This window comes from Metopolophium dirhodum, chromosome 1 (assembly GCF_019925205.1).
Source record: "Metopolophium dirhodum isolate CAU chromosome 1, ASM1992520v1, whole genome shotgun sequence".
Lineage (NCBI taxonomy): Eukaryota > Metazoa > Arthropoda > Insecta > Hemiptera > Aphididae > Metopolophium > Metopolophium dirhodum.
The window spans coordinates 65,491,092-65,563,180 of NC_083560.1; the positions used below are offsets into that span (position 1 = coordinate 65,491,092).

At 28.1% G+C, this 72,089-nt stretch overlaps 3 protein-coding genes across 6 annotated transcripts; 1 reads left to right on the forward strand and 2 right to left on the reverse strand.

Moving 5' to 3' along the window:
• Positions 1-17,516: 17,516 nt before the first annotated feature.
• LOC132933488 (ubiquitin-conjugating enzyme E2-17 kDa-like) lies at positions 17,517-22,947 on the reverse strand. The gene is made up of 2 exons (XM_060999761.1): positions 22,679-22,947; positions 17,517-20,144 (listed from the first exon to the last, which is right to left on the reverse strand). Exon 2 carries the CDS (start codon positions 20,105-20,107, stop codon positions 19,652-19,654), a length of 456 nt encoding a protein of 151 aa, XP_060855744.1. The 5' UTR covers positions 20,108-20,144; positions 22,679-22,947; the 3' UTR covers positions 17,517-19,651.
• A 258-nt stretch (positions 22,948-23,205) lies between these two features.
• LOC132933487 (lanC-like protein 2) lies at positions 23,206-44,233 on the forward strand. Of its 4 annotated transcripts, none has more exons than XM_060999758.1 (10): positions 23,206-23,363; positions 24,728-24,875; positions 31,176-31,403; positions 32,051-32,202; positions 32,287-32,428; positions 32,503-32,646; positions 33,813-33,995; positions 36,650-36,796; positions 37,861-37,960; positions 40,335-44,232. In XM_060999758.1, exons 2-10 carry the CDS (start codon positions 24,750-24,752, stop codon positions 40,403-40,405), a joined length of 1,293 nt encoding a protein of 430 aa, XP_060855741.1. In that variant the 5' UTR covers positions 23,206-23,363; positions 24,728-24,749; the 3' UTR covers positions 40,406-44,232. The 4 variants fall into 4 exon arrangements, with proteins under 4 accessions (XP_060855741.1, XP_060855740.1, XP_060855743.1 ...); XM_060999757.1 differs by having other exon boundaries at positions 23,206-23,349; positions 40,335-44,231; XM_060999759.1 differs by having other exon boundaries at positions 23,235-24,547.
• Positions 44,234-44,971: 738 nt separating this feature from the next.
• Positions 44,972-49,156, reverse strand: LOC132936652 (uncharacterized). Its single transcript, XM_061003408.1, has 2 exons — positions 48,788-49,156; positions 44,972-46,501 (listed from the first exon to the last, which is right to left on the reverse strand). The coding sequence occupies exon 2, from the start codon at positions 46,495-46,497 to the stop codon at positions 45,151-45,153; it is 1,347 nt and encodes a 448-aa protein (XP_060859391.1). The 5' UTR covers positions 46,498-46,501; positions 48,788-49,156; the 3' UTR covers positions 44,972-45,150.
• Positions 49,157-72,089: the final 22,933 nt, after the last annotated feature.

A 72,089-nucleotide genomic window follows, 5' to 3' on the forward strand; every position in this document is an offset into this window, starting at 1 on the left:
GGACAGGTGTATGTTTTGTTTTAATTAATAATACACGAGTTTTCTACCGCACATTAGATTTTCTGGTAATCGTTTGACGTTCTTATCTTTTAAACACAACACCGCTGGGATAAACGTAATAGGTACCTACCAAGGTACTTTGAGATTTTAAATAGATGAAGTTTATTATTAGATATAAGCCACGCTGCGGACTATAAAATCTTGAATCAATGAGGTTTAGAAGGGATGAACGTAGAATAGATAAACGTGTTTCCATCGTATCTCACCTAAATAACAGTGCCGGCTAAATTAAATAATCGTATTGTCATTCGTTTAGAGACTACGGAGGTAAGATGGCGGCAGGTTTAATGCAAGTAATACCTACGAGTATACGACGGTATGTTCACTATAATGTTTGAAGTTTTCAACGCTTAAAACTGAATTATTTCAAAAGATTTAATATTAAGTAAAATATTTAACAGAGATTTTAATAAATAATTATTTGCATAATAAAGGATTTTCGTCTCATGTAAGCCATTAGGTAACTTAAAAATAATTTCTCGGAGACAAGTAGTTTCGAAGAAATTATAAAATCTTATAAGTTATAAATTATGATATTATTATTATATAGACACACGTTTTACGTAGTTATTTACGATATGTGAGCGATGAGAATTGCAATCTCTTTAACTTTGAAATATGCATAGGTACCTACTCATATATGCGTAAAGTAAACTAAACGAACTTAAATTCCTATGTAACGTACTAACGTATAAACATCACATAAATCAAAGCATTCCCTCTAAAGACAACAGAGGATGATGGCCCAAGGAAATATAAATAAATTATGAAGAATTTCATAAAAAAAACATAAGACAAATTGTACGTTAAATTCTTATACTAATATAAAATACATTTTTTAATATTCTTCTGACTCCAAAGTCACGAACTTGTAGCTTAATATTAGGTATTGGTGCGACCAATTCGCATAAAGTCTTCTAGATTATAATATATTCAATTGTATGGGGCTTAAACTACATTTATAGTTTTTTTTAAGATGAAGTATTACCTATATTTTAAGGATGGGCTATTCCGGGAAAACAGTGTGGTGGGAAATCTTAGGAAGGAATTCCCAGGAATGAGTGGAAATTCACTGGAATCATACAGAAACTTCGAGAAAGACTCTTCACAAATCTCACAGTTAAATAAATATAATCAGGTGGCAATTTTTTGTTTAAAAATATTATTATAACATTATACTAATATTTTCGTGATTGTAACATTAATATAACATTATTATACTAATATTCGTGATTATAATATTAATATAACATTATTATAGTAATATTATAGTATTATCATTACAAAATATTGTAATATAGTAGTTACTGCAGAAAAGTAATATAAATTATTAAAGGATACGATACGAATGTATAATAAGTAATAACGAATTATATATCTTGGGAATTTTGAAATCCTGATTACGATTTTTGGGATCCCAGGACGGCGGGACATCTAGGACACCCTTGTCCATATTATGACCACCCCTAAAATATACGAAACTTATGTAAAATGTAAGGGAACAGGATGTAGATGAGTACCCGCCCAGACGGCATTTTGTAATGATAATATTATATTATTATTATAATAGCATTATACTAATATTGTTCTTTATTATAATGTTATAATAATATATTTAAACAAAAATTTTCTGTCTGGGCGAGGTAAGATGGGACAGCGTTATTCATTTATAGTCGAAAATAATAATATGTATGACGACACTTTAGAATATTTTAAGGAGGAAAATTAGATGATTGTTGATAATAGTAAATAAGTTAATGAGTGATATCTGATTGATATGTCGTAATATCAGTGTTCTTTTATTCTCGTCTCAAAACAACTTATTTTGTTTAAATGTCTCCGCTATTTTAAGTAAAGAATAAGTTATTCAATTCATAAGGAAAGTTGTTCTAATAGGTGTATATATAATATATATACACAACTGTAGTTTAAATGTTTGCAGTATTATTAAATATTGATTGAAGTATTCAATAACAGCTTAGGTTTAATTGAATATTATTAGTCTATGTGGGGCGTAATGACTAATGAGACATGATGTTATATGGGGTAAACCGGGACTCTTGAATTGTATACATTAAAAAATGTTGTTCATAATTTTAAGGACTAAAAGTTTCTTAAAGCATGACCAAAGTCTAGCTATAAAATAAAATTAGTTTGTTTAATGTGTATGTGTTTTTTTGTATAATTTTTATAAATAAGTAGGTACCTATGTTGATATATTTGAAAAAATATATAAAAACAATAAATATTATATTAACTACCTATATATTATTTTTAATGAATATTTTTTTATGATATTTTAATTAATTATTAATATAAAATAAAGTGATCATAATTGTCTAAACTATAAAGTATACTTTAATACATTCTCATTTTTTTACTTAAGTATTTTATATGTTTTGATGCTTAAAATAGCAAACGAAATTAACATTTTCAGAAACAAAAATTGATCGTTGAATGAAAATATTAACATTTTCAAATCAAAATTTAAAATAAGTATTGCCTTTATATAACCACTGATTAATTAAACGGTAACAATTAAAGACTCACACACCCTATGGAAAAATAAAAATACACATAAAATCTGTTTTGAAATGGTTTATTTGACATGGGTTACCAATTTGCTATTGTTTCATTTATGTTCAGCTTTCACTCTTTATTTTCTATCATTAAACACAAGGACGTAAAAAAAATGTATATGAAATAAATCTTTTTTTACCGTAGACCCAGAGGAAAACATTCGATGACGCCCACAGACATATTTGGTATATGCAACGGGGAAAAAGTCAAATAAAAATGTATTAGTTCAAAATACTGATGTAAAATAGTATGTCTTACATAAATAAATTAATACACCATGATATAATATATAATGATGCATAAATATATAAACTAGTTAAGTATTAACTATTAAAGACCGGTCTACAAGTGTTGGATCCGTACTCTCCTGTTGAAGTCACATCTTTAAAAAATGTTTTCATGCCATTACAATTTAGTGTAAATGTGTAATAAAATAAAAACTATATTTACATAATGACACTGTATTTACAAAAACTTGTATCTATATTATTCATACATTATTATATTATTAGGGCCCAGCAGTCACATAAAATAAAAAATGATAACAATTTGAAAAAATATATAATATTATAGGTTTTTGTTACTTATTCAAAACATATCAAAACAAATTCACCTAAGGCTATATCAAAATGGAAACTCTTTACCTCTTAGTAGATCACAAATGTACACTACAAATAAAATGTTCAAGTTGTATCAGTAGGTTATGGTCGTTACGTGTTCCTATAAGTTGTTTGTGTAAAAGTGAATGATGTCATCCAAACGACGTGATTGTTTTAAAGGTAGGTATAGAATGAAATGCAACATAATACAGACGTCATCAAAATTCATTTTACTACTTAAAATTCCTCAAATAAATAAAAATTAAAACAATTTAATGTAATATACTTATAAAAACTTATTTTACCTTTTTTATATAATATATATATTGAAATATAATATGACTATATATTGTATAACTTAACGTGTCTTTATATAATATAAATGCATACAACTTATATTTATATAATATGAAAAAAATCGCGTATGATATTAAATATGACATAAATAAAAGCAATATTAATTTTGTGTGGTTAATATTGTATTTCACAGTGTGATTGAACATTCTATTAAACAAATTACACAATGTCAAATTGGAGTGACCATATTACATTTCGTGTAAGATTTTCGTATTTCACGAAGTGAGGTAAAGTCGTTTCCACATCATTAAGTGGACAATTTTCCATGGAAAGAGATATAGATTTCATGAAATGGCTACGACATTAAATAAGTCTGTTTATAATATGTATAATGCAAACATTTTATCAAACTCGTAAGACGTGGTAATAATATGCATTTTTGGTATGTTGAAATATTTAAACAGAATAAATAAAAAAAATATTTTATACAATATAATATATAGCGTACAAGGAACGGTTTGATATATTTCTAGTAAAGGACGCGGCAGAGGTCAAAAGAAAGTATAGGAAATATAGTGTCTCCCTTCGTGGTCCAGTCCAAACTGTGTATATTTACCTACGCACATATTATTATTATTATTATTAACTATAACAGCACTCAATTATAATTTAGTAATTAAAAAAAACCATTAAACAGAAAAATCGTCAGGTTGGGTTGATTGAAAATAAAAACATAAAATAATGGTTTACTATTTTTACCAAAATAAATTAAAATAAAAAAAAAAACTTAGTTCATTGAAAATGTCCGAATTTTGTCGGCAAGCGACAACAGTGATTATAATTTAATATAATATTATTTATGTATATAATTATAATGGTATAATTATAATCTTCGTCAGCGCCACAATATGTCATCAGCAGCTATTGGTGATCACCGATCATTATAATAAACTCACAGGTTCGTTCACAGTAGGCTGAGCAAACCGTTGAAGTTCGCGGGGTGTCGGTTGATGCGTTGACGGGGTCGGACACGCGGAACACTAATCGACGCGACGTGAGGACAATAATATTATAATTATCATTCCGAAGCCGAAAATTAAACGCCGCCGAAACGACGTGGTTTTATAATAGAAATAATAATAACAACAACGAATACGACTGTAACGATGACGGCTATGACGACAATGACGACGTGTAACTATAATAATAATAATAATTATGCGACATTGTCAAGCGACGTTGATGTCGCGTGCGTGCGATATACGTCAAACTGGATTTGTCCATTAACCGTACGATATGTTATTATTATTATTTATCGAATCATCTTGCAGCCGCCTACAACGCACCCACTACCCCACAGCTTGCCCAAGACTAATACTAGCACTCTCTCGAGTGAGAGAGTATGACCTCCTTTTAAATATATTTTAAAATTGATAGTAATTTATTATGATTTATTCAGCTGAATTTTCACGCTTTTTAAATTCGCGTTTTTTTTTTAGTGTATACCTGCAGTAGGTATATCATAAAGTCTGACGCGATCGCGTGGGGTAGGAAGGTGGTGGGGTGGTGGTAAAAGTGTTGACGAATTTCTGTTGTAAAAATAAGTTTATTTTGCGTTTAAAGTACGTCATTACGACGAGAGAGTATATATTTTAAATATTATTGTCATACCTATTTGAACATATTTTGAAAAAAGAAAGATGGAACATTATGTAATTCAAGTCAAAAAATATCTACCAATACATTAAATAATACATTGTAATATTGTAATCGATATAATAATAATAATAATAATAATAATAATAATAATAATAATAATGTAGTACTGATCATTATTATGCTACCAATACCAATTATAAAGTAAGCATGGGCGCCTAAAGTTTGAATTTTATGAATGTAAATACGTTATTGTGCTAGGTATTAATAATTAATAATTGTATTGTAATATTTATATAACAAAATTAATTTTAATTAGAAGGTACTTACGGAAAAAAATAAAAATAGAAATAGAAAATCAAGTTTAATAAAAAATATTATTTGGTAGCTATCGGTAAAAAATAATAACTGCACATTTCTTCGTTCCATCCAAAAATTAAAACAATGTTGGGTTTCATTGATATCCTGAATTGAAAGTTGAATCTATCTTTGAAGGTACGAGTTGTTCACTTTTTGACAATGACCGTTTATTAAATTATATAAGTTCATATTATTGTGTCAAGGTGATAGTGCCCCCCCCCCCTCACCACACACACACAATGGTTGTTGGTACTGAAACTATTTTGATTATACCTATAACTAGTACTATTGCTATCTTTTATATTTACGTTTGCAGGTGTTAATTATTTGAGATCATAATAACAACAGTAATAATAAGGTGGAATAAGTTATTTTAGGATGTAAATTTCTTCATATCTTAAGCCTTTCGTGGACTGTCAAGTACTTACATTATTATATTAATACAAAAATCGCGAAACGAATCAAAAAAATCGTAATGCCATCATTATAATAAATATATTAAATATTTATATTATGCACCAGGGCTTGCAAACGTGATAATAACGTTATATTTGACAAAAAAGTAATTATAAAGGAAAGTGATAATCAAAAATAATTAAATACCGCAAAACAAAACATAACGATTAACAAAATATATCATATTATATCATTAAACAAAACATAACGCAAAACGTAATTTATGGAACATCATTGACCATAAAATAACGCAAAACGAAATATTTTAAAATCTATTTATTTAAAAGGTCTATTGGTTTCGTAGAAACATATTTTATTTCGTGTAAACAATCTAAGAATCTAAGAATCTAAGAATTGATTATATTGTATTCCGTGCCGGGCCATTAGTCATTATTTTTAAATTTAATAGGTATTAACACGATTTTAAATAACGATAAACGCAAAACTTGTATAACGTTTTAGTTCTAAATAACGATTAACGCAAAACATGGATAACGTTTTAGTTCTAAATAACGATTAACGCAAAACATGGATAACGTTTAATTAATTCTGAATGACGATAAACGTAAAGTTGAATAACGTTTGTAATTTATTGTAAATAATATAAAACGTAATTTTTTTCAAATGCAGCCATAAATGCATAATATATAGATATGCACATGTCGTCGTGTAAACGCTACTGGCACGCAATTAAATCAGACTGAGTTCGAGCACAGTTTTATTTATTACGCGTGATTACGGCGGCGCTTAGCTTTATTCCCAATCGATTCCTTTCACCATCATGATAATAATTTTTGTTATAATAATAATATTGCGAAACGCACGACTCGCCGACTAGGTACTGTCGAGTGTATAATAGTATAACAATATAATATTATTATAGTCTAGTTTGCAGTGATTCATATCATAATATTATTATACATAATATTATAACGACATTAATGATATTACTGTTATTATTATTTATTACAATTATAATATGCATGCCCATACACTTTCAGGTGATCAAAAACAACAGTTGCCACACCACTCTGAAACGCATTACAATTTCGTCAACCCTAGAATTTTGCTGTTATCGTTAATGGGCCTGGAGCTTATTTTCGGAATTTTCCGCAATTCTTTAAAAGTTGAAGTTTTATTGAACCAGCAGCGACGTGTATCCCGGCTTAAGATACTGGTACATATACAACTGGTCCTCAACGTCCTACCATAAAAATATAAAATAGGCTTCAGAATTGAATTACGAAGTTTCAAGTGACCATATTATAAAAAATCTACAGTTGTGAACAATTACTTTAAAAAGCACCAATATTATGTCAAAATTCAAGGCTAATTTTTTTCTATTTTAATACGTCTTATATATTTAACCATAGGACCATTTGGAGAGCAATGCATTATAATTAGCTTGTCGTTTCATTATGTCCCCTTATGACCTTATCTGTAGAAGGCGATGAACAGTGTTCGGACTTATCTAGATAATTATTTGTTCATCTTTTATCTTATCTAGATAAATAGTTACAAGGTATCTAAACGTTCATCTTAGATAATTTTTTTACTCATCTAAATGAATTCATCTAGATACATTTTTTATTGATAAAAATCGCGAAATTTTACAAACGCATTTAAATATTTATACAAATTCTCAAACCAAGTTTATGGTTTATAAATAATGTAATTATTTTTATTTATATCATCATTATTATTATTATGTTCCTAGTGCCCAACTAAAAAATACCTAAATTTAAAACCCATTTAAAAAAAAATTGTATCTTTTTTTTTATCTAGATAAAAAAGTATTTATCTTTATCTTTATCTAGATAAAAAAGTATTTATCTTTATCTTTATCTAGATAAAAAAACTACTTATCTAATCCGAACACTGGCGATGGATAACCTGCACTGTATTATCTTAAATCATGCTTAGGTACACCCATGATATAATTAACTAATTATATCATGGGTACACCTAACCTAAAATGACCCAACTCCTATAGCTGTTATTATAAATGAGAAATGAAAATAATTTTGCAATAATTGTTAAGGTTGTTGAAACTTGAAATCGAGTCGTTTAAAATATTTATAGGTACCAATAAGCAAAAGAAAAAAATGTATTTCTAGAAATCAAATTTTAATTTAAAAAAAATATTTGATTTTGTTTGCTTCTTGTCTGCGTATTGTAGGAAATTAATTTTGTATTTTGTTTTTTTTTAGTAACATTACAGTTAAAGTTGATTTTGCAAAAAAAATAAAATTAATTTGGTACTATAGAAGTAATTAAACAATACAACGAATTGAAAATCCATTTTCTTCATAATCTAGAGAAGATAATAAGAAATTCAATCATGTTTTCAAAATCAGGATTTCGGTATTAGGCGAATTTTTTTTTCACTTTTTGCTACTTTTATAGCCACAGGAGTTGAAGCTTTTTTGATCGCAAAATATAGTAATGTGTGACTGCGTATAATATTACGCACGTTACGGATTTCCAAGAATATTAGCCACAGTTTATCTTCAATTACATAAAGCATTCGGAGAACTCACGCACACTTATGATCAGTCACCATACATACACTCACGGTAGATATAGAATATTGCCTAAATCCTACCCCTTAAAAATGGTACGCTTTCCACTGCCTTATAAGGGGTCAGGTGCCGTTTTCCAAATTTTCCTCTATTCTACAAAATGTTAAAACCATATTTTATATTATAGTTATGACCTTAATATTTCCATAAACTTTCCACTTATCTATACTACTAGATACCTATTGGAGGAGGGGGGCTTGGTACAATGTATTATTTTAACTTCTCAGGAAAAACTCTTAGGGCTCGTTCAAATATCAGATATTGAGAACTGCCATTTATATAAAAAATTACTCTCTACCATAGCTCTCATTGAAATTCAATTTTTTATTTTATTTAAAATAATTATAAAAAAGCTTGAAATTGTCTTTTTTAAGACATGTTATACATATTGAGATTAAAATATTTAAAAACAGAGTTCAATGTGTGCTGAAGTTTTCTTTCCCTCTATTAATCAAATACAATTTGGTATATTTTACTGGACTCGATCATTATTCCCGTAGAGTATATTTTTTAGGACTACTTCACATTAAAAATCGGAGGCAGTAGGTTAATGAGTAAATTTTAATTCTGCCAGCTATCCAGATAGTCCAGTTCAAAATATCAAAATTATAATATAAATTTTTATTTATTTTTATAAGTTATAACGTTGCTCTAATTACATTGAATTACATATTTACATAATATTCAACGTTTTCGAATATTTTGATCTTCCGCTATCATAACTATATTACCATTATTACTATCGTACGCGCAGTACGTAAGAATTGTTGTTTGTAAATTATGCTTTTGGAAGAATTCCTACTTAATTTGTCTTACCAATTGTAATGTTTTTACGATACAAAGTGAGACCATAACTTCATCAAAGTAATTAGAACAAAGCGTGCAGGAACATTTAGTTAGCTACCTATTATATTTTGAAAAAAATATTCATCATTTAATGACTTAAGACTATTGAGGGTAACTAATAAATTATTAATTAAAAACCAAAAAAAAACAGTATATTAATATATTATATTTAGTTCTTATTGTAGATAATATTATTGTGAGAATGTGATATGTTAGGTATGTTGTATCTTGTCATGCATTTATCTGTATTTTGTAATTTTAGATTCTGAGCGGAGCAGGGACTGGAACCGGAACCGGTTCTTCGAAAAAATCTAAGAACCAGAAACGAAACCGGAATCCATATTTTACAATGCTTAGAACCGGAATTAGAATCGGAACCCCAATTTAATATACAATAAGTTTTTCGGTTCTCTTAGGTTATTATCAGTTCTAAGAAAAAGTCCTGTAATTCAAATAACTGAACATTTTATTTAAATTGTTAAATGTACCGAGAATAGTCGAAAACAACGATGTGTTTTTCTACAATCTTTACCAAATACCTACGACTATTACGAGAAATAATATTTATATAGTTATTTATAACTCTGTCTCACAGTCTAAAACACAGTCACACATTCACACATTGAAACATACGAGTAATTTACGACTTATTAATCTTATGGTCATACTGTAATTTTATGTTTTGCTTATTAGTTATTAGCAACTTCTAAGACCTAGACCCAGTACACTTGTTAATCAATTAAAATAATTTTTGAAAATTGAATACACTTCTTTAATTATCAATTTCTTGCCTAGTAAAATTATTAAACTAATTTCTGATTTTATTAATAACTGTTTAATTCTTAATTACCTACTTAATAATAAATGATTTCAAAATTATTATATAGCCAGGTTTATTAGTTTTCATTTTCCAGTATAAATTTAAGAAGGAGGTTCAAAAAGTTCTAATAATATCTGTATGAATGTAACGAACTAACATTACACTATTTTAAATTAGCAATTATAAAATTAATTTTGCAAACTGAAATAAATTGAGTAAAATTAAAAAAGTATTTGGAATGTATTTTAAATACTTTTTGAATGGACGTATTTGTATTTAAATAAAATTTTAAAAGTATCTTTTATAAGGCTGGGCCAAGTCATTACTTAATGAGTAAAAAATCTACCTAATAAGCAATAGGAAATTTTTGAAAAATTACCTATTTTTTTTAAGAACCGGTAAGAACCGGAATTAACCGGAACCGGAACCCATATTTTGTAATTTTAAGAACTGGAATCGGGACCGGCACCAATTATATCTTTTTTATAAGAACCGAACCGGAACTAGAACCAGAAAAATCCTAAAGGTTCCAGTCCCTGGAGCGGAGCGAGGAAGCTAGTGGTTTCACAATGGTGTTTGTTTTATTTTATTATTTTTTTTTTTATCCTGTTTACAAAATTTCTACCAGAAGGAGTGCTTTAATTTCAACATATACTACCTTATATTTTAATAAATTGGATCAAGATGGTACTTTAGAGAGGTAATTTTTCCAACAAATTACGAAAAACCGCTAAAAATGGGATTTTAATTTCTAACGCTTTGTTAGCAACGAATAAAAATAATAATATTATAATATTAATTCAACTTACAGGATATAATAAATAATAACAATATAAAAAATCCAGACTGACAAACCGTCTCCGCTCAGAATCGGTTTTCATACACAATGATATTATATCATTGAATTCAAGTTTAATACAATGCATTATACATTGACCCACTTGTAAACTACTGTACAGCAGAGTGACATCAACTTACCCACTTTGTTTATTGGACATTATTTAAACGATCAATATTGTCATATTCCATCGTCAGACAGATGCTGTACCATAATATTGCGTATATTATACAATTGCTTTAATGATCAAAAATATGATTAGGTTGAACCTGGAAAATAGACTTCATGCCAAATGAAAATTATCGCAGAAATTGAAACTTTGAGAAATATGTACAACTCTTGCGTTTAACCTTTCAATTATGCAGCGTAACATACACAAACACACGCACAATAATAAAAATCTAAAAAATTCGATGAGAATAAACTAATGCGCCACTTATATGAGGAATCATTATTTTTAGTTACCTTCTAAACGAACTCCAGTGTAGTCATTCACAATATTCACCCTACTGAACGAAAAATATTTGGAGTTGCTAAGCCATAATATTATATTGTTATATCATATCATAAATTATAACGACGTTCCTATTAAAATCGAGTGGTGTAGAGTACTAGAGTTTGCTAACCTACCTTTAATCGATTACGATTATTAAAGCTTCAAAATAAAATCAATACCCCTTCACAGTTCCACTGAATATTGTTTTATTTACTGTACAGGCTCATACGGATTACGAATTGACACGTTTATTATATTTTAGATGTTTTCAATGTAATTAATGTTGGATTTCGTTGTAGACTAACAATTATTACGCATCGTAAGCGTGCACTCTGACATTAATTTGAAAAACATAAAAAAATAATCATGTAGTTATACTATGTTTTATAATACTAAATAAAGAAAATGACGATTCAAATAAACTTGTTTTATGTCATGTTTAGACAGATAAGATATTTGAGTTATGAAAAATATTATTAATTAGTATAATAATATGTCATCGTCGATAAAAGAAAAAAATCACTCTAAATAATAGACACATCCGCACAGTCGACTAATACCTAATAATATACTTAACTAAAAACTAACTATTCATCTCCTGATGATCTGTGAAAATTATTTTCACTTTCACTCTACCCCGGGTTGGCTTTACTCTGTACGTACCTATTCACTCGGTGAATGTTTTGTTATAAACACGTCATAAGTCAAACTTTCCGAAAACACGTGTATCGTTTTTTTTTATATTATTTAAAATTAGATACTTGTTGTAACACAGTTTTTCTATTGTAGACTTTTTCGTGTTTCGTGTTTAACTTAAAATGCTGATTCAAATTTAATTAGATTCCTGCAGAAGAAAATATTTATAAGAATTTTTATCTCAACTATAAATGTTCAGCAAAATAAAAATTATAAGATTTACCTGGGACCACAAAATATTGTAATTGAATAAAAAAAATAAGGATATTTCCATAATATTAAATTTTAGTCTTCAGTTAACACTTATCCAAATGTCCAACGGTACTATATAGGTACTATAATATCATGGTTGATATTACATATAATATATTAATACTTTCAAAATCATAAACTAATAACGCAAATAGTGTTGTCAGTGTGATTTCATAACAAAATTATGAATTTAATTATTTAGGAACGTAATGTGCAGATATAATAATGTAGTAATTCAGGTACTCGTAAAAAGCAAAAATATTGAATAATCTATGACAATAACGATGTATTTTGAAACGGATTAGCTACAATCGTATTATAATTATCATAAACCAATAAAGTGTATCAGACACATCTTGACAGATTGGCGTTCCATGATTTCTTTAGCTACAGTACTTACACAATATTATAAACTTTGTGTTGTACTATAGAACTTTAAATTGTATCTAATCTCTCACGAGGATGTACTATAGGTATTACATTTTATATAATATGTTTCTCTTATTTTATACTTTTGTAACTTAGTTTTTTTCAAACACATACTTTTATCAAGTTATATAATGTTATGCCATACCCTCGCACGCATGGTGTGTGTATGTGTGTGTTTGAGTGTAAGTGGTGAGAAAACTTATAACTAGATCAGAAGACATCTGATGTTTGCACCATTTGCAAATATTAGCATAATACACACGTGCGTAGTTGTCACGTACGACAATGATCAGTAAATTGTGTTTCTATATTTTACATACTTATTTTGTACTATTGTAAATTCTATTCAATAGATATTTAATTAATATTTCAAGATGATTTAATTTTTTTTAAGGTTTCCTTTGTAAATAGATTTATTTAACATCGGCACGAGCTCCAATAATTAGTATAATTGTGAACGGACAAACAATAATACATATTATATTATACCTGTATATGTTATACTTAATATTATATAATGTGATATTTTAAAGGTTAAAACTAATTTATTTAAAATTGTATTACCTATAGATTTTTTTTTCATAGTTATTAATTTTTTATTATTACAATTTTTTTAGTGACTACATTTCTGAATGTCAGCATACTATCGTTTTAATTTAGTTTTCCTAAACAAAATATTTTTTTCAGTTTAAATGTTTAAAAAAAGGTGGGCAAGTGGGTGTCGCACTGCTGTACAAGTGGGTCACTGTAATGGATGATGTTAAATTTGAATTCATTGATATATTAATATCATTGTGTACGAAAAACGATTCTGAACGAAAACGGCTAGTCAGCTTATGACCAGGCTTGCATTAAAAAAAAAATTCCGTTTTATGTTATTTACAATTGAAACGTTACAGAATTTTTGGGTTTGTCGTTATTTAGAATTAAAACGTTATCAAACTTTTGCGTTTATTGTTATTCAGAATTAAAACGTTATCCAAGTTTTGCGTTTATCGTTATACAGAATTGAAACATTGTCCAAGTTTTGCGTTCATCGTTATTTAGAACTAAAACGTTATACAAGTTTTTCGTTTATCGTTATTTAAAATAATGTTAATAACTATTAAGTTTAAAAATAATAACTAATGCGGCTTGGTAATGAATAATAGCCCGGATACGGAATATAATATAATCAATTTTTAGATTCTTAGATTGTTTGCATGAAATAAATTAATATGTTTCTTCCTTCTACGAAACCAGTAGACTTTTAAATAAATAGATTTCAAAATATTTATCGTATTGCGTTTTTTTTGTTCAATGATATTCTATAAATTACATTTTGTGTTGTGTTCTGTTTAATGATATATAATAAATTTTTTGTCACGCCTGCACAGAAAGTTTGGTTTTCGATAGCGGTTGAAGCGTTGGAAAGCGTCCTTTTTCCAGCCAGCGGGCGGTAAAGTGAAATCCCCAAAAGTGCTACGCGCACATTTCACGCGCATATACCCTGCACAAACAGATACTGAAATTTATACCACGGTCCTTACAAAACATAAACTTTTGATTACATCTTATAATTATATTATAACCTCCATGCGTGACGCTTAAAATAAATAAAACCAAATCGTTTCTTTCATGATATATTGTTGTCGTAAAATTATAGTCTAGTTGTTTCATAGATCCCTGCATTACCTCTGCCATGATAGATGCAGAGGCGTGACAAATAGTATGCGTGGCTCGTGCGGGAAGGAAATTTCAGTCTTGGGCGAAATGCGGCCCTCGCCTGTGTCCCACACGTCGCCCGCGACTGAAATAGCTCACTTCCCGCCCTTGCCACACAATATACTATTGTTAATCGTTATGTTTTGTTTTGTGGTATTTAAGTATTGTATTTATTATCACTTTCCAAAATTTGGTTGATTCTAGTATTCTACAAGGCGGTACCTATCGTTATTTCCGCTGAGTGAATTTTTTTAGGACAAAATAATGGCATCGGCACCTGGTGCCTTAACTTTAAATACGTATAAATCAGGACAAGTAATGGTAACGCTGTTTCTTCTCTGACTCTCGATTAACAAGGAAAAAAAAGTACGTATAACTATAGGTATTTCACGACGTTGTTCGAATTTTGATTTTTATACATTGAAGTTCTTAGAAAAAAATATTCTGTTTAGGAATATGGCAATTATTCATTTTAAATGAGTATCGTTCAAAAAAGTAAACACCTAATATAGCACCATCATCTATAAAAATAGCAAAAATACTTTTCCCTATAGTATGGTTTTGTAATGATTTCCATCTATGTAACAAGAATATTTGTTACATAGAATAAAACCTAGTATACTTTTCAATAAAATTAATATTTACCTTAAAAATAATCATCTTTTAGTTTTTATATTGCTATAAAATCAGATACAAAATATGTCCGATGGTTTTATTATAAACAGACAGAATTAATGTCATGAGTCAAATTGAATCAGTTTTTATTTCTATCCACAGACAAAATATAACTCAATTTAGGTACTATAAGTGCACATTTTAAAATCTCAGGCGGTTGCTGATTTTATTTACTAAAAGCTACAAGCCTTCTGCCCTACTTATAATAGCAAATATAATGATTTAACATAAGAGTATAATTCTTTTTTAACGATTTTATTATCTATCGTTTTTTTTTAACATAGTATGGAGTAATGACTAATGAGTAGGTACTGTTATTTTCGGAGTTGCCCGATTGCGGCCCGAATTCAAGTAGTCGTATTTTATCCCAAATATAAGTATCCCGATTGCGGCCCGTCTAAACACACATTGGTTCACAAAATAGCTTATAAATAATAAAATAAAGTATTTGAATAAAGTTGATAAATATGAAATTCAAATGTCTCGTTTATGATCATTATAAATAATATACAGACTTCTGAGAGTAGGATATTTTTTTTTTACAAGACTGTAAATATTATACAAACGTATAGTTAAATAATTGTTTAAGATACAATACTTAAAATAATAAATAAATTATAAATAAATTATTAATAAAATTAATAATATAGCAATAAATAGTCAAATAGTAAAATGATTGTAGAGTTAAAATTATAGTGGTTGATTTTTAAAACTCATTATTTTTACAAAATCAAAATTAGATATTCCCAAGTTACTTAATTTTGTAATTTGGGTTTGAATACATTTTTTTTTATGAATTTGCATCGTTGTTTCCCTAGGAGTATAAACTATATTGATTGGATTTTAATTTGAGCATCTATTTGGCATTGTTTTAAAATTTTCAAAAATTGATATACATATACTTGGATGCAAAGTGTAAAATAAGGAATTGAATTTCGAATGGAAACTTCCACACGCATTCGTTAACAAATACATCTAGAAATACAAGTAGCCCATATTTTAGGAGGGAAATCAGAATCATCATCAATATAAGTGTCTACCAAATAAACAAAATGTTTGGATTTTAGCCATTTCAGGTTGTATAGAAGCTAAATCTATGGCAAAAGTGCAGACTATTAACCTACAATTTCAGGTTCTAAAAATGGTAATCCAAATATAGGTATATGTTAAAAACTTGCCTATATTACTATTTTTTTCTTTATAATATGTAATTAACCCTAAATATTGTATTTTTCGCCACCACGATTGACCTAGATGGAACCTACAACCGTTTATAGTAGCCAATGGCCACGTAAAACGATTAAATAATAAAACGATAAAGTTAAATCATGAATGGACTGGAAATTACCACGCCGAATATTGGTGATCGTGGGAATCGTGAATGCGATATAGTTGTTATGTCAAAATACGTATCGGACGCAATCGAGATATTTATTTAGTTTTGATAGGTAACCACTGTATAGGCCTACCTATTGTGTACGGGCAATCGGGATAGGCAAAAAGGTAAAAAGGTTACTTTGTGCCGCAATCGGGCGACACCCATTGTTGTTAAGGTTCTGCGTATCATCAATGAAAATCCATCGCACTAAGTCAAGGCCTGGAATTACAGGCAAGCTATAAAAAAATATTCAAATTACAAAACTTCACACAGTAAATAGTTAATACGGCGAGTAAAATTTACCAAAAACAATAAAGATTAAAATTGTTTTGGGTCATATTATATTTAGGTACCTATTGTAATTTAAAACATTTTATTTCTTATGTAGAAAAATCATCATTTTCATCAATAGTTTTCCCACTCAGTCTAGCTCGAAACTTTTTGCATTTTCATCAAGTAAATAAAAATACATTGAAATAAATCAAAAGTTATACCTAGGTAATATGTGGATATATATTGGACATAGGTGTAATTAAATTGTATTTTAAAATTCAGATGCTCATAGAATTATAACAGGTTAGGTAGTTAATTTATTAGTAATAACTAGACACTAGTAGCTATTTAAATGTGGAATTCCGATGTTTTTATTTATTTATTTTTATTAATTTTAAGTCATCAACTTCATACAAGGTTATTAGCCTAAGTTACATTTCTTTTTATATTGGAAAAAAATATTAATTTGTTTATGTTCTATTCAACAACAAAGGTTATTAGCATTAAGTGTGTTTACAATTTTGTTTTTTTTTTTTTTAATTGCAAATTTTTTCCTAAAATGTATTACCAAATATTCCGCTATTTGTGCAAATAACTAAATATTAAACATTTGTAGGTACTGGCCAAAATTACCTCATTCAAACTTCAAAGTAATATATTTCCCTGCCATAAAAATTAAATATTACAACAAATATTGCATTAGTTTACTCACTACTTAGTTTAGACTCTAGACAGAACAATACGGCAAGAGTGAACTTGGTACTTACTACAACTACCTAAAGACTAAAGAGTAAAGACTAAAGATACCGCTTCTATTCTGTTAGCAGTCTTTGAAATTTGGTTATTGGAGTTCAATATTAAATTTACTATTAACATACATTATAAAAGTGAACACGTTAATAGGTAGGTACGTCTTGAATTGCAAGGTAGGTAAGTCGTAGCCTCGTGAATGTAATATACTTATGGTTTCTAATCAGTGAACATTTTAACTAGTAAATTAGGCGACAATTGTCGAGCAGTGAAATATTTTAGTTGTCTAGTGGGTAGTATTTTTAATAACTAGGTGAAAATAATTTTTTTACGTAGATTCTATAGTAAGTACCTACCTATATATTGAATTATTTGATTAAAAATTAATATAAGTTACATATTTCTAGGCAATTGTATAAAAGTTGAATATTTTAGTAACACACAATGATAATATAACAATAAGAATTGTATTAATACAAAATTATTAAAATTTTGTTCAATTTGATTAATTGTTTGTTCAAGCTATTAAGCTATTTCATTTAGATCAGATGGAAAATGTATTATCTTCTTAATATTTATTGTACAATACTAAATTAATTAAACATAATTAAAAATAGTTGACATGTACCTACATCTTAAAACAATTATACCATATTCCAAATATTTTTAGGCATAAAATAAACATAATATGCAGTTTTTACAATGCGGTATGTGTAAATTAGTGCATATTTTACAATATGTTTTGCATAAAAATATAGTCCCTAATCATTACAAATTAGTAATTTAAAAAATATCATATAACCAATTAGATATAAACCGTATATCCGTACGTATATTCCTACAAAGTAATTTGTACAATTTTACTTATAAAATACAGCATTAAAGCTGTTTGTACATTTTTTACATTAATTTAATTCATAGTTAATACCACAAAAAGTTTAGGTTCTCTAAATTACACAAATAGGTACAATAGTACAACTAAATGTGTCTAAGCCTTATATTTTAGACTAACATTTAATATTACATAATCAGAGTAAATAGTCAGCGTATTTGACTCTAACATGACAATACAAACTATTATGTACATTGTGAGGTTCTATATTTGGGATATTTAACTATACATTATGTTTATAAGTTTATTTACAATATAAACTTCTAACAAAGAACTTTTACAATGTATAAATATTCATTAAAATACATTAACTTTTCAGATATTTAAAAACAATATTATAATATAATGAGCTATTTCAGTATTATTTTTAATATTAAATTTATTAACTCAAGTACTTATTTGATTATTAAAATGTACGTAATACCACAAAACAAGTTTTGATTTTATTTTTTAATCTTTGTAATATAATTAAATTAATTAAATTAAATAACTGCTCAAACTGTTTACATGATAGTGAATATAATGCATCTAACTCGGTCATGTGATCAATAATTATATAATGGATAAAAAAAATAATTAATAATACATTTCACAATAATATAAGCAAAAAAAGTACATAAATACATTTTGATATAAAGCTAACTATTAACTTATAAAAGTAAATGGGAAAAACATATAAATTCAAAAATGTAAAATAACATATAGATAAAAAAACGTTTTTGGAATATGAATTAAGATTATAAAGTTAAACATTACAAAACATTTAAATTAGTTACAATAATTATATTTCACTTGCGTCAATATATTTAAATAATATATACCACTAAATAAAATAATTCAATAAACATACATTTATGCAAAAAAAAAAAAAAATTTCACATGAAATTATTCTTTCATTACACTGGAATAATAGTAATAACCATGGTAAAAATTCAATCATTAAGTTTAAAAGAACTAGTAACACACAGACAGCTATTTTTTTAAAGTATGTTTAAAAATAATAATTAGCTTTCTAATCAATAAAACTTTGCTCCACACACATCTTCACTCGTTTCTCATACTCTCTGCGATTCTCCTTATACAATTGGGCAGCCATAGAATTAGCTGGTGAATTAGGATTAGGATCACTAAGAAGTGATTGAATGGATGTCAAAATAGCAGCTACATCATAAGTAGGACTCCAGCGGTTCTGTAATATATCAAGACAAATGCCTCCATCTGCATAGACATTTGGATGAAACATTTTTGAAACAAATCTAACTGTTGGCGGCTTGTTAGGATATTCTTCAGTAAATTCTATTGTCAATTTAAATGTGCCATCTTCAAATGGAGTATCATGTGGTCCAAATATCACAGCTTTCCACAGCATGATATTGTTATCAGTGGGTGTGCCACTGATACCTGCAGGCGGATCTTCTTGTAATTTTTTAAAGTCTCGCATCAGTCTACGTCTGGCAGGAGTTGACATGATAAATGGTAACTTTTATGTTTCAATAAAAACAAACCTGTGAAAAATTGTATAAAAATTAGATACAATTTAATAAAATTACATAGATTGAGTTAGGTATGTCATAGATTTTTTTCCATCATATTCATTTGTCAGACATTTTAAATTAAATAAAAAAATATATGTGCACTCTGTACATGCAAAGAAGTTAGTAGTAGTTATTAACAAAAATATAATGGAAATTCTCAATGGCATTCTCAACATTTTTTAATGGATGACAGACAAATTGATTGCAGTTGACCATGACGTGGCGGTTATCTTGCCCAAATAACAGTAGGATATATTAAAAATCAATAAAAATTAATTTTACAATTCCTAATATTTAAAAAAATTGACAATCATTTATAAAAGCATACTTATCAATTTTTCTTATCTTTTGAGCCATGACATTAAAAACTTCTTCGGGATTAATAAATACTTCTTACTAGCTGGTCAACAATATTAATCTATTGAGATGGTTCTAGGAAATGTAGTTAATTTGGCAAAAATAATAAGTCACAAATACTATAAGTTTTTTCAGTCATAGTATTTTTATTAGGTAGGTTTTGAGTATTTTCGTACATAAAAATGTTTTCTCAGGAGCCAACGTAGACACTGGCATGGTGCATAATATTTTAAACAATTGGCAATTAATATTTAATAACAATAATAATGTTAATCATGTAAAGCTGTGTTACGAAAATTTAAAATTTATTTTTGCCTGCCTTACTTATAGTTCAGCAATAGTGGTTTGAATATTAGAGCTGAATGAAGGTAAAATGTAACAAGTTTTTCAAATAGTTGTTAAAAAAAAAAATGGTGAATCAAAAATCATTTATCAACTATCACAAAATATAATATACAATTTGTCACTTACAGAAAGCCCATGAAAAAATTCTAATATCAAAAGTCAAAATTGCAACAGAGTTAGAGTAGGTATCTTAGTATTAATACCATTTACATTTTACGTACTCTATGTATAATGTTTATGTATGTACTTATTATATTATATTTACGTAAATGAAACTGCAATAATTTAAGTAGATTTAGGTATAATAGATCTCAAATTTCAATAATACCTAGGTACTTATAATTTTTTTCAAGCAAAAATATTTAGTGCCTACTTTTTTAAATATTCCTAAAAGTGTTGTCGTTGTGCGGACACTATTTTATGTAAAGATAATATTTGGTCTCGCAGTAGTCATGATTGCTTGCAGCTACAGTAAACAACTATAGGTAAGAATATCATGTAGCAGATAAATTAGATAGACATGTAATAATCTAGGAATTGCCTAGCTTATTGGTTGCAGGTAGCAAGACCGTTGATGTGAGGAATAACTTAAGATGTTTGATAAAATATAGACTCGTTGAAAAGTTAAAGTTGTTTATTGTAAATATTCTTCAGAAAAATAAACTAAGTCCATAATGACAAAATCGTTATACTGTCTCTTGCGAAGGTGCTCGTATGTACGATGGTAAATCATGTCTGAATACAGGCCGTTCCAGGTCTGGTTTTATAAGGCCCCATACTCTCCTACCACCCCCCTGGTCCATTGTCTTATCCGCTTTGCATACGGAAATGCATAAAGCCATTACCTGTATCCTGCACACCAAGTTGGGTCAAGAGTCATATCGTCGTTTCCCTATATTTTAATATACATGAAATACCAATTATTATGTACTTGCTTATAATGTTTGTGTCGTATATGCATATGTGTTATACATAGTCATCATATAATATAATATGCGATCTATATTTATGATGTGGTTTTTTTAAATTTTAAGTTAAAATGCAAATTCATACTGCGTTTTAAAATACTACTCCTGATGGAATGTGAGCACTTGGCTGACCTCCTTCCTTATCTTAATCGTGTATTTGTTTATTTGACAATTGCCAAATTGATGTTGTGCTCGCTCTCATATTTCCCTCATAACTATTGTTTATTATACTTTCAATTAACTACCTATGTTGATTATTTAATATACGTTGAAATATAATATAATATACTAGATATACTAATAATATACGAATATTATCCGTTACAGAGATAAAAAAATTGAGCTCGAAATGCAACCAACGCTATTGCATCAGAATTTGCAATGAACATTATTCAAATCATTACTAATTACAATATAGGTGATTATACCAAATTAACGACCCTATATGATGACCCCAAAACTCAAAAGAGATGATAATATTGTACCTAACTTGTATTATGAGCGTATTGAGGATGACATGTTATCAGACGATCTTTTAACTCAGCAATAATAACCAGTCGGATCAGCTCCTCAGCCTCGCTATAATTATTGTAGATGTACCAACATTTATTTCACAGAAAACAATAAAAAATAGAAAACAATCGGAAAGTTTTATTTTTCCGTCAGAGCCCTGATAATACCGCGTTTGAAGGCGGTGACCGGACGGCCATTAAAAATCGTTATCTGGGGCGAAAATAACGACTTACTGCGACGGGGTAAACACTAAACACGCACTGCGACCGCCGTGAAACGATCTAAACGCGTTACGAAACAATTATTATTATTCAGACTTACCGACGACGACGGCCACTGCAAAAGTGCGAACGGCTCTGGAGTCTCGACGACTGGACGTCGGTGGTCAGTGGACGGCGGCGGTGGTAGTCCAGGCACGGATGTAGATTATTATTTATTTTTTATAGGTACTTATTACCTATTACTAAGTTTATTATTAATATTATATCCGATCTGCGGTGCCCAGTCAGCCAACAAAAGTCAAAACTAATAACTATAGAACGGCGGGCTCGTCGTTCCTCGTTATCTGTTGTGACTCTGTTGTGACTCTGAAACGCAATTTTACGATACGTCTTCGATGTGTTATTGCGGGCGAGTTGACGTTATCGATATTCGGCGGTAGTCGCGATTGTTGGCACCGTACTATCGTATCGATTTCGCAACACGGTAATAACTAATAAGTGATTATTCATAATATTTTTTTTTTCGTACCTCCTACCCGTGTCCCGTCTACCACCGGACAACAGCGCTTGCCGGCCGCGGCTGCCTCCACGGTTCACACTACGACTTCCGAAACCGGCTATCTAATCTATTCATTTTTTTAATTCTTTTACATTACTATTTACTACAACAGTAGGTAAACAATGCACCATCGTAGGTTGTAATACATTTTATAGTCACTGAAGACTGAAGAGTGAAGAAGACTGAATCACGACCGCCACTGCTTAGTTTAGGTAGTACTAGTCGGGTATGAAATCAGAAAATAAATGCATACCACCTATACGGCTATACCTACATTCGTGGGTGATTAGTAGGGTTCGGATTTGAATGCTATATAGTCAGTAAAAAAACCATTTAAAATGTGAAAAAATGCAAAAAAAAGCATTTAAATTTTATATAATTAAGCAATTACTTTTTAAATTTACTAAACAATCAAATAGATTTCAGTTGATTTAACTAGTTAGTATTAAAAAAAAAAATTAACTCCATGTTCTTCTACCTACAAAAACGATATATGAACTTGCCTTAATAAATACTTTATCGATATCAATGATATTAAATCCCATTAAAACTAATTACAAACATGGCATCAACAATGCGTCGTATTCACAAGCTCTTATCGATTTATTCTGTTTATATGTATAGAAAAATATCTGCTCGATTAATATAAATGCAAAAAAGACATTTATGGGTAAAAAAGCAAAAATTTCACCCATTATCTTAGAAATTGATGGAAACACATACTTATTTAAAAATTATTTTTTTATTATTACTTATCCAAAAAAAAAAGACATTTACCTTCAAATCCAAACCCTATTGATTAGATACTGATTTGTGGTGTGTCAATCGTGTGCAATATACTAGGAATATACTAACTACCTACTTATTCTTTTAAGTACCTATTTAATTTATGAAACCGTAATTGGTAACAACCTTACATTCACTAAATTGTAATATAATTTTGTTTATAATGTACATTACCTACCTATACAAATCATTTTTATTTTATTTATCTCTTTTTTTTTATTCATAATTAAGTCTATGTATGTATAGTTAAATAAATTATATATAACATTTTTATATCATTGAAACTTACATGACAAATAAGATCTTAATTGTCATGGAAACTTAAAGAACGCTACATACTCAAATATTAAGCCGCCTCTCATACCTAACTAATTTAAATTTTATCATTTTATCCATCATAAATTACTTTATTCCTTATTATATAACTAATGGGTAATCTAACTAACATAATATTAACTATTTAATATAATAGTTTTTTTCTTAATACCGATGATTATGCATTTTAATGTTATAATTTTTAAATGTTATGAGTTGCAAATATTAAATTGGTTATTCGATATTGAGTAAAAATGTATTTTTTAACAAATACCGATTGCAGTTTGACCAGTATTTTAAAACATTCAGGTGAATGATTGTACAAATTGCAATTAATAAGACTATTTATATTACCTGCAAGAGTATAGATATTATGATTGCAATGCCACTGGATCTGAAAAAAAAAACGTTCAGCTTACTAAAAATTTTATAATTTTCGAATATTTTTCTTATTTGCATACACAAATGTTTTTAATTTATACATTTTAGTGGAATAATTTACAATAAATGTATGATGGTGGACAAGAAGAAACCCAATCAGCAGAACCCTGAGCCCTGCAGAAACTACAAAAATGAACTGAGTTTACTATCTGATGAGAAAGCGAATGAAGTAGTGGGAAGATCACTTAAAATATATGTAAGTAGATTAACTGCGTGTTTAATACTTATTTTGTATAAATCTAATATCAATATGTTTTTTCAATTTTAAGAAAATCTATTATTTTGTCTAAAACCAAAATTAAACATGTAAGTAAAGTACCTACCTGCTTTAAAATTGGGTAGGTATTAACACGTTTGCTGCGGATGATGCATATTGGCTTCCTTAAGCATTGTTCACATATGTTGGCACTAAAAGACATCATGTAAATTATTATTCAATGCATTATAATTTAGTCAGTGTTACAAATAAACTCTATATAAAAAACATGGACAAAAAATCCCCGTCAGCTAAAAATATTATTTATTATAATTTTTTTATAAAAACAAATATATAGGATGTAACAGAAACACCTAAGAAGTGAATAATGAAAAATGAATACTAGTTAAACAATCATGAACATTATTTGAATAATAAATAATTTATTATTTACTAATGTCAGAAAATTCCCAAAAAAAAATAATTTGAAAAAACTGATTACATTTTGAATAAGTTTATTCCAAAAAAATGTTGATATTTTAAGAAATAAACTACTCGACTTAATTAAAGGTTTTCACTATAACATGTTTTTTAAAACTAAATTAAAAAAAGGTGGACAAGTGTTTGTCGCTCTGCTATACAGTACTGTTACAAATTGGTCGCTGTAATTGATTGTGTTAAATTTGAATTCAATATCATTGTATAAGAAAAACAATTCTGAGCAAAGACCGTCAGCCAGTTTATAATAAAACTAAGTATATTTGATAATATTTTTGTGAATAAAGTAATTTATATATAACCTATTTACTTAGAACCTTGTTTTAAATTTTCAAATCTTAACTATAAAAGTTGGACATTTTATAAATTTTTAACTACAAAATAATTTTTAAATTTTAAATTTGATACATTTTGTTCTAAGTTTTCATTTATCTACTGTTATTTGTTTTTGACACTAAAATTTTACAACAAAATAAGAAAATCGCTACATAAGAAATTGAGTGAATAGAGTGAATATCCAATGCTGTAAAAATATGAACTTTAAACTCTCATAAAAATTTAATTTGACTTTCTTGTAGACAATTTTTATTTTTGATTAAGGTAGACAAACTTATGAAAAATCTTGTAATATATTTTAAAATTTTAGATTTAAGAAGAAAAATTTTTATGATTTCTTAAATCTTAACTCAAAATAATTAGTTCGTGATTTTTCTATATTTTGTCAAGATTTGTACTTTAAATGCTTATAAAAAAAAAATGTGACTGGGTTTTTAATATATTTTAAATCTTATTAGGAATAAATTAGGAACCTTATAAGCTTTTTTACCCAAAAAATAAAATTTTATCGACATTCCTAGAAAAATAAACTAAAGAAATTGGAAGCTGAAAATGTCTGTAAACGATTAAAAACAAATCAAAATCTTTTGAAAACTATTGAGAATATTAAATTATTGGTTCTGAATGCACCAACTAGATTCACTTTCATGATTCATACAAGATACTTTTGAAGAAAATCGAAATAGTTTTACTGCCCTGCCCCAAACGGTGATGACAGTCATAAAAATAAACTAACCCATCATTGTAAAATCCATTCATTCATAATGTTTATCAGAATCTAAAATGTATGTTGAAACTGAAATTATAGTTAGGTATTAGGTTTCTCAAAAATTATTATACTTCTACATAAAAAAATTAATTAAAAAGGTTAATTTTTATATAAATTAAAATGTTACACGTGGATATGAGGTTATCCTCATACCAATATAAGTATGCTAGTATGCTACATTCGTTTTTATTAGTTAAAATGTACTGTCTAAATTGTATAGATATTTAATTTTTTTTCTAAGCATTTTGTCTTTTATTTTTATTGCATAAATCCTATAGTCTATCGTCACTTTAGCAGTGGTGAAAATGTATAAACCATGATGCATGGTGTATGTTTCAGTACCTACCCACTCTTAATACTTTGATATAATTAATATTCGACTGTAAATGTTTTATTTTATTTAATGTTATTGCTTACCATTATGCATCCAAAAAAAAATAAATATTTCCTTGAAGTATATGTGCCTAGGTATCATAAGACCCTGTTCACCCCTGTTCACCACTGGAGCCTAGTGTTTCCTAATAGGTGTGCATGATAACTAGACCAACGGTTCTAATCACCTAAAAACCTATAACCGAAAAAAAGATGCAATTAAAATAATATTATTTTTATAATATAATTTAATGATATAATAAATAAATATTGTTAATATAAATTTAATATTTGTTTTACTATTAGAAATTAGTAATACAGCCGGTTGAATTAATTTTTCTCAAAAATTTGTGTTTTGTATGTCATTGTGTGTATACAATATAATAATATACTTTAAAAGTTTAAAATACTCACAAATAATATGTTTAAACTACAACAATATACCTAACTATAATCATTATTATTTGTTCAAAATTTCAAATATCTAATTTCGTCCAAATTTGAATTTAAAATATCCATAAAAAAACTATCTTTAAATAATATATTTTTAGATTTTTTGGATATGAACTACTTAATATGACAAATCTTCAATTCTAAGCTATACAATTTTTAACAAACAAAATAATATGTTAGTTTTATAGATTTTAATGAACTTTATCAACATTTGAACTTTAAATGATCATAAAAAAAATCTTGTTAATGTATCTTTAATAGTTTTCAACTGCTATTATAACTAATGAGGAACCTTGTATTACTAGCAAGCTATTTACAAGCATTTTGAACCAACTAAAAATATTTTATTAACATTTATAAAAAAAAAAACTAAAAGGAAAAATATTTTCTACTTACTCAAAAAAATTCAATTTTTTTTTAAAAATTTCAAATATTTCAAGTATTTACAGTTATTTGTTTTTAATTACAATAAATTAAGAAATGCATTAGTGTTATTCATCATTTATGGGTGAACATAAAGAGTGTACAGAGAGTGTAAAAAATTGTACTTAAAACACTCATAGAAAATAAATTTGACTTTTCAACACTTTTTTTTTGTTAAATGTTAAAAAACATATAAGGAATCTTCTATTACATTTTCATGTTTTTTTACTGAGCGATAATTTTTTTACCGACAATGTAATTAAATAAAACCCAAAATGTCTTATGCCTAGAAAAAGTTCAAAAAGATAAATATTTTAAAATGTTTCTCATGTAGGGAAAATGCAAATGTAAATTTTTTTATAAGCATTTAAAGCTTAAAATTTACTAAGTCCAAGAAAAAATGTGTCATTTTTTTCTAGTTAAAATGTTAAATTATCATACCTATGCCTTTGAAATGTAATACAAAGTTTGTTATAAGTAGAAACCGGAATTATATGCACAAAAAATGTACGAAATATGCGAAAATATGCAAACAAAAATGAAAGTTTAATATATTTATTTAGTTTTAAAATGTATACAATTCATTAAATAATCTATACTAAATAGAAAAATGTATTCTAAAATGTATTTACAATATTTTTGTACGTTGTATTGAACTGCATTGAGTTGTAATTTGAACATTCACTCGTCTAAACAAAAAGTCATGAACGAAAATCAATTTAAACAAATGCAATAGATTTTTAAGATATTTTTAAATTTACCTGGGGAGTTACAATTAACTACTAAAGACTTGGCTAGATTTTCAAATAAAAATGCACGTCGGTGTTTAGCAAATATGTCCTTGAATCGAGAAAAACTTCGTTCTACATCCGTTGAAGATATCAGGGCATACTTAAAGTATACTAAGTCACTGCTTGAAAGATCTTCTGGTATATTGTTCGTTGAGGTATTTTCTCCAGTGATAATTTTAAATATATTTGATAACTGTCGAAATCAGTCATTTTTTTTCAATGACATTTTTAAATTTTTTGTATATTTCAACACCATTTGCACAAGATACTTTTTTAAACTTATTCTCAATATTTTCAACAATTTTAATGGAATCAGCTAACGGAAGACATTGCTTTTCTAAACTCGTTATGGCTGCTTTTAATATTCCATAATTTGAATAAATAAATACTAAATCGGCTTTCAAAATATTTTCTTCCAACATTATTTTTTTTACTTTTTCGATGCATATTGCGTCCTCGGCATTTAATTGCTGAACTACATTTAATATTGGTTTAAAATGTTCACAGTAATACATTGCTGTCTCCAACCATGTTTTCCATCGTGTGATAATAGGTGAAGGAGGTAAAGGGACATCGGGAGCTTCTTTTTTAAACAGTTCAACACGTGAAGGGGCTTTTAAAAAAACTTTTTTCATGTTTGCGATTAGTTCATCTACTTTTGGAAAAAGAGAACGGATTTTTTCTGATGTCCAATGTAGTCCATGAGCAAGACAAGTGATGTGGATCATTTTGGAGTAAAATGCTTTTATAGCATTTGCTGTTTTCACCATGTATGGCGCAGCGTCTGTAACGAATAGTAATACATTATCGTGTTGTATACCACTCGGCCATAAAGAAAACATTGCTTTGTCGAACAATTTACTAATTGTGGAATGGTTAGCTTTTTCTAAAACGTTACACGAAAGTAAAAATATTTTTCCGGATGTATCGACTTCTAAAGTACCAATCACAACATTTGCAATGTATCGGCCAGTAGCATCAGTTGTTTCATCTATGGACACCCAAATCTTCTTTTCCATTACTTCATTTCGTATTTTATTCATTGTGTCTTCATAACATTCATCAACGTATGTTTTTCTTAATTATGAAACCGAAGGTATATATCTATATCTTTACTTGTATATTTTTCAAGAAACAAACGAACATGTCTATTTCCCAATTTTTCCAAAGGGATATTTGCTAGTCGTAATGTGTTGCATAAATCTTTGGTGAACATAGATTTGTCCGGTATATTGGGCAATAATTGTTGAAATTTTGATTTATTCTCATTTTTCCTTGAACCGCACGGATGTGTTTATTCGTTTTCAAATGCTGTGTAACAGTAAATCGCTTTACACTATTGACTTTAATCTCACATACTTTACAAAAAAGAATTCCCCCGTCACATGCAAAAATATTTTCTCCAAATTCAGCAACATATTTACGAACAGACGATTCTACTTTTGAGATTTTAATTTAAGAAACACAAATAGTCGAACACTCGAACAAATACACAATATCGCGAAGCACTGTCGTATAAAAACTAAACCATTAGTCCATTAGGTAGGTACTAGTTTTTCGTTACCAAGTTTTATCGTAGTAATAAACTTTATCTTATCTTATTTCTTATTTCACTCGTTATTATAAATCTTATAGCCCATATCAAATTATACTTCATGATACACTGAATTGACGTAAGTCTTCCACATAATAATAGTATACTTCATACTATTTTTTTTTTATATATGCATTATATTTCAGAAAATTGCTGAAATATGCACAATAATTTAAAATGGTCCAAATATGCAAAAATATGCCAAATTTAATTTTGCATATCTAGCTACTTTTTAGATAAATAGATAGAATATGCAAATGCATACAATTCCGGGCCATGTTATAAGTAGTACTTTCTGAAACCTAAAAATCTAAAACTTATAATAGCACAATTTTATTTTTTAGACATTTTAAGTTTAAATTTGGAAGAAATCAGATATTAAAGGATGAATAATGGTTTTGGTTTTATTGTTGTTGTTTAAAAATATAATGCGTGAAAGTTTGAAACTTGTATATGTATTATTAAATTTTGTATACACAGTGTCATTTGAAAAATATTTTGATTAATTTTAAGCTATTGCCTATTTAAATTATCATGAATCTATTTACACAGTTTTACGGTAAGTTGGGTTTGACTCAAAAATTAATAATTATAATAGCCGATGTAAATATATACTATAATTAATTCAACTTACTGTATGACTAATAGTAAAATAAATTACTATAATCGAGCAATTAATGACAAAAATAAATTCAGTTATAATGTATCTTTTAGGCTTTGACGCTAGAGCTGTAAAATAACAGTTAAAAAAAATCCACATATACCTATATACATTTTAATTTTAAGTGATATTAAATAATCATAAGATAAATTGAACATTTTACAATTGTAGATAGTTTAAAATTAAAAATACAAATTTAAATTTATATTCATACTGTAGGTAGAAGGTTACCTACCCATCAATTATTATTAACGGTAAAAGAGTGTAATTTTTTTATAACTTTAATATACAACAAATTTTTACTTTAATAAAAAAAACATCAATCTATGGATTTTTTAATAATTATTAACCTATAAACTGATTTATTTGATATTTTACTGATTGTGAATATATTATTTTTCAGTATGTTGTAGAAAGTTTAAGAATCACTAATACATTTGAATACAAAATCAATGAATTTGTTGAAGCTCATATGTATATCATAGATCAAGAAGTTCAATTGTTTTTAAAAAAACCCAAACCTAATGAAGATGAACTTACTGTAGAGTCCATATATTCTGGAATGGCTGGAATTGCCTTGCTATACAATTTTTATGCTAACAAAACACAAAACAAAAATAAAACTATCGAGGTTTGTTTGGCCAGTTAAATAATAATATTTGATAATTATTTTAAGTTATTACTACTTATGTTCTTTAAATTAATTTACTACATTACTATGATTTAATGAGAATAAAATTATTTACAAACATATTTCTAAGATATGAATAATATTAAAATGATTTTTGAAATCTCGTATTTTATATAATTAACTATTTTTCAATTTGTTCTTATTCAATTCCCTCAGTGTTATCTGGAACTTGAGTTATTTAATATAATTAACTTATATTAAGTTCATAGATTCGATTAAATTAGAATATGTATTTGGATATTATAGCCTTTGTTTACTGTAGCATATGTTATGTTATACTATTCAAAATAATGGAAAATGAACTTATAGACTAACTCTAATTATTATCATTTACTTAATATTTCTCTTGCACTAAAACCTGCTTTTGTGAGTATGCTAAACATATATCATATTTGTAACAAGTTTACACTATTTACCTGTAATTTAGAAAACTAACAACCTTGGCCTAAAGTGAATTTAATAAAATGGTTACCTTGTATCTGTAATGTTTGTCATGGTTTTTATATTATAAGTTTTTCTTACCTGGGCAAGAATTTGTTATATTGTCAGACTCTGTTTAAAATTTATTTTATATATTACATTTATAGGCTAAGCTGATCATCGAAAAATGTATATCAATATTAGATGAAAACTCTGATAGTGTAACATATTTAACTGGGAAATCAGGTATATTTGTAACAGCTACTGAAATTTATCGAGATCTTGGTGATATTAAAAATGCAAAAAAAATGATTGAAAAGTATTTATCATGATATATACTATATTTTATAATTTGACATTGTTTTAATATATTTATTTTTTGTTTTTGATTTGGTATAAATAGAGTTGTGGATCTGTTGCCATTAGCATTGAATCAAAAAATGCCCGATGTTTTACTTTATGGACGAGCTGGATATCTATACTCTTTACTAATACTTAAAAAGCTTGGATGGGAGGACCCAGACAGAGATAGACTAATACGCAAGGTAACAAATCAAAAATGTTATGTTTATTTATTTTGTAATTTACTTGTACCTAGTAAAATGTATGAATAAAACAGGTTGTGACATCGATTTTTAACAACGGTATACAGACATGTGATAGAGATAAACCAAGAAGAACTTCTCTCATGTACAAATGTCACAACAAAAAATACTTGGGGGCAGCTCAAGGTTTATCGGGTGTTATACATTGCCTTCTTCTAGTATGTTTTTATTAAACACCTACGTAGTCTTGTAAAAAATACTTTTTAAATGTATTCAAGTACAGGTACTGATACTTATTTTGAATAACATTTAGAATACTTATTTGAAAACTAATTAAGAGGACGCTACACGGTCATTTGTCGACTTCGTCTTACAAGTGCGTTACATAGTAAATTTACGTTCAGGAAAACATGATTAGCTCTGTTAGTTTAAAAATTAGAGTGAATCGACATATTATCAAACTTAATGGCATGTACATTATCTGGGTTTGTAGGTGGGTTTTTTACGATCGTTAAATTTTTTAGTAAATTATGCGTATATACTATAGCGTAAATTAAAAATGCTCATAACTCACTTAAAAACTGAGCTATTGTAAAAAAACTCACATACAAACACAGATAATGTTCTTACCATCAAGTTTCATAATAGGTTGATTCACACCAATTTTTAAATTAATTGAGTTAAACGTGATCTGTTACTCGTAAATTTGTTATGTTATGCACATGTAAGACAGAGACAACAAATATCTGTGTAGCATCCTTTTAAAAAAAGTATTAGAATTCAAATACAGATATTTAAAAAAAAGTATATTTTATTACTTTCAAATAATTTCAAATTCTGGAGCAATTGGATTTTTTTTTATACCAATCTATTTTTTTGTCAAGGGGTTTGGTTGTGTATAAGTTGCATAAAATAAAATATATATATTATTTAATTTTTTAATTTTATTAATTTATTTCAGCCAAATCAATTACAATTAAATAATTAGGTACAGTAAATTACATTAATAATAGCTGATATGTATAACAACTATGCTTTAAGTTCATACCTGGTATACGGTAATTATTATTATATTATGTTCTCAGTTTTTATTTTTTTTTATTTTACTGTATTGAATTGAAAATAAAAAATATATAAACTAAAAAGAAAAAGTATTTGATATTAAATTTAGATACTATAAGAAAGTAATTAAAATACTTTTTTTCAAAAGTATTACAACTGTAATTGAGTGCTTAAAAAGTATTTAAATACTTTTAGTTAAGTACTTTACAAGACTCCCTACATTTTATCATGGTATTATAAAATTAAGTATGTTCGTCATTTTTTTTTTTTATATTGTTCCTTGTCTCTAAAAATTTTAAAACTTTATTTTGTATGTTTTAAGGCAAAAAGTTATCTAACAAAAAGTGAACTGGACGATCTTATTAAGCCAGCTCTTGACTACTTATTGACACTGAGGTATAAATCTGGGAATTTACCAGTTTCTCTGTGTAGTGATCCTGATCGTTTAGTTCAGTGGTGTCATGGTGCTTCGGGTGTCACACACACTTATGTACTAGCTTACAAAGTAAGAAACGTTTAAATGTATATATTGCAACACAGTGGCGTAGCCAGGAATTTTGTATGGATGGGGCTAAGTATACATATATAATATGTCTTTTATTTACACTTTTATTTTTTTATTTATTGTGATAAAATTCTAAGGTCAACATAGTCAATGGGGGAGGGGGGGCTATAGCCCCCTTAGCTCCCCTTGGCTACACCACTGTCGCAACAGATTTTACTCAAAATTATAGATACTTGGTAGTATTCCGAATAAATAATTGTTATTAATATAATATAGTACTATTTTAAATAATATTTTTAGTATGTTTTGTAGTATTAATTCTGTGTGTAATTTGATTTTTGAATATTTTTTCAAAATATCACTTTTTAAAAACAAAAATAATTTACTATACAGATTGAATTTTAATTACGCTCTGTGTTCACCCCATTTTATGCTTTATTTATGCAAATATTCAAATTTTGAATTTTGGAATTTTGAAGTGTAATCAAAAAATATTGTAAAAATATTTTATAATGACGTTCAAGAGACCAAGGTTGTAATAACCGATAGTCATAACTACCAATTAAATTTTACATATAAATTTACCTATGCATTTTTCTGGCTCTTTGTTATAAAATCTGAAAATAATAGACTATTTTCCTTAGTATTTACAGTAGAATAACTCAGAAACTTTTCGTTCAAATATTAACTACAATACGTCAATATTTTTAGAAAAATCATCAGATTCACAATTTGCATTAAACATGTAGGTTCATGTTTAAAAAACCATAATTTGTAACGCCACAGGATTTTTCTTAAATATGGTGAAAAATATAAGTATATGAAAATATTGTCATTAGCTAAACTTAAAAATTGCAAAAATCAGAATTTGAATATATGCATGGTTTAAACATAAAAATGGGGTTAGCATACATAAAAATTCATCCTGTATATTACCTACTAATACTCTTAATTATTTTATGTAGAAATGAAAATGTTTTCATATATTCCAGTGTGGTGTAAAATTTTCAAATTTTTCGACAGGGGGGGGGCTATGCATCTAACACTGATTAACAATTATAATAAAGCCAGATTGTATGCTTTTTATTATTTTATTGTAAACTATGGTGTGCTAATAATATTTTTTTGAGCTTAAAATTTAAATAAATCTGAATACTTTTTATACTTTATTTGCTTATTTCAATAATTTATAATATTAATATATTAAAAATAGGTACTATTATTTATGAAATTCAGATGAATTGTAAAGTATACGGCTTGCAAATACCCAATTTAATACAATTAACACAATGTTATTCAAAATCATCAGTTTAAGTAAAGTAATGGTTAGGTAAATTTGGAAATTGTTGTCCAGTATTTTATACAACTTAATTGTTGGACGGACCCATATATCCATTTGAGGGTGTTCTATTATAATTATTTCTATTTCAATAATTACAAACAGATCATTTACAATTTACTAATCTATGAAGAATATTATATTTATATTAATTTATGAAATGTTCTTTTTTTTGGATGTGAGTGGTTTTTTTTTTCTGGTTTATGTTTGAACAACATCTATAAAAAAACAACCATATAATATGACGTATTATATATTAATTTTATTATTATTTTAATAGGCTAAGCCCTTTTTAACATAACTGTTCTATGTACAATTTAAAATGAATTAAAATAATAATAGTATGTTATATTATATATGTGGTTAAATTAACATTAGCCAAATATAAGTATTGATAAACTAAACATTACTTGAATAAACATAAACATTCTAAATCTACATTCGCGTTTGTCATTATAGTAGGTTTTAGGATTCATATAACTGTAAAAACTTTTTAAAAATTTAATAAATGCACGTAAATATGCACAACAAATATCAAAATATGCCTTTAAATAATCAAATATGTTATTATTAAATAGGTACATTGAAAATTATTGTATTATCTTAGCCAGCTTTTGTTTTTTCATTTATTTCTAAAAAAAAACAAATTTAACTGTAGATTAAATCAATTTGAATATTTGATAAATAAAAATATTTTTGGTTAATATGTACATAGGTACTCTCTAATTTGATTTGAATAATGAGAATATTTTTTTAGTTTTCAAACAAAAACTCGCGTCAGTTGTTTATAACTATTGTAAAATGTAAACTTTTTTCATCATCTACAGAAGAATATTGAAATTTATAATTTCATTGGTTTGTTTTCTATTAAAAATTGAATTTCTAATTTATTTTTCATAGAATTTTGCGCTTATTTACTGTTTTTTTTAATAATAATATTTATTTATTCCTTTTAGTCCCTAAATATGCAAAAATATAATATATATAATATCATATAAAACAAATGTATAACTTTTTGAAATGTGCATAACTAAAAGAAAATTATATGAAAAAGTCATAAACATCCTTACTCTAGTTATTAGCCTTAGCACTTCATTTGGTAAGTAATTGGGTGTGATATACACATATTAATATATTTTAAATATAATAGTTATAGATACTTACTACTATTGATTTTATAATATAAAATATATAAGTATATTTTTTGTAAATTATAAAATCGTTAATTACTTATAAAAGGTTCTGCTCTTCTGATGATTTATGATAGACTATAATAATATTTACGTTTGAATAATAAGTTATGTTTTCAAATAAGGTTTTTCTAGATGAGAAGTACCTTAATGCAGCAGTACAATATGCTGATATTGTATGGAAACGTGGTTTATTGACTAAAGGATATGGATTGTGCCACGGCGTTAGTGGAAATTCTTATGCTTTTATGTCATTGTTCCAATTAACTGGAGTAAGTTTATTAAAATACTGTAATTATACTGTTCTAAGTTAAGTGTATATATGTAATACATGTATGTGTATAATAATGTATGCATGGTCTATTGATAATAGTAACATTGTAAAATAACAAATATTAATGTACCATATTTTTATTTTTACTTTGATGTTTAAAGTTTAAATAGATATGATAAACACAGTATAAACATGAAACTTGGTGGCCCTAGGGGCCTAGTAGTCGGGGCACCCATAAACACAGATATTTAAATATTAAATAGCAAAAGTGGGCATTAATGAGTTAAAAAGTTTATTTTATTTTAACTTTTTAACTTGATAGTCACTTTTGGGTTTTAATTAGTGCTAGGTATCTTAATACTGCTAACTTAACTTAATTGTTTTTTTGATGAACGGCAAATCGTCGTTGAGTTAATTTATTTTGTTTTTGATTTTGTTAGTACCTATGTCAAAAAAATATTTCCGGTAATATTTAGAGTAAATTGTTTTTTGGTTGAGTGATGAAAAACATCAATGTAGTTAAATGTACTTGTGTGTAGAAATATACTATAAATACCACATATTATAATATAGTTTTAAGTAAAAAAAAAAATAAAGTAGGCTAATTTTATAAATAATTTATTATTCCATAAATTCTGTTAAGACATATTTTTATATAAACGATTGCTTTATTTTGATAGATATTGTTGACATATTTTTGTACGGTAATTTAATATTGTTTGAATCTAAAATTATAATGGACATTTACTACCTATTAAAATTGTAATTAGTTTATTTTAAGTTATAATTGTTGTATAATTATATATTCGGTATGTAGGTCTTACAATTGTTGTGCTGTACTGAGTGTACTTCTAAAATTATGTAATATATGACCTACACTGTAGGACCTACAGACCACAATCATGTTGTTTATTTAAGATTTACCAATGCTATATTTTTGACAAAATTAACTATGAAGTTATATTTTATTAGATGTGATATGTTGAATAAATTTGGTTCAATAAAATAAAAAGTATCTATTATTTCAACTTTATTAGCATTAATAAATATTATTTTTTACAGAAAACTAAATATTTATATCGAGCTGCAAGGTTTGTTGACTGGTGCTTGACAACCAACCGTCAAAATAGAATACCTGACAACCCATATTCAATGTTTGAAGGTATTTTTATATTTATATAAAATGTTACTTATTAAATTGCTTAATCATTTTAATTGTTTTTAAAAAAATATCTATGAAACTAAAAAATTTAAAAAAATGTTTTATCTTTTATTAGTTAAGTGATTTATATTCAAGGTTAACTTTATCTTGTCGAACACATGTATATCTAAGTCAAAAACAGTTTATTGGAAATTTTGAGGAAACTAGAAACTTTCTAAAGTAAAGGAACAAAGCTAGTGACTTCATTTAAATCTATTTACATAGTATAAACCAGGCATGCCCAACCCGTGAAAGTATTCCAACCGGCCCATGACCGTTTTATACAATTAGAAATTTCTATTGGTATAAATAAATATAAAGATAAAAAATATTATGTTAATAAGCTTTTAAGAATTCCATAATACCTTATACATTTTAATAATAATAATAGTATATATTTTATCAAAATTACCGGTATATACGGCCAACAATAAAAATAAAAATTTTTAATGTGTGTCCCGTAAATTGAAAAAGGTTGGTACGCATGGTATAAACTATTAGTATTGTAGTCATTGTTCATAATATTAATCTTTTTCATGGATTTCTCTGTATATAGTTTATTGACATTTATAATAACTACGAAAAGGGATAATTAATTTATTGTTGTATATTTTGTCTAATACTATCACCATTGTTATCTTTTTTACAACTGTACATTTTTGGAAATACACTAGAGATCTGAAGCAACACTCTTTAATCCCTTCTTCTGTGCACCTTTCTGGTGTAACTGCAGATAACCTATTAAGCTCAGCGAATCTATTCTCCAAATTGTTTTCCTCAGTTTTCAAGCCCTCATTGCACTTTTATACTAATAATAACAATGAAAAAATGTATACATATGATCTTCCCTCTAACTGCTCCTTCTTATGTGATTAAGTACTTTCAGCTCTTCAATCGCTCAAAGACAATTATTCCAATGGACCTGATAACATCTCTGCCAGATTGCTCTATAACTGCCGAAACTTCCTGGCTTTCCCTCTATTCATCCTCTTTAGACGCTCTTTAAGTGAAGGAATCTTTCCAACTGTTTGGAAAATATGTTCAATTACCCCTTTCCTAAAATGTTGTGACCCCTCCAATGTGTCCAATTATAGGCCAATTCCGATTCTTCCCCACCTGGAAAAACTTTCCGAATCCATTATTTACTGTTCCATTAAAAGAAGTCTCAACTACATTATCCACAATAATCAACACAGCTTCAGACCAGGAAAATCCACCGTCAATAACAGCTTAGCATTTACCTCTTACATTTTGGACAATCTGAAAACTGGTTCTCAAGTAGATGCCATATTTACTGACTTTAAGAAAGCCTTTGATATAGTAGATCACGGTCTTTTAATAGATACTATTGATAATCTCGGTATTGGTGATCCTCTTCTCTCCTGGTTAGAGTCCTATCTAACATCAAGAAGACAATTTGTCTCCTTCAATGGAATGCACTCTCTCTCTGACTGTTGTTTCTTACAATCCGACCTTGATACATTTTCAGATTGGGTAAGCCGTATTAATCTTACACTTAACATCATTAAATGCCACGTTATGTCCTTCCCACGAAGGAATTCACTTCTCCACCACTCCTACTTCCTTAATGGTTCACTTCTTAATTGTATATCTCTTATTAAAGACCTAGGTATATATCTCACGCCTACTCTCTCTTTTGACCACCATATCAATATTATAATCGGTAGAGCACTCAAAATATTATGATTTGTTAAATGTAATACCGCCAACTTCACATCTAGCTCTTGTCTCTGTATACTGTATTACTCCTTAGTTCGCTTCGTTTTAGAATATGGAGTAGTGATATGGCACCCATACCTGGCGCGTGATGAACTGAGAATAGAGCAAGTACAAAACATATTTTTATCCTATGCTGCCTTCAAATTAAAAATTAAACATCCCATACATGATTACTCACTCATTTCCTCGAATCTTCAAATACCTTCTTAGCCTCTCGCCGCGCAGGGGCAGACCATAATTTCATGTTATTGAGGATCTCTAGATTTTCCTGAATTTCTTTCATCTATCTTGTTCCGTGTTCCTTCTCACTCTACTAGAAATCATTCGCTTTTTTAATTACCATACTTTCGCACTTCCTATGGATTCAACCACCCACTCCACAGAATGTTACGCAGCCTTAACTCAGACTAGTCTTTCACATTTTTGTTACCTGATATTTATTTCACATATTATACTATATTTTGTTTTCTCTATACTACTAGTATTCAATTGTTTTTGTTACATTTAGTTTCACCAACAAATTATTGTACTTAAATTAATGCCTGTCACGGCGTAAATCAATAAAATAAATAAATAAACATTTTTATTTATGCAGGTGTTGCTGGTGTTACATATGCTCTAATGGATGTGCAAGATCCCATAGCAGCCAATATACCAGGATTCTAATTTTTCAATCATTGCAGATTACCCATATTTTTACGAAACAATGTTCTGGTCCATACAAGCTGCCCAAGCAAATGGTATCTTATAAAACAATTTTATTTATATACGTTTTAATATTATTTAGATACTATTCATTATAAAATACTACAAGTCACTCAACGACATATTTAAAACTGATAGTTTTATATTTTTAAATTTTTATTCTTCATGTCTTAGTAGTGTTTTTACTCATGCAAACATTTAAGTTATTTATAGTCTATGGTGTATGGTGTATCGATGTCCTCTTAATAATACTTAATTAATAATATTAATGGTTCATTAATAATCATAACATTTTTATTAAGACTGGTCACATACTGTAGTTAAATACTAGTATGTAGGATTAAATGTACCAACAACTTCTAACTCTTTAACTTACTTTAATAATTCTTAAATTTAAATTAAATTATAAAACTTTTATAATATAGTTTATTTCCCAGCTATCTAAAATTAAATTAGTTTAAACAATGTACTAACGTTTCCAGCTTTGCCTTACCATAATACGTGAATTGTGTGAATGTATGCATTAATGTGATACATTGATTATTGAGACTTGAATATGTATAACAATTAGGGTTAGGATGTTTATGCATTAAAAAATGAATAAATATGTACACACTTATTGACAAAAAAAATTCTAAATATTCCATGAAAAAATTGAAAAATATTCATTTATTACTTTTATATTTTAATTATATAATGAAAATTAAAGAAGGCTTTTTAAAAAATATATATAATTATTATTTATAATTATAAATACTTATAAATGTCTTAATTAAAAGAGTTGCATTGAACAACAGTAGTCTGTTTTAAATGTTTGATTGTGTAGTGTGTATGTGCATGTATATCTCTGAATATCATTGTAGTATTTCTGACAATGAGTCAGTAGCGTCATTTCAGTTTTAGGGGGGGGGTGGGGGGTGGGGGGTCAAAATTGCTGATAAAACCATTATTAAATATATTAAATAAAATCGGTCGCTAACAATTACATTACATTTGCATTTTTATCTCAATACAAATAACCTTCTTACATAATTTTTATACTTACTAGTTACTATTACGGTTATCTGGTTACTATCATAGGTATAAATAACCTATTTTTGTTGAGATATAACAATGACTAAATAATTAATACAATATAATATGTAGAGGGATACCTAAATATATTACCTATTAGCTACTATATGAATGCCCAAAACAAGCCCACTACCCTGGCCCTCTAATGACAAGGGAGGCAAATTCCCACTCTGCCCCCCACCAAATGACGCAGCTGCAATGAGTAAATGATAACTTTTATATGATCTATATAAAATATAGATATTAAAAACTCAGATACAGTTTAAAGTTAATTAAATTTTTTTTTTTGATATTTTGTATTGAAAACCAAAAAAAATCCAAAATATTATGCACTCATATGCTAAATTTAGGATAACATGCAAATATAAGTAAAATAAAATGTTGGTATTTGAATCTAGACTATCATAAAACAAATTTCTATCAATAAAACGTGCATAGAACAGCCTAAAATAAAACATACAATATCATAAACACTCTAACCCTAATGGTATTAATAATTTTATTTTACTTATTTTACTTTACTTTATTATTTTTATATTACATTATAACAAATATAATATATATTTTAAAATTGTTAAGAATTATAGCTATAATATATGAATACGCAATACACATTTATTATTATTATTTATTTTTTTAATTAATTGACAGACTTGTATAAAAGTAGTACAACTATTATTTATAACCTTGACTGAAGTATAATAGTGAACTACAATAGTTTCCTATTCAAACTCCTTTGTTAAAACAATTAACTTTTATGATTTATCCAATAGGTATAATTGTTAAATTAACTATTCCTATTATTTTAATGTGTCGAAATTATATAATAACACATAGAACAAAACTTAATAGTGCCATAATATTATATATATTTTTTAGTTTATTTAATTGTACTTATAAAATGAAAGTCACATTTTTTTAACGTTTTGATTTTAATAGAATAATGTTCATGTCATAAATTATAATTTATTAGCATACATTTAAGTTTATTTCGTTGTTAATAAAATCTAATCAATAGTAAAAAGAATTTTAATGTATTCTTAGACCATTATGATAGTGAAGGAAGCTTATGAATTATTTACTTTATTATTGCTTGTATTTTGAGGTTGTTGGTAATGGACCAATTCAGTAGACAAGTCATTAAAATATATAAAAAGAGTATTTAGTTTTGTTAGAATTCAGTTTTTCAAATAAAGATTGAAGAATAACTTAAAGTATACTTAATTTTGTTCTGTTTGCATTTAGTTCTACGCTTTTGATTGAGTTGTTTTTTAAATTGTATTTTATTTTTGACTTTTAAACTATAATTTATGTATAATACAAAATTTATCTATTTGTTTTATTTTTTTAACTGTCTAAATTAACTAACATTGTTGTACATTTTGAAAGATTTACATAAAAAGTATAATATTACTAACCGTGTTAATATAATAATATACATTTTTATTAATATGAACTTATGGTTTAAAAAGAAAACTAAAATTAATTTAATTTTTCAATTCAGTTCAATTTATATTTTGAAACTATTTATTATCTAGTGTGGGTGCTCTGTACTAATCATAAACAATATGTTCTGTGTTTTTCCTATACCCTGCCATAGGTTCCCTAGTGCCAATATTGTTCAAAAGAGATAGCAAATACCTGACACCTGTCCATATTATGGTGGTTCCAATGATGTATGGCAGCAGTTCTTAACATGTAGTTATTGGCGCTTTTGAGAGGGGGAGGGTTATCTTTACCAACATCTTTCTGGTCATACAAACATACACAATATACGCAGATAATAACTCTAACTATTATTTTTATTAAATTATTATAGATATTTTTGGATTGTTTGTAATGAAAAAAGAAACTTTTGTGTAAAAACATTTCCAAATGTTATAAAAAATGGAATTATTGAATATACATTTTTACTTTCATCAATTCGAGAGTCTGTGGCTTCAAAGATTATTTTTACAGGGGTCATAAAAGGTTAAGAAACACTGATCTTTTCCAAAAATTTTGTTAAGTATCTTTGTTAAACTTTTCTATCTTGCTCACTGTTAGTAACTAATAAGTATTGATGTATCAAGTTGTATGCTATATTTTTTGAACAATTTCCTCCCCCAAATTGCTCTCTAAACAGTCAACACTCAATCCATATCTTTATATTAGGTCTATGGTATTTTAAACCATTGAGTTAAAGCTTGATGAAAAAAAAATAATAAGGGTATTAGATACTATAAAACAATAAAGAAGTTCCATACAACTATATAAGCAATATTTTTGTATCTAAGTGTTTGTATGCATTTTATGCAAATAATGTACATATTTATAATGTTTAAAATTAATTTATTGTATAATTTTATTTTGTTTTTGTGTTTCACTATTTTATATCTATTTAATTCTAGACATCTTAGACTTATTTATTTTATTGTATCATTTATTTTTGGAACTGTGTTAATTACTTAACATTTATTTATTTTAAGAACAAGCATTTTTCATAATTTTTGTAACTTAATATAATATGCTTAATTAATACAGAAGTCATATTTTTTGCTTTATTTAATATTTTAATCATAAATTAACTAATTGCTTAAAATATAATAAAAGAAAATGTGATATTGAATATACTAATGTTTGTTACTATTTATTTTAATATTAAAAAAAAATATGTTCAAAAATTACCTAAGCCAGCCTAAAAACAATTGTATTATTGTGTAAAATAATATTGTTTTCAAGCATCTTCAATAAATTGCTAAAATATATATTTTATTGAAAGTTATTACTGTAATTTTTCGTTATGTCGAAACTCAAAGGGAACAGAAAAAAGTTTGAGATATTGAGTTTTTTGCAATGGTTATTTCAATTGAGTTTGAGATTACAAAAAAGTAATTGAGATATCGACGTTCAACATAATAAGAATCTACTGTATAAACAAAATATTCTGTATTAGTGTACTAGGTGTTAAGTTTTATTATATGAATTAATCTATCTTACCTCTCAGATATTAAAGTAGACTATAAATAGATATTATGTAAATATTTTAATTTAGTAACTAGGTACTTATACTATCTACAATATTTGCAGTATTACATATTCAAAGGACATAATATTTGAAGAGGGGGTATATGGAGGCAAGGGGATGATCCCTCCGTATAGTCTCTCCAGTCTAGTAAATTAAGTAATATTACATGAACTGTGGATTACTGGAAATGGTGGATTAGGTACAGTAGGTATTACTTGTTTGTATATAAGTTGTTAAATTAATATACCTAACAGTTATGAACTTAGATATACTAAATGTTGATATGACTATACATTTTTGTTTAATTTAAAATAAGGTATATTATAATAATCATGGTCCATGAAAAATACTTCAAGAAAGTTGTTGTCTCTTGTGTAATGTGTTAAACTAGTCTATTGTACAAAATTGAAAATGTAAGTTAGCAACTGTGTTCATACCTAATTCTTTTCTTTTCCTTAAAACTAAACTATCTGTAAAATAATCGCTTATATCGCGATTCATGTCGGGTACAGTAGATTTGAAATAAATTAAATCAGGCATTGGCATAAGAGTTAGCACAGAAATCGATGCTTAAATTATGCTTAGCCTATTAAATAACACCAGTATAAAAAGAAAACAAATGTTTTTATTTTAATAATATACAAATACCAATGAGTAACTCTTTTAAAGCAATGTCTTGGGCCATTTCAGAATTTGTATCCACACCACAACCGTAAACATGAGGGTATACATCAGTTAAAGCATAAGTACACCAATAATAATTATTAAAATTCGATTTAATCTTTTCGGTTTTAAAAATGAAGTGCATATTTTTACTTTCAGTGATAATTTTCTTAAAAATGTTATAAGGATCAGGTAAATCTAATCCACCATTTTTTAAATACTGATTAACAACCATATTTAATGTATCTGATTTTTTCCATTCAGTTTTTTTAAGAACCAAATGATAATCTTCGCAGGTTGAATGCTTGGTTATAGATTTTTTCATCAGCCATGATTTCGTATTGAGCTTTCCTTGGGCTTGTATGGAGCCTGATACGTTCTGACACTTTTCTACTACAATGTCACAGGACATTAAACTGTTTACCATTTGAAAAGCGGCTAAATATTTGGCTTGCTTTTTGGTTTTGCATGTTGCTGTTTCAATCATTTGACCTGCATGACAACTGATAGTAAATAGTTTATTATGGTCTTGTCCTTCTTCTTTAACTAAATTATACTCAGGCAATTTGATATTTTTATGTAAACACATATCAAACAATTTTCCAATATAGTTAAGTTTAATATTTTTATCATATTGAGGGATTGCACACTCATTAAAATCAGTATTCAATACCTGAGGTTTATCATTGATAATTTTTTTAAGAAGATTTGAGGCTGCCAAAAGCTTGGCTTGTTTTTTGGAAATCGCTTCGCCCTCAGCTACAAATTTATCCAGATTCACAGTATATTTAAAGCTGACTATACTTAGTGAAGAACCATTGTGTATGAGAGTGTAATGAGGTACAAGGTGATTTTTGGCTGCATATTCATTTAGAATAGCGACTGGATGTTTGTTTGATGAACTTAAGTATGCAGACATATCTTGTTGATCTACTTCAATGGCTCTATTCATTTTTGTAAAAAAAGCGTTTTGTTTAATATTGTTATCATATGGAGAGATTGCGCACTCATTAAAATCAGTATTCAATAACTGGGGTTTATCATTGATAATTTTTTTAAGAAGATTTGAAGCTGCCAAAAGCTTGGCTTGTTTTTTGGAAATCGCTTCGCCCTCAGCTACAAATTTATCCAGATTCACAGTATATTTAAAGCTGACTATACTTAGTGAAGAACCATTGTGTATGAGAGTGTAATGAGGAACAAGGTGATGTTTGGCTGCATATTCATTTAGAATAGCGACTGGATGTTTGTTTGATGAACTTGAGTATGCAGACATATCTATTGGATCTATTTTGATGGCTTTATTCATTTTTCTAAACAAAATTAATAATAATAATGAATTAATAAGAGTCATAAATAACAATTTATTACCTACCATATAAAAATTAAAAATGTTATATTAAATATTTTCATTGTGACATTTTTTTATTGAGTGATTAGTAGAACATATTTTTTTTTATACAATACTTTTTTTTAGTAATTAATAATAATTAATGATTTTTAATTATAAATGTTGTAACTTGTCATTGCAACTTCAAATATTAGATTTAATTGACCTATTATCAAGCTTAAATGTAGGAACATTACCTGACATATGTGTTCTCTCGTTGGTTGTTAACTATACTTTAATTTTTAAGTGAATTATGAGCATTTTCAAATATTAATATTTTATATACTCATAACTCACTTAAAAGTTAAAATATTGCAAAAAACCAATGAAAGAACACAATGTATAATGTTTCTATATTTAAGTTTGATAATAAGTAAATTTACTCTAATATTTAAGCGAACCTAACAAAATTGGATCTGCAAGACAAATATTTTGGTTTAGTATGCATTAGTAAGTCAGAGACAACAATTAATGCTGGTGAAACATTCTTTTAAGTATTAATAATTAATACTTAAGAGGATGTGGTATCCGAATTTGTTTAACTCTCCTTTACTTATAGATGGACCCTGTAAATTAAGGTCGGTTCAGTGATAAAGAGGGTTGGTGGTAGTAAAAACTATAACTTTAATTTACTATACATATATATTATATAATTGTGTAGATCAATCACTCAGTAACTTAATATTTATTAGTGTCCAATACCTCTACTCACAATGCACAATGTTAGTGATAGGTATAGATTACTAATAGTAATACCGAGAGTAATACTATTAAGGCTCTTAGTAGTTAGTTGAGGTATACATAATCCATTTTATTCTAAAACAGAATGGTATTTTAATAAGAACACAAAACTAATACATTGTTTAATTTGATTATTTCCAAAACTATTTCAGTAATCGAGTTATGGCTACTTTTTTTTTATTGAACATATATGTATATATTTACAATCTGTATTTAAATGTTATATAATAAGTAAATTTGATGAGATTTGATTGGGGGAAGTCATACATGGTGGTACCTTAAAAGTTTGACTACTTAAGTAACAATTATTTTAATAATACTACTGAATATGTTTGATAAGATCTAGAATAAAAGTTATAAGTTATAACAAAAAAAAAAAAATTAATTAATTAGGTAAAATATTGTTAAAATATACAATTGTAAAAAAATCAAACCGTCTATATTTGTATAGATACCTACTAATAACATATTATTATCTATGTCCTGATTTGTATTTGTTATAAGTTATTTTTATAGCTAGTTATACATATTTCCACCCTGGACTTCAGATTTTTTGATGGTACAGAATTTTCCCCCCATGCACCAAAACATAATAAATCAAATTTTAGGTTTCTATTATTTAAAGATAACAGATTGAATATACTCTACAGTCGTGTATACAGGCCCAGATTAAAACCTACCAGTGAATTTCTAATCTATAAGTAACTGTTGTAAACTCTTTTACTTAACAAAACAAATTTTTTAAAAATGATTTGTAATTTGTATGGAAAAAAAATAATTTAATAAAAAAATAAAACAACTTGGATGGTGCATTGGTGCACTTAAACTTGTGGTCAGTCACAATTATTTGTGTTGTAGCTTGCACTACTTATGGCTTACCCAGGACTAACTTTGGATATTTTGAACTCTATTTATTTATTTTTTTTTGTTTATATCTATATATATTGTTTATATCTATAGGTTATATTATAAGTTACATAATGTTTTATTAATTTGGTTATGTACCTAAATATTAAATAAATACATTTTATTAATATAGAGGAAATGTCCCTGATTTGAAATTTGAAGACATTTAACTAGATAGCATACATGCATATACTTTAACTTATTTATAAATTCAAACAAAAATATTGAACGACCCTAATTTAAAAAAAATATGTTATTAGCGTTTATTTTAAAGAATAATTGGCATGCTCGTGTGGGGGCCCCTGCGGACTTGACTTACAACTTTTTACATTTTTTCTTATACCTAGTTTGTTAATTACAGTCTTGGTGCCAAAAGATACTCATGTTAAAGAACATAAAAATAAACACAAAGTAAACATAGGTAGGTATATAGGAAAATACATAAGGGTAGCAATTATTAATGTCACTGAAAATTATTTATAATAGTAGTATTAATTTAAAATCGAATATCGCGTCGTAAATAAGTTATTGCGTATAATATGTTGTTGAATTAATTATTTACCTGATGAATAAATAAAAACAGATGTACGATCAGCGTCTTGAGTTGGATCACACAGTTAGGACGACTCCACGACAGGATTGATAAATGGTTTCTTCGTCCGTTTGTAGACGATGAAAAGAAAACAAACAGTTCTCGATAGATTAGATATTCGAGTCCAGTGTGCAAAGGCAAATTATGACGAACTATTCATGAATTAAATTAATAAATAAACTACCTCTAGTCCTGGACCTACTCGATATGTTTATTATCTAATTTGTCATGGCTCATGACCATGAGGCAATTGATATTTGATAATGACTACAATAACTGTTGCTGAAAAGACTGCACGAACTAAGATAAACTGGACCACAGGTTTATAAATATTTAATTCGAAACATACTCCGTATTTCTTAATAGGACGCGACACCCGCATGCGCATGATATAACTAACATTATTATAGTTATATCATGCGCATGCGTAGTTGTCTCCGTCTTACAAATGTACAACAAAGCAAAAAACTGTTTTGCGCGGGACAGAACCACTCCATTGGTATTTATAATAGAATTACCAAAATTCCACAACGCATAGGGAACAACTTTATCTGTGTTTTGGCGTTTTTATTATTTGGTTGAAATGAGTAAAATTAAAGTTATCAGTTTGTAAACATTAGGATTTTTTTATCTTTTTTATTAAATTTATTGGTAATTGCTACACAAAAAAAATAAAAATGCCACGTCACAGATAAAGTTGTTCCCTATTAGGAGCGCTAAATCAGTTTTCATGTCCCCGAGACCCCCATTACAGAAACGAAACGCTTTATATCAGTATCATGGAAGAAAATATCATATCCTATTGGCTTGGAATAAATAACCGAACCGTCAAATTTAAATATTTAAAATATTTTACTCTTTTGTTTGCTCAGAACAGATACGCGCTCAGGTGGTATACATTTTAACTAGAGCAACTGGGCACCCTAACAACAGTCAAATAAGAATTTGGTGCAAAAATATGAGCTTGATGTTGTTTAAAACTTGATTATAGTTTATTAGGCGTTAGTTCTACAGTAAATAACTACTTAAATAAACTTTTGCGAGAAAAATTGCATTTGAAAATGTCATTATGTGTAAATAATATAAAAATACATTTTAAAAGCTTCAAGTACCCACGAATAGTATTTTTAAATTACAACAAAATAACTAAAATCGTTATTCTTGGTTTTAATATGTAATTTCGTTCAAATTTTTACTTAAAATAACTTTAAAAAAAAAACAGTATAAATATATTTTTAAATTTTTTGGTTACAGAATATTGTACTACTTACGTGGAACCTTAGCTATAAGAATTGAACATTTTATAATTTTTAACAACAAAGCAAGTAGTAAATTTGAACATTAAATGCCTATAAATAAAGTCTTACCTATATATTTTTAATATTTTTAAGCTGATGATGTATAAAAATGTGTGAGGATCCTCGCTTTAAATATTTAAGCTTTTTGATCTAACAAATACGATTTCATTAACATTTATCGGAAACAATAACTAGAAAAAGGTGGATAAGTGGATGTCGCTCTGCTGTACAGTAGGTTACAAGTGAGTCACTGTAATGGATGGTGTTAAATTCGAATTCAATGATATAATATCATTGTATAAGATATATATTCTGAGCGGAAACGGTCAGTCAGCCTATGATATTACTAAGTATATTTGATGATATTATTGTGAATAAAGTAATTTATATTTAACCTATTTACGTGGAACCTTGTTTTAAATTTTCAATCCTTAGCGATAAAAGATAAACATTTTATACATTTTAACTACAAAATAATTAATAAATTATAAATTTGATAAATTTTGTCAAAATTTGAACTTTAAATGCTTATAAAAAAAATTGTGCCTATGTATTTTTAATATTTTTCAACTGCTATTAGAACGATATATCAGGACTTATATTAAATTTTCACGCTTTTTTACCAAACAAATAAAATTTTATTGATATTTATAGAAAAAAAAACTAAAAAAATTTAAAATTGACAATGTCCGTAAACAGCTCAAAAAGAGTCAAATTATTTTCTAAATTTTATAGTGTATACAAAATGCTAATATAAACATGCAGTGAAATTTTCAAGTATCTACAGTCATTCGTTTTTTAATTACAATAAAATAAGAAAATTGTTACATGAGAAATCGAGTGAGTATCAAATGTTGTAAAAATATGAATTTCAAACGATCATAAAAATTTAATTTCACTTTCTTGTAGACTTTTTTTTTGATAAAGGTAGACAAAGTTTTGGATAATCTTGTATTACATTTTCAAATCTTAGATTGAAAAAGAAAAATTTTTATGAATTCTCAACTCAAAATAATTTGCTAATTTTCGTGATTTTTCCGTATTTTGTCAAAATTTGAACTTTAAATGCATATAAATAAATACTGTGACTAAGGATTTTTAATTTTTTTCATCTGCCTTTGAAACAATAACCTAGGAGCTTTCTATTAAATATCTAAGCTTTTTTACTCAAGAGGTAAAATTTTATTGATATTTATAGAAAAAAAAATGGAAATTGACAATATCCGTAAACAGCTCAAAAAGAGTCAAAATATTATCTAAATTTCATGGTGTATAGAAAATGCTAATATTAACATTCAGTCAAAATTTCATGTCCCTACGGTCATTTGTTTTAGAGTTACACCAAAAACCAAAATCGAATTTCTCAAAAACAGATTTTGCGTAAAAATTCCCGTTTTTCCTTAATTTTTCTTTTGTTTTTCAAGTCGCTTTAGAAAACAACTGGGAAATTTTTACTTTTGACCCCCAAAGTACCAACTAGATTCACTTTCCTATCAGAAAAGTTACTATTGAAGAAAATCCAAGCACTTTTACTGTCCTAAAAGGTAATGACAGACACAAAAATAAAAAAAAAAAATAAAAAAAAAAACACACATCATTGTAGAATCAATACATTCATCGCTTCGCTCAGAATCTAAAAATGGAAAGGACTGGAAGTCAAATATTTTCTATACCTGATACAATTTTTGACTCGTGTTAAAATGTTTACGGACATTTTCAATTTTCAATTTTAGATTCTGAGCAAAGCGATGAATGTATTGATTTTACAATGATGTGTGTTTTTTTTTTGTATTTTTAACATTTTTCAACTGCTATTGTAACAATATATCAGGAGCCTTGGATTAATTTTTCACGCTTTTCTACCCAACAAATAAAATTTTATTGATATTTATAGGAAAAAAAATAAAAAAATTGAAAACTGACAATGTCCGTAAACAGCTCAAAAAGAGTCAAATTATTTTAAAAATTTTACCGTGTACAGAAAATGCTAATATAAACAGTCAGTGAAATTTTCAAGTATCTACAGTCATACGTTCTATAATTACAACAAAATAAGAAAGTCGTTACACGAGAAATCCAGTGAATATCAAATGTTGTAAAAATATGAATTTCAAATGATCATAAAAATTTAATTTGACTTTCTTGTAGACTTTTTTTTGATAAAGGTAGACAAACTTATGGATAATCTTGTATTACATTTTCAAATCTTAGATTGAAAAAGAAAAATTTTTATGAATTCTCAACTCAAAATAATTTGCTAATTTTCATAATTTGTCAATATTTGAACTTTAAATGCTTATAAATAAAAACTGTGACTAAGGTTTTTTAATATTTTTCAAATGCCATTGTAACAATATAGTAGGAGCCTTGTATTACATTTTCAAGCTTTTTTACCCAACAAATAAAATTTAATTGATATTTATAGAAAAAAAACCTAAAATAATGGAAACTGAGAATATCCGTAAACAACTCAAAATATTTGTAAAATATTATGGTCAATAGAAAATGCTAATATACACATTCAGTCAACATTTTATGTACCTGGATATCTTATATTTAACTGGTCGTTCCCCCGACCACGTTACAGCACCTTTATAAATACTCAAATAATTAGGTGTCAGCTCCTTGGTCAGGTAATCAGCTACAAAGGTGTTGATCTGCGATATACTGGTTCTGAGCAGTTTGTTGACCATCGAAGCTCTAGAGACCATCTCCTTCTTCGTAACACGAAATGTGTGACTTTTAAAGTACAGCACTTATAATAATTACTAATAATTGTTACATTACCCCCTCCCTTTAGAAAAAAAAAAAAAAATTTTAAAATATAAAAATTGTTTTTATCCCTTGTCCGACTGGATTGATTGAATATAACGACCAGTTAAATATAAGATATCCAAGGAGAATCGTAGGATTCTACAGATATAAATACCGTAGCCAGGGGCAGATATGTAGATATCAGGATCTTAAATATATTTAAATTACTAGGATTCCTTTTCAGTTATAATTATGTTTTATTGTCTGCTAAACACTTACAAATATTAATACTCACAAATATATCAACTATGTTCTATTATACTATGTAACTGTATCGCAGTCATACGGAGTCCGGTAATCGTAGTGTGTATTGAGGTCTAAGGTGCACACCGAACTAACTTACTAATAAATTGTGTGTGTTGGCCATGGGCCTTACAATTATGTGTGTGTTTTAATATTAATGTATCGGTCAGCAGTTAATCGTACATACGGTAGAGTTTGTAACGATCATCGACATCGTACATTACTCCCTACGTTGAGCACGGCTAATATGCTGAGTGTTAGTAATGACAAATGTGAATATATATATATGAAATATATATTATGCTGACGCGATGTTTAGCTCACATCGTGTAAATAACCGACCTGGACGCCTGGCGAGAGTGAGTTATGATAGAGTCGACAGTGAGGTAGTCGATAGAATAGGGTCGGCGGTTGATAGTTGGATGGTCAAGAATGAAGAGTCATGGTTGGTGGTCGATAGTGGAACTCGAGGGCTGACAACGACCTGAAGAGGACCTGCGGACGACCAGCTCAACCCACATTTGGACATCGGCACCCACGACACACCATGGCCCGATCGGTAGCCCGGAGTTATAATTTATAAGTATATTTCAATATTGTAACTTGTAGTAAATAATAATAATACATCAATAACAGATATATATATATATACATTACGTTGAGTACTTGCTTCACATAAGGTAACCCTGATCCCTAGTAATAATATCACACACCGAGGTCGAGTCTCCGAGACCTCGTTAATAAGAACAGAACGACACCGGAACGGGGAAGAGCCCAGGTGAAGAGGAGACGTTACAGTTGGTGGAGGCGCCCGTCCCTGGAGTCCCGATTTTTTTTTAGAAATTATATTTTGTTTTTTCTCGAGAAAAATTTCGATTCTAAGGTACACCCCTTGTGTTGTGATATTATTGTTGGGTGTCATGTGAATCTTATGTGAAGTTATTGGCCTAATAATTCTTAATGGATGTCAAATTTTATATTAAACGAAATACTAATAATCAGATTGCTAAAGTAACAAAATTAAATATTTTATTTTTAAATGAACACTTCGATTCAGAAATAAATGCAACAGAATTGATCGGCATATTACGACAAATCGATGAGAATAATTTAGGAGATTTTTTTGAAAATTCGAAATTTGGAAAGATACCTTTATCCTATTACCTAAAATAAAATGGCAAGACCTCAACAATTTGTACCTAATATTTTCAACGGTTCGGGCGATGAATGCGTTTTAGAATTTTTCGAGTACTTTAACGTGGTAGCTACTGCTAATGAGTGGTCTCCGCAAATAAAACTAACTTACTTGCCATTATATTTAAAAAATTCCGCTTATAAATTATACAAGACATTAACAATTAATAACTTATATCCGACTTTTGATGAAATAGAACAAATATTTAAGGAAAAATTTGCATCGCCGGCTAGGAATCGTATGTTAAGAAACAAATTACGAAGTAAAAAATTAAAATCGACAGAAACAATATCGGAGTTCTTAGCAGATATTTTATACTTAATCAGTCAAACAAATTGCACCATTCCTGAAACCGAGAAAATTGATATAATATTAGAGGCACTTACACCAGAATATTATAACACCGTAACTATTATGAATAATGACACTTTAGACAATTTGGAAATTAATTTAAAGAAAATAGAAAATTCGAAATTGATGCACACAGATTTTCAAAATATAAATTCCGTAGATATTGACACTCTTAGGAAAGAAAATGAATTTTTAAAATTTAAATTAAATAATATTAACAATGGTAATAGAAATTTTAACCAGAAAAAGAAATTTAATAATAATATGCATGTGAATAGTCCTAGCCCATATCACAATCTTCAAAATAATCCAAACAATGCATTCAATAATAATATGTGCAATTACGACCCATGCAATAATAACAATAATAGTTATAGTAATCAAAAACAGAATTTAAATAATTCATTTTATCCAAACAACAATTTTAGTAATCAAAACTATGGTTCAAATAATTCATTTATTCCAAACGATTATGTTAATAATCAAAATTATCACCCAAACAATACTTTTTATCCAAATAATAATTACAACACAAATAATGAAATTAGACCGAATCAATATATAGATCCTAATAAACACTTCTATCGAAAAAATACATATAACCCTCCAAATCATTTTAATAGTAATAATAATAACAACCAAAGTGGGATGATAGGTATAAAAATAGGCCTAACCAAAAAAGTCAGCAATATTATAAAAATAATGTGTATAATAGTAATCAAGGTGCAAATTTTAACGAACAAAACGTAGGCCAAAATTATCAAAATCCATCGCATGCTACAAATGGTATCAATCAAAATAATGTAGACGTAAATAACGTGATGAATCAGCACACTATCAGTCAGGTGCCTGATAATGATACACGTAATTTGAATAAAACATATTTTCATAGTAATCAAAAAAAACTATTAAGGCAAGAGAGAGTGGTTAGACTCCCTCTATGCCAGCAAAAAAATTCTAACGATACCATTTCTAGTACAACATTGTTGAAAACAATAATAGCGAAAAAATATAAAAATGACGAAACCTTATTTCCAATTCCAAAACAATTAAAAAACTTAAAAATTAACGATAAACACAATGAAATTGATATTAATAAAAACACTGACATAGACGATTATAATATAGATAGTTTATTCAATGAAAAAAAAGTAGCAGTCATGAGTGACCATAATATTCATCACAAATTCGCAAGTAAAAATTCAGTAACTGTTGAAAAGCAAAAAAATAATGACAATACGATAAAAAAATGTATAACGACGTGTAATCCGACCTCGCTTCCGGCAGCATTCGAACCAGGTCAAAGACTTGAGGTAGTAGGCAAAATTGAAAACATAGAACATAATTTTGTAATAGACACAGGGGCCACTGCGTCTATAATTAATGCTGACAATTTACCAGTAGGAATCACTCCAAAGGCAATCGATTGCGTAAAGCTAATTACGGCAAACGGTTCCGATTTAGAACTACTTGGTATTATTAATACAGTTGTTGTGTTCGAAAATATTAAATTCCTTATTAAATGCATGGTAGTTAGGAACTTAGTTGGACCTAGTTTAATAGGTACAGACTTTTTAGAATTATATCAAGCCAAAATAAATTTTGTTAATAAACAGATAGTTTTAACAGGTGATAAAGGTTTAGTTGTTTTGGAATTCGATCAAAAACGTAGAACGTCAGATAATATTAAATTGAAAATTGAAAAAATAGTTGATGAAACTACATTAAATAGGGATACGGATAATGACAACAAAATTGAAAAAATGAGAAATTTAATATTAATTCAGCCAACGTTACGTGAAATTGTTAGATGTAGTAGTAAGTTGATTGAGGTCCCGGGAGACGGATTTTGTGCAATATATGCGTTGACAGTAATGCTGGCGCACGAAAATATTTATGTAACAGCAGAAACCATTTCCCATTTACTTGATTTAAATTTACACGAAAAACCAATTTGGTTAGACGGTGAGGACGTAGCAGCAGTAGCTGATTTTTATAATTTCAATTTAATAATCATATGCCCAAATTACGAAAATTCTAAAAAAACTGCAGGTTTAGGGTTTTATAAACCAGGTAGGAAATTTCTAGTAGTTTTTTTTGAAAATGATCATTGGACACCAGGATGTTATGACAAAAAATATGATAATCCCGACCTAGAAATGACACAAGTTACTTTTACGCATGATTTTCGTTCTCTTCATACTTCTCGTGCTTTGCTAAGGGAAAGGAAAATGTTAGAAGCAATCAAGTTACCCGAAACCGAGGTAATAAACAATGAAAACGACTTGAAACGCGCAAATTGTCCATTGACCGAAGTTCTCGAAATAAAACACATTTTATTAAATTCAAACAATCCAAATATTCTTTGCCAAGATAGAAATATAAAACCTTATACGGCATTTCAAAAAGTCGACCAAAATCTACCTCACGACAGCAAAGATTAATACAAGAAAAAATACATTTTCGGATAGATATGAGCTAGGGTCCCCACACAATATTAAAGAAAATCAACCCAGTTACTTATTTAATCGAAATAGATAAAAACGGAAAAAAACAAGCTGAGAAAAAACATATTCAACAATTAATAAAAAAGTATAGAGATCGATCGCAAATAGAAAACGTGTACTATTATAGTTAGAAATAATAATTACTTGAACATTTTATTATAGTTATTTATAATATGTAATATGTAAATAGAAATCAAAACATGTTTAAGGAGTATTTTTATTCCTGGACAATTTAATTAGGTATATTTAAAAATATAAGAAGACAATATGGTCTCTCACAACATATTATTTACCACGTTGTAAATAATATTACTGTCGAGAGACCACCATAATATATTTCACAACTACTTAATTTCTTAATATTGTTAAGCAATATTAACGAAGCTAAGTTGTTTGTAAAAAAAAAATGTGTGTGTTCATCACTTCATTTCCTAACGATAGATTTTAATATAATATTATAGTGTAGGTATATAACGTAATTTTTAACAGTTTGGCATTTTAGCTGAATAAATATAGGTCAATGAGTGAACAACATAAATATTAATTCAGCACAATTTCATTCATGGGCATATATTATAATATTATTAATATTATAAGTAAGGATATATATATAGCGTATACATTAGCGAATGATATTATAATAACACACCTAGAGCGTGACTACGACAGTCAATGAACAATGTGTCATAACTATCGTTTTTAAAATTGTAATTTAATATTTAACATTAATAATATTTAATCGGCAATCTTTATACTATATTATAATTAATCATTTCGTTTTAATTTTTATAATCTAATAAATTGTAAAATGTTCGCAATAGTTACAGTTGTTCTAGCATTAAGCGTGATAATACCAGATACGTTGCAAACAGAAGAGACAATTATCGACAACTACCAAGGACATGGATCGGGTATTTATTATGAACCAATTTATAAAATGAGAGTATATTCGAGTGAATTTAACTTACTAACACATGTAAACATTTCCGTTTTTGTTGAGAAATTTGATGAAATTAATAATTTAATGAACTACAATGATAGATTATGTTCCGTCAACAAACATAATGTTTCAAATATATGCAGTAACTTTAATTCAACGTTAAAAATAACTAAGACGGAACTATTGAAACGATATACAACACTTATGTCTTTACAGGATGGTGTAAGAATAAAGAGGGGTTTAATAAATGCAATAGGAGAATTTGAAAACTGGGCTTTCGGAGTAGTGGGAGACAACGATTTTCAACAAATACAACAAGAATTAAATACGAATAAAAAAAATAATAAAAATACTCTAGTTACTATGAAGTCGCAAGTAAAATTAGTTCAATCATCATTAAATCAGATATCGAATGTATCATCAACGATTTCACAAAATTTCATAAAACTACAACGAGAATATAACGATTTGGTAGATAAAATTAATGTTAGGAAAAATGATCTAATAGAGCTTCAAGTAAATCAGCAATTAATTAATTACTTAACAAATTTTAATTTCATTTTGACAAGTTTTTCCCTTGAAATAGAAGAATTATTAGATGCTTTACTACTAGCACATCAAAATACACTACACCCACTAGTTCTTAATAGCATTCAGTTGAAAACAATTTTGGAAAATATACAGCGAGAATTACCTGTAAATCAAGTCTTACCAATAAATATTGACACTAATTCATCACTGGAAGGTTTTATGAAACTTATAAAAGTGACTACTAAATTTTCAAATTTTCAATTAATTTTTATTATAAATTTTCCTATATGTACTCCAGAGATTTATACTTTATTTCAGATATGGCCTATGCCAATAGAACTAACAAATTTACAATTTATATTTATCCAGCCCAATAATCCATATCTAGCAATTTCATCTGATAACCAACATTTTATATCGTATTCTGATATTGAATACAATAAATGCACTCTAGGGGTTACTATAAAATATTGTGCTTTAGATATGCCGGTTTATTTGGGATCATACCCGTTGTGCGAAATACAGCTTCTCAAATTGACGAATAATACTGTACTTCCGAAACAATGTACTGTGCACCATATCTATCATAATAATGCTTACTTTGAAAAACTAAAAACAAAAAACACATTTTTATATTGGGTAGCTACGGAAATACAAACCACCTTAGTTTGTTCTACGTCAACAACGTTTCATATTTTAAAAGGGACAGGGACTATTAGGTTACCATATTCATGCTCGTTATATACACCAACAGTGATACTTAAGTCATCAGGAGAGGAAATCAAAAATATAAATATATCAGTTAATATAAATCCAGACATATCCTTATTAAATGTTTCTGAATTAGGTTTGAAAATAGACAAAATACAGAATTCAAAAACAAATTTAAAAAAGATTAACTTTCAAATGCCAGAATTAAAAAATTTACACCAATCCGCCCAAAAATTAGACGAAATTGTAGATGATATAGACAAAGAATTAGAAAACGTCGTAACCAATAACTATCAGGATTTATACATTTATGGATTGTATTTAATAGGGGCTCTCGTAGGATATTTGGTAATACATACAATTATTACTAAAATAAAATTATATTGTAGAGGAGAGAGAGGGCCAAGGGAAATGGTTAACAGAACCAGAGGTAGAGGGCTACACGGAGATAATATAATATAATTAATGTACCAATTGAATAGACAATAATATGGTGAATAATGGCTCAGCGACTGAAAATTACTTGGTAAATTTTTAATATTACATCTAATACTATATTAGTGCATAATTTGTGTAATATTTATCATATTAAATATTAATTGTTCATACTATTTTATCATCCATTACAATTCATGTACAATATTTTTTTTTGTTAACCATTTGCTTAATCGTCATTATTCAGTCATAACTATATAGGTAACACTATTTCTAAACAAGGATTTTGAAATTTAAATAATATATTTAATATTTATAATATATGATATGACTAGTGTACCATAATAATTAAAATAACGTGTCAATGTTTTTTTAACAATTTATTCAATTATGGTATGTTTATTATTATTATTATTATTTATTACAGGTAATAATTGATTAGGTTTATAAATTATATTATAGCAAGGTGTATTGATACACCTTGATTATGGAGTTATCGTCTATACCTACGATATTTATACTATCATTTTTATTATTATTTTAATACAATAGAATACCTATTAATCGAATTAATAATTCTTAACTTGGTGTAAAATGTGAATTTAAACCTTTTTCCCAAGAAAATTTGAAAAAATACATTTTTAATGTAAAAATACTGCGTTATTGAATTAGCAACCAATCCAAGTTTAGCCAAAAATTGGTGCTCTACTGTTGAGTTTATTTATAGTTAACTAGTACAGTTTTGATTAATAAAAATTATGTACTAAATTATGTAATTAGGTTTTGTACTAGTTAAAACACTAGACATAACTTGAGTATAATATTTAAATGTATATTATTATATCAGAAAAAAAAAAAAAAAAAAAAATTTTTTTATTATTGTAATTTAAATTATATATTAAGTTGAACAAAACAAATATTTGTACATTGTTTTGTATGCTATTTTTGAATTCAAACATGTTATAATGTATTATGAACATTTATTATAATAGTGATAAAAAAAAAAAAAAAAAAATGTTAATAGTACCTACTTGCAATGTTTTTGTAACCTTATAATATATTTCATGTACCATCTTCAATGTAATTTGTATGAAATTAAACACTATTTCTTATATACATATATATATATATAAAAAAAAAAAAAAAATGTCTTTATACTGCATACTTAAATTTTAACTAACTCGAGGCAACTGAAAGGGGTAAGTGAAGACAGCCGTGGGTGTCGGTATTCAAGGACGGAAGAGCCAACGACAATCCACTTCACTATCCAGAAGTTATCAAGCAATAATATACAATGAGCATATATTATTAATATTATTATATACGCATGACCATTGCCTTGGTGGCTTGGTGTTTGTATACCTAAAAAATTCATGTTTCACAGTCCAAGCAAGAAAATACAGTCGGAGGAGGTTGGAGTACCGTTATTCTTTGCTACTGGATGAACAATGAACATGAAATCAGAAAATACAACACTACCACTAACACAGCTACCGTTGCTTGACTTCCCAAATCTGGGGTCCAGATTTAAATGGACAAGGGGTACATGTAACGATCATCGACATCGTACATTACTCCCTACGTTGAGCACGGCTAATATGCTGAGTGTTAGTAATGACAAATGTGAATATATATATATGAAATATATATTATGCTGACGCGATGTTTAGCTCACATCGTGTAAATAACCGACCTGGACGCCTGGCGAGAGTGAGTTCTGATAGAGTCGACAGTGAGGTAGTCGATAGAATAGGGTCGGCGGTTGATAGTTGGATGGTCAAGAATGAAGAGTCATGGTTGGTGGTCGATAGTGGAACTCGAGGGCTGACAACGACCTGAAGAGGACCTGCGGACGACCAGCTCAACCCACATTTGGACATCGGCACCCACGACACACCATGGCCCGATCGGTAGCCCGGAGTTATAATTTATAAGTATATTTCAATATTGTAACTTGTAGTAAATAATAATAATACATCAATAACAGATATATATATATATACATTACGTTGAGTACTTGCTTCACATAAGGTAACCCTGATCCCTAGTAATAATATCACACACCGAGGTCGAGTCTCCGAGACCTCGTTAATATAAACAGAACGACACCGGAACGGGGAAGAGCCCAGGTGAAGAGGAGACGTTACAAGTTCGTATTATATACATAGGTGTCATGTAACATATTTATATTTATAATTGTTACATTACCCCCTCCCTTTAGAAAAAAAAAAAAAAATTTTAAAATATAAACATTGTTTTTATCCCTTGTCCGACTGGATTGATTGAATATGGTGAAGGTGGACTGTTGATTGAAGTTTTTTTGTGATTGAACAATGCTTCTTCATGGATTGGTTAGTTGATATGTTTGAAAACTTACATTTTTTTATTATATTTTACAACAATAAATTTTTTTTTTCACATCCTATATACTATACTTTAGTAAACTCTACTATCTCTATTCTTAACTAATATTCCCCATATTGTCAATTATCATTACTAAACTCTATTTTAACTGGATGTCCCTCCAACACAATATTTCTTTATTAACAAAGTGCAGACTATTTGTGTATTATAAGTATTTGCTTGCAAGTATTTCTACTATGCCAGAGGCCAATACTTTTTATTTATCCAAATAGTGTTTGTATTACACTCTATACATTTGATTATATTTTATTTTTTGTTTTGTTACTTAATAATTTTTCTATTTAATAGTTATAATCGACAATATGAGTATGTCTGATGATACAAATACCCAAAATAATTTAATATAATATTAAAAAAAAAATAAAAATAAAAGATATAAACATTTATCCCAAAATTAATATAATAGTTTTAATACAATAACCTTAATCTATATTTAATTATATAATCTGAATATTGTTGGTTAAGTTAGGTTGGTTAACTCCACTATACTGGTATTTGACTTCTCCTGTAGGTATCTGAAACTTGACTTTTAGGTTAACGTTATAAAAATATCCTTAGAATTATTGTATAGTTATTGTATTAACCAGATTTAATTAAAGCCGTTTTTTATTGTAATTATTTTTGTTATTATAATTTTTATTTTTCCCGTACAATTGTTCATAAGAGTCACGTTACCAAATGTTAATTTGATATTTTATCGTCATAAGTAGTGACATATTTAAAATTATGGTGCAGTGTGACTTCTTGTATATTAAATTTCAGGTGACAAAAAAAAAAAATATATATCATTAATGTAATAAGTGCGATCTCCTTATATTTTAAACACTTGTGTGGTTATATATTGTATATCTTATGCTAATTACTACGTATCTAAACTGTATAATATTTATATTAACATGCAATAAATACGAATTAAAATAGAAATATAATGCGCTTAACCGTTTTCTTACCTATATTATTTATTTATTTTCTCGATTTTTTTTAGTTGACTAACGTTTTTATAGTCGTTAATTAATTGTCCATTCTTAGTTATTTCTACTACATATGTAACATCTGATATTTGTATCTGTATGCAAATTTTGACCCTTTATTTTCTATCTTTACTTATACTTTTTCCCCTACTATTTGTAATCTGATTTGTTTTTTGCGTGAATCATAATGTTTTTTATTTTTTTGAAACTTTTCCTCCAGTAATTTTGGTAACTCGTCTCCTATGTTATTGTGTCATAATGTCCCCACGTTAGATCAGTTATCGGTGAAACTAATTCTGCAAATTGAGGGATAAATTTTCTAAAAAAATTGCACAAACCTAAGAAACTCCGTGTTTGTTTTATTGTTTTGGGAGTTGGACAATTTTTTATTGCAGCCAGACCTTCGGAATTCGGTTTAATTCTGTCCTGATTTACTATTTTCCCGAGTATCTTAAGTTCGAAATATCCGAATTTACACTTGGTAGTTTTTAATTTAAATCCAGATTCTCTTATTCGTTGTAATAATTTCTGTAGTATTATTAATAGGTCATCAAATGTTTTTGCATAATTTATAATATCATCAAAATAGTTAATAGTTCCAACATATAATAATCCGGCGAGAGTTTTTGCTACTGCTTTTGAAAATTGTCGTGGTGAATTTTTATAACCAAATAGAAACCGTGTCCATTCATACAGCCCGAATGGTGTTATAAATGCTAATTTGTATCTATCTGTTGTTCCTAATAGAATTATTCAGAAATCCCTGTTGCATGTCCATTATATTAAAAAATGTTGCTACTTCTAAATAATCGAAAACCGTTTGCATTTGAGTTACTGGAAAATTTTGATGTGGTACTTGTTTATTTAATTTTCTATAATCGATCACTAATCTATTTGAACTGTCTGCTTTGTTCACTAGAAATACCGGGCTGGTGTATGAGGAAATAGATAGAGTTATTAGACCGGATTTTAATAATTCATTAATTTGCCTCTGTAGTTCCTGTTGTTCTGTTAACGCTAATATAAATGGTAGTAAATTAACAGGTTCTGTTGTTGTTGTTGACATAGGTATATCTCCTACGTCTATCGCCCCTAAGTCCCTTGAGTGTTTGGCAAAGCAATCTTTATAATATATATTCAAAATTATTTTTAATTGTGTCTGTTGTAATTGGGATGGTTTCGGATTTATGTCAAGTTCGTCCGTGTTTTGTTTGTCAATATATAGTACATTATCATAGTTTGACATTTCATTATCATTTTTCAGATTAGCTAATTTTAAACTGTTTATATGATGGAATTTTGTTTTTTTATGTGTATCTACTAAATTTTTTTCGTTTTCATTCATTAGTATATTACGATATTCTCTAATATTCGTTCCGCATACATCGCAAAACATTACTTTTCCGCCTTAGTCCAGTAAGGATGATTCAAATATTCGTGAGATTTTAATGCCGACTCAGATGTTGACAGATGTTCACAATCCTGGCAAAACTGAGTGTACCACATAATCGGTGTTTTGTTTACGTCATTATTTTTTATTTCTATGGGACTGTTTATGTTACATTTATCTAATGAGTATTTTTTTTTGTTAAGATAGGATAAACTTAATCGATCGTGACATTCGTCTAAGTACCTGTTTATGTGTTTTGTAATAGTATTTATATCGGGTATAACTGTATACATGCATGTGTTATGTAAGGTGAATGGTGATGATTCTCGATTTATTAATGCTGGATTCCAGTGATTATTTTCATGAATTACTCCTATCGTCGGTCGGTTCTTTTTCCAGTATATTATAGCGGTATTTAATGCGTTATTATCTGCGTTTTTGTGTTTTGAAATTATTGTTATATTTTTATTAAAATGGTCTGCTAAATATTCTAAATCATCCTCTGTCATAATATGATATCCTGATTTTGTATTTGGTATATTAATTTTCTTTAGTATTTCTATAGTGGATACCTCTAGCCCTTCTTCTCTCAAGCAAACACGTAGTGCATGTGCACCGCAATCGCCGCCAGACGGTACTTCCTCGATTTTGTTTAAGTATGACGTATCTAATAAAATATTTTCCCTCAGTGTGTGGTTAATATTGTCGGCAAAAAAAAATCCCATTCCATTATTATTAATTTTGTCGATAGTTCCATTATTATTTAATTTTGATTTGTTTATGTTAGTGGTTTCATTATTATTTAATATTGACTGGTTTATGTCATAAATAGATATTGTTATGCACGTATTTCGAAATATGAACCTCAGCATACTGGAGATAACGGGCCATTCTTTTCCGTCTTGTCCTGCGCATATTTTAGGTAATGCTACTCTTTTAATTTGTTGTTCTAAGCAAAATGTTCTCAGGTTTTGTAATGTGGCGAATATATTAACGTATGTTGGTTTTTCGTAATAGTGGTTTTTTATAATTAAATATAATAGCCATTGTTTTTCTGTTTTAATGAATGCGATTTCCCTTACTCTTTTTCTTTGTAAAATCAAATTATCGATATTGTTAAATTTTTTACGAAACTGTAAAGCGATACCATGGTTTATCGTTAGGCATTCGCTGACGCAGTGAGCGATTGCGTCACTTGACCGATCGCTGAACGAATCGCCAGTTATTTCCTCGTATCTATGGTTAAAATGTTGTGAATTATTATCAAGCAATAAAAATTGTTGATATTCGTTTAATATTTCGTGGGAAAAGTTTTGTATTTCGGTTCCCTGTATATCGTTTTTTATTTCCCGAGTTTCTATTTGTAATTTTACTTCTTGATCATCGTATCTGAATAATACAATATTGTCTTTTAAATCCATGGCTGTTTGTGTTTTTTTCAAAAAATCTAAACCTAATAAGATTGGGGAGCATAAACTATCTACTACCACTGCCTGATGGTGTATTATGAGCGATGCTATTTGTATTTTAATTATCGTTGAGCCTATAATGTTTAATTTTGAATTATTGGCTGTTTTCAAATCTATATCGTTAATTGGCTTAATATTATCAAGTAATGTCATTTTTTTATCTATAACTGTCACGCTGGCTCCTGTATCTAACAGTAGTAATGTCGGTTCGTCATTAATTTTTCCTAATATTTCAATTTTATGTTTTATTTGTTCGTTTATTTTGTAGCAACTATATATTACATGATTTATTTCATTAGTTATACTATTGTAATTCCTGATTTTTGGAAATATACCCTTCACAGGCCCAGGTGCCTGCAGGACTTTTAGTTTTTTTTTGGTTGTAACAATTTTTCTTAATATGTCCCACCTTGCCACATCCATAACACGTTGGTATCGGCCTCGGAGGGTTCCAATGTTGATAGTTTTGATACTGATTTTTTTGTTGTGTAAATGTATTTGGTATATTTTGACTAATTTGATTGTATGTAAATCTAGAGTTTTGTTGGTTTGGATTAAAATACGGTGAAAAATATTGATTTGGAAATTGTTGATCATAAACTTCGCTATTATTGTTATTAGCTCCATTGGTATAATTTGGTATATGATTTTGTACCGGTTTATCCCTTATATCTGTGGTTAATTGTTGAATGTGTTTTTTTAGAATATTTATCTCTTCATTTAATTTATCTACAGTTGAATTTTGTTTTTCATCTGTTTTTCTAACCAGTTTTGCTAATTCATATCTTTTTAAATTTGCTGTTATTTTTGTTATGTTTGTGTTGTCTAAAATGTCTATTTTATTGTATATTTCATCTGGTAAACCCGCCAATATTTTCTCGCAAATTTCTTCCTCTATCCTGTTTGGATTAATTTTATAGCAAAGTTCCATCATATTTACTATAAATTCATTTAAAGTTTCGTTTTTCATTAACTTTCTTTGGTTTAATTGTATTCTAAGTAATTTATCATTCCCAATATTAGTAAATTTCTCCTTTATTTGTTTTTTAGTCCGTTCCCAGTTTATGTTTGGTGTTTTGGTTTTTATTAATTTAAAAAAATTTGATGCCGAGTCTTTTAAATATAATGGTAACAACGTAATTTTTTCTGTTTCGCCCCAGTTATTTATTATTGCAGCTAAGTCAAAATTTTCTATAAAAGAATCAACGTCCACTCCCATTTTTCCCATAAAAGTTTGTGGTTGATGGATTATTATTTTAAATTCCATTATTTATCTACCACTATTAATAAAAAAAAGACTCGTTCTAAATAGATTAACTATGGTTAACTTTCCTAACCTATTTTTTGTGTATGTTTAAATTTTAAACAATTCGTTATATTCTAACATATATACTAATATATTGTTACCTTAATACCCTTAATACTTAAAATCTATGCTTAATATTATCACTCAAAACTCGTTATTTCAAACTTTTCTGGTTTATAATTAAATTTATTTATTTCACATTCGTTTATCTTTCTTAAAACTTAAAATTTCTCTTATAACCTATAGTCAGTATTAATCGCTTAAAATTCCTTTATTCAAAACTTTATCTCACTTAAAATTAAATTTTTTCTTTAAATTCAATAGTCTCTCTTAAAACTTAAAATTCCTATTAAAACCTATTGTCAGTATTAATCACTTACACTATCTTTATTCAAAACTGTATTTCACTTATAATAATTATTTCCTTTAAATTCAATTATCTCTCTTAAAACTTAAAATTCCTATTAAAACCTATTGGCAGTATTAATTACTTAAATTTTTACTAAAGACAAAAAAAAAATTTTTTAAACTACTTAAAATTATAAATTTATTAAAACTGAATCAAAATCCTAGGAACCAAATATAACTGTAATTATTACAGGCTACGGCGCCTCCAACAATATGTAACGTGGTCGGGGGAACGACCAGTGAAATATAAGATATCCAGGAAGAATCGTAGGATCCTATAGATATAAATACCGTAGCCAGGGGCAGATATGTAGATATCAGGATCTTAAATATATTACCCATATAAATACTCAAAGAATTAGGTGTCAGCTCCTTGGTCAGGTAACCAGCTACAATGGTTTTGATCTATGACATACAAGTGGTGATTAGTTTGTTGACCATCGAAGCTCTAGAGACAATCTCCTTCTACATAACACGAAACGTATGACTTTTAAACTACAGCACACACATCATGTTACGTCGAAAAAGACGGTCTAATACATCTTTCATAATCATATAATTAATATTTAAATTTACCCTATAGTTGAACCTGTTTAAATACTCAAATGATTAGGTGTCAGCTCCTTGGTCAGGTAATCAGCTACAATGGTGTTGATCTGCGATATACAGGTGGTGTTAGTTCGTTGACCATCAAGTTTCTAGAGACCATTTCCTTCTACGTAACACGAAATGTGTGACTTTTAAACTACAGCACACACATCATGTTATGTCGAAAAAGACGGGCTACTACATCTTTCATAATCATATATTTAATATTTATAGTTACCCTATAGTTGAACCTGTTTAAATACTCAAATGATTAGGTGTCAGCTCCTTGGTCGGTTCATCGGCTACTAAGGTGTTGATCTGTGACATACAGGTGGTGATTAGTTTGTTGATCATCTAAGCTCTAGAGACAATCTCCTTCTACATAACACGAAACGTGTGACTATTAAACTGCAACTCACACATCATGTTACGTCGAAAAAGACGGGCTATTACATCTTTCATAATTATATATTTAATATTTATAGTTACCCTATAGTTGAACCTGTTTAAATACTCAAATGATTAGGTGTCAGCTCCTTGGTCGGTTCATCGGCTAATAAGGTGTTGATCTGTGACATACAGGTGGTGATTAGTTTGTTGATCATCTAAGCTCTAGAGACAATATCCTTCTACATAACACGAAACGTGTGACTATTAAACTGCAACTCACACATCATGTTGCGTCGAAAAGGACGGGCTGCTACATCTTTCATAATCATATATTTAATATTTATAGTTACCCTATAGTTGCACCTATATAAATACTCAAAGAATTAGGTGTCAGCTCCTTGGTCAGGTAACCAGCTACAAAGGTGTTGATCTGCGATATACAGGTGGTGTTAGTTCGTTGACCATCAAGTTTCTAGAGACCATCTCCTTCTACGTAACACGAAATGTGTGAATTTTAAACTACAGCACACACATCATGTTACGTCGAAAAAGACGAGCTACTACATCTTTCATAATCATATTATTAATATTTATAGTTACCCTATAGTTGCACCAATATTAATACTCAAAGAATTAGGTCACAGCTCCTTGGTCAGGTAATCAGCTACAATGGTGTTGATCTGCGATATACAGGTGGTGTTAGTTCGTTGACCATCAAGTTTCTAGAGACAATCTCCTTCTACATAACACGAAACGTGTGACTTTTAAACTACAACACCCACATCATGTTACGTCGAAAAAGACGGTCTACTACATCTTTCATTATCATATTTGTAATATTTATATTTACCCTATAGTTGCACCTTTATAAACAATCGATGAATAAATTAGGCGTCAGCTCTTTGGTGGGAAGGTCGGCTATAGAGGTCTTGGGCAGCAGTTAGTTGACCATCGAGGCTCTATAGACTATCTCCTTCTACGTAACACGAAATGTGTGACTTTTAAACTACAGCACACACATCATGTTACGTCGAAAAAGACGGGCTACTAAATCTTTCATAATCATATATTTAATATTTATAGTTACCCTATAGTTGAACCTGTTTAAATACTCAAATGATTAGGTGTCAGCTCCTTGGTCATGTAATCAGCTACAATGGTGTTGATCTGCGATATACAGGTAGTGTTAGTTCGTTGACCATCAAGTTTCTAGAGACCATCTCCTTCTACGTAACACGAAATGTGTGACTTTTAAACTACAGCACACACATCATGTTATGTCGAAAAAGACGGGCTACTACATCTTTCATAATCATATATTTAATATTTATAGTTACCCTATAGTTGAACCTGTTTAAATACTCAAATGATTAGGTGTCAGCTCCTTGGTCGGTACATCGGCTACTAAGGTGTTGATCTGTGACATACAGGTGGTGATTAGTTTGTTGATCATCTAAGCTCTAGAGACAATCTCCTTCTACATAACACGAAACGTGTGACTATTAAACTGCAACTCACACATCATGTTACGTCGAAAAAGACGGGCTATTACATCTTTCATAATTATATATTTAATATTTATAGTTACCCTATAGTTGAACCTGTTTAAATACTCAAATGATTAGGTGTCAGCTCCTTGGTCGGTTCATCGGCTAATAAGGTGTTGATCTGTGACATACAGGTGGTGATTAGTTTGTTGATCATCTAAGCTCTAGAGACAATATCCTTCTACATAACACGAAACGTGTGACTATTAAACTGCAACTCACACATCATGTTGCGTCGAAAAGGACGGGCTGCTACATCTTTCATAATCATATATTTAATATTTATAGTTACCCTATAGTTGCACCTATATAAATACTCAAAGAATTAGGTGTCAGCTCCTTGGTCAGGTAACCAGCTACAAAGGTGTTGATCTGCGATATACAGGTGGTGTTAGTTCGTTGACCATCAAGTTTCTAGAGACCATCTCCTTCTACGTAACACGAAATGTGTGAATTTTAAACTACAGCACACACATCATGTTACGTCGAAAAAGACGAGCTACTACATCTTTCATAATCATATTATTAATATTTATAGTTACCCTATAGTTGCACCAATATTAATACTCAAAGAATTAGGTCACAGCTCCTTGGTCAGGTAATCAGCTACAATGGTGTTGATCTGCGATATACAGGTGGTGTTAGTTCGTTGACCATCAAGTTTCTAGAGACAATCTCCTTCTACATAACACGAAACGTGTGACTTTTAAACTACAACACCCACATCATGTTACGTCGAAAAAGACGGTCTACTACATCTTTCATTATCATATTTGTAATATTTATATTTACCCTATAGTTGCACCTTTATAAACAATCGATGAATAAATTAGGCGTCAGCTCTTTGGTGGGAAGGTCGGCTATAGAGGTCTTGGGCAGCAGTTAGTTGACCATCGAGGCTCTATAGACTATCTCCTTCTACGTAACACGAAATGTGTGACTTTTAAACTACAGCACACACATCATGTTACGTCGAAAAAGACGGGCTACTAAATCTTTCATAATCATATATTTAATATTTATAGTTACCCTATAGTTGAACCTGTTTAAATACTCAAATGATTAGGTGTCAGCTCCTTGGTCATGTAATCAGCTACAATGGTGTTGATCTGCGATATACAGGTAGTGTTAGTTCGTTGACCATCAAGTTTCTAGAGACCATATCCTTCTACGTAACACGAAATGTGTGACTTTTAAACTACAGCACACACATCATGTTATGTCGAAAAAGACGGGCTACCACATCTTTCATAATCATATATATATAATATTTATAGTTACCCTATAGTTGAACCTGTTTAAATACTCAAATGATTAGGTGTCAGCTCCTTGATCGGTTCATCGGCTACTAAGGTGTTGATCTGTGACATACAGGTGGTGATTAGTTTGTTGATCATCTAAGCTCTAGAGACAATCTCCTTCTACATAACACGAAACGTGTGACTTTTAAACTGCAACTCACACATCATGTTGCGTCGAAAAGGACGGGCTGCTACATCTTTCATAATCATATATTTAATATTTATAGTTACCCTATAGTTGCACCTATATAAATACTCAAAGAATTAGGTGTCAGCTCCTTGGTCAGGTAATCAGCAACAAAGGTGTTGATCTGCGATATACAGGTGGTGTTAGTTCGTTGACCATCAAGTTTCTAGAGACCATCTCCTTCTACGTAACACGAAATGTGTGAATTTTAAACTACAGCACACACATCATGTTACGTCGAAAAAGACGAGCTACTACATCTTTCA

Bases quoted from the DNA above. Each gene is read 5' to 3' on its own strand.
- LOC132936652 (XM_061003408.1), bottom strand. From the start codon at position 46,497: ATGAATAAAGCCATCAAAATAGATCCAATAGATATGTCTGCATACTCA.
- LOC132933488 (XM_060999761.1), bottom strand. From the start codon at position 20,107: ATGTCAACTCCTGCCAGACGTAGACTGATGCGAGACTTTAAAAAATTA.
- LOC132933487 (XM_060999758.1), top strand. From the start codon at position 24,750: ATGATGGTGGACAAGAAGAAACCCAATCAGCAGAACCCTGAGCCCTGC. The intron at 33,996-36,649 runs GTAAGAAACGTT...TTTTCAAATAAG, and splicing joins CTTATGTACTAGCTTACAAA to GTTTTTCTAGATGAGAAGTA. The intron at 37,961-40,334 runs GTATTTTTATAT...TTATTTATGCAG, and splicing joins CCCATATTCAATGTTTGAAG to GTGTTGCTGGTGTTACATAT.